General features: G+C 56.6%; 4 protein-coding genes across 13 annotated transcripts in view; all 4 read right to left on the bottom strand.

Annotated features, from left to right (window-relative positions):
* GPR35 (G protein-coupled receptor 35) overlaps positions 1–23,407 on the bottom strand; it is a 33,975-nt gene extending 10,568 nt beyond the window's left edge. Inside the window, exons 1-2 of one of the 4 annotated variants that reach the window (XM_070620238.1) lie at positions 23,298–23,407; positions 23,075–23,208 (exon numbers count right to left, since the gene is read on the bottom strand). The gene's annotated coding sequence lies outside the window, so the exon portion shown is untranslated. Of the gene's footprint in view, positions 1–1,191; positions 1,967–4,198; positions 4,371–18,473; positions 18,658–23,074; positions 23,210–23,297 lie in introns of those variants that run through there. The other 3 variants (XR_011540209.1, XM_070620236.1, XM_070620237.1) reach the window with 3 other exon arrangements.
* Positions 23,408–25,114: 1,707 nt separating this feature from the next.
* CAPN10 (calpain 10) lies at positions 25,115–40,165 on the bottom strand. 7 transcript variants are annotated; one of them, XM_070620229.1, is made up of 13 exons: positions 39,830–40,152; positions 36,889–37,146; positions 35,613–35,685; positions 35,070–35,151; positions 34,480–34,697; positions 32,755–32,896; positions 31,867–32,033; positions 31,254–31,534; positions 30,048–30,250; positions 29,655–29,910; positions 27,783–27,982; positions 27,489–27,534; positions 25,115–27,255 (listed from the first exon to the last, which is right to left on the bottom strand). In XM_070620229.1, the coding sequence occupies exons 1-13, from the start codon at positions 39,953–39,955 to the stop codon at positions 27,226–27,228; spliced, it is 2,082 nt and encodes a 693-aa protein (XP_070476330.1). In that variant the 5' UTR covers positions 39,956–40,152; the 3' UTR covers positions 25,115–27,225. The 7 variants fall into 7 exon arrangements, with proteins under 7 accessions (XP_070476330.1, XP_070476333.1, XP_008532758.1 ...); XM_070620232.1 differs by having other exon boundaries at positions 36,997–37,146; XM_008534536.2 differs by having other exon boundaries at positions 37,015–37,146.
* An 8,901-nt stretch (positions 40,166–49,066) lies between these two features.
* On the bottom strand, positions 49,067–60,599 carry RNPEPL1 (arginyl aminopeptidase like 1). The gene is made up of 11 exons (XM_070620228.1): positions 59,920–60,599; positions 55,228–55,368; positions 54,422–54,573; positions 53,770–53,886; positions 53,356–53,591; positions 52,984–53,097; positions 52,475–52,587; positions 52,034–52,142; positions 50,802–51,032; positions 50,585–50,727; positions 49,067–50,086 (listed from the first exon to the last, which is right to left on the bottom strand). Exons 1-11 carry the CDS (start codon positions 60,442–60,444, stop codon positions 49,799–49,801), a joined length of 2,169 nt encoding a protein of 722 aa, XP_070476329.1. The 5' UTR covers positions 60,445–60,599; the 3' UTR covers positions 49,067–49,798.
* Positions 60,600–64,229: 3,630 nt separating this feature from the next.
* On the bottom strand, positions 64,230–66,620 carry DUSP28 (dual specificity phosphatase 28). Its single transcript, XM_070620239.1, has 2 exons — positions 65,526–66,620; positions 64,230–65,348 (listed from the first exon to the last, which is right to left on the bottom strand). Exons 1-2 carry the CDS (start codon positions 65,916–65,918, stop codon positions 65,223–65,225), a joined length of 519 nt encoding a protein of 172 aa, XP_070476340.1. The 5' UTR covers positions 65,919–66,620; the 3' UTR covers positions 64,230–65,222.
* Positions 66,621–68,325: the final 1,705 nt, after the last annotated feature.

The following is a 68,325-nucleotide window of genomic DNA, read 5'->3' as shown; positions in this document are numbered from 1 at the left end:
AGAACTTCTCATGAATTAAAATAGCTCTTCTTGTGTACTTAGTTTTCGCGTGTGGCCAGGACCCTGCCTGCTCTGGGCCGTGTCACAGCCTGGCACACTGTAGGGCCTCAATAAAGTGTGTGAACCAGTTGGAGGCAGCCCTGATGGGAGATTCCGGCCCCAGAGAATGAACAGGATTCTGGGCTCCCAGCAGACGCTCCATAGTCATTAAACATTAGGGCCGCAGGCTCAGAAACGCTCTGCCTGGGTGGGATGGAGCATCGGCCTCCGTGAAACCCCCCTCTACTGGCCACACTGCCGGCTGGCTCCCAGTGGAGGGATGGGGGCTGCTCAGGGCAGGGCCGGGTCCCTTCCTCAAGGCCCACGGGATGCCCAGGGTCCCAGAGGCTGGGCCACGCTGGGCAGGCTTCAGGTTCCCGACCAGGCCCATTCTTGCTATGGGGCAGCCTCAAAACCCTAGTCACAACCCTCTGCGGAGGGGGACTCCGCCGGCCTCCGCTTGGGCAGCCCTCCATCTTTGAGGCCCCCCTCCCGTGCCAGCCACGCCCTGCTGCGGTCCCACTGCCCTCTCCTGCTTCACACCTGCTGCTCCTGTGTACGGCGGGGGTCTGGGCACTGGTCTGAAGAGGATTCTCCTTGCCCCTTCCTCCTGGCCACCACCCCTCCGAATAGCTGGGTTGGAAAGAAAAGGGCTGCTGGCGAGTGAGATATGCATCACTGCCCCATCTCCATAAACCTTCATGGGAAGTGCGCCAGGGGAGGCTGAGTCACCCCAGAGGAGGCGGCCCAGAGAGCAGCCCAGGACACCCTGCGGACGCCGGGAGCTCCTGCCCCCCACCCCGAGCCCCCTCATCTGGGTGGCAGTGCCCCCCACGCCCGCCTGGGTGCCATGAGGAAACAAAGCCCTGAGGGGTGGATTCAGGACCCCAGCCTTGGAAGAGGCCAAAGGACACTGAAGACACCCAGGTAAGGGGTCCCTAGAGGCACCGCACCTGGGCTCTCCTCCCAGGGCTAAACTCTGCATCCACTCTGACCTCACTCTGTGCTCTGGTCTGCTCCCTATTCCAGCTCATCCTTGCCACCTCATGTGTGGGCACGCGCTGGACATGGCAGGAGACAGGGACCGCCCAGGGGGGTCCCTCGCACAGAGGGAGCATGCACTCACACGGGATATGCCATGCCAAACCGTACCAGCGCCTGACGGGAACCCGTGGGGGTTCACAGATGGCGAGGCTTCTTGGAGGAGGTGGCACTTGAGCTGGGCCTGGAAGGTGCGAGGAGGCAGAGATGGGAGCAGCTTCTTGGATGATGGAAGGGCATGAGCAAGGCCCAAAGAAGGCAAGCCTGTGGCCTGGGAACCTGGAGCTGGCCTGGGAGTGGAGCGAGCGGGGAAGGGAGACTGCGCTGACGCTGACGGCTCCTCTTTCACAATCTCCAGCCCAGCGCTCTGCCGGCAACAGCTGGCCGGTGGGGGAGGGCGGCTTGGCTGTCTGCACGGAGATGTGACCATCTGTGTGGGCAGAGGGGAGCGCAGCAGAGTGTCCCCCCCCACCCCCCGCCAGTCTCACCACCAGTCTCGCCACTGTGGTGGCCTTCAGAGCCTGATGGAGGTGGGTCCTCCAGGAACTGCCCCCCAGGGCCACGTGGGAGCCTGAGGCAAAAGAATGGTGGTCCCACCCCCGCCTGTCTCCACGCTGTTGATGCTTTGTTCACGCGGATTTCCGCATTAGCTTCCATGTGCTGGAATACCGCGCTGGAGGACCGGCGATCTTGATGACTGAGTTTTTGGCGGCCCCTTGCATGTTGTGCCCAAGACCAGTGCCTCACCTGCGTCACCCTGGCCCCTGCCCTATCTGGGAGCCTGGAGGGGACCAGGACCAAGGGCATTCCTGGAACCACAAGGCCTCCGGGCCCTGGGCTCGGCTATGGGCCTTGTATCCCCATGCCGCTGAGCAGAGAGGATGTGACCTTCTGTTGCTACCAGCACTTTCTGTTCCCCTCTTCGAAGAAATGAGGTATGGGAAACACCCCTCCCCCTCCCACTTTGGGAGGGGAAATGGGGGGAGGGGGAATGGGGACACCACTGTGGGGAGGGCGGATGGAGGCGTGGGGCGAGTCCCATTCGGCCCTCCTTGGCTGGCTCCTGGCCCCGCTCTCCTGCTCTCACAGCCCCTTCCAGCCTCCTCCAGGCTCCTCATGCCACACCAGCTCCTGCTTACTCTCAGGCTGGCCATTGTGCCTCCCACCTCACAGGAAAATGAGGCTCCATCCGAAGGAAACATCCTCGAACTCCACCCCAAACCTGAGCCCCTGCCGCCCCCTCCCCAGGCACTGTCTCCCACTAGCAAGGCTGCTTCTCTCCCAGCGTCCCCTGATCCTGGGGTCTTCCCTTAGCATTCAGACCTGCCTGGTCTCCCTGAGGGAGAGCCAGGATGGTGACCTCTTCCCCGGCAGCGCTGCCCGCTGGCCCTCTCCCCTCCTCCAGGGAGCCCTCTGCTGGCTGGGTCTGTGGCCCTTGGGGCCTCGCTCCCTTTGTCCCCTTGCAAGTCTGTCCCCTGCTGAGGGCAGTTAACTGAGCCCAGGCCGAGCTGCAGAGCCAGAGCAGAAGCAGCCCCCTGTGCCTGCCTCCCCGAGCACGGGCCGCACTGCGGGAGCCGCATCCAGATGTGCAGGCCTCATTTGGACAGATGCGCTGGCCCTGTTTGGACCCCAGTTGGGACCAGCTTCCTGGGGGAGGTCTTCTCCATGAGCCTACCAGCGGCGAGGGGATGACAGAAAGAACTAGCCTCTCCCCGGGCGGGACGACGGCGCTGTGGTGGGACTTTACAAAGCCCTTGTCTGCCAGAAATACACACTCAAGCGTCGTGGCCTGAGCTGACAGCGTGTCTGGGATTCCCTGGGAAGACTTGGACGGGGTGGGCGTGGGGGCTGATCCCTGTGGGCTGGGCTGGGACCTGCGTGTCTCTGCACGAGACCCTCTACTTCACCGTGCACCTGCAACTTTCCACAATGAAAAGTTCATCAACCCAGAGAAAGAGCAGTGCGGCCGTGGCAGGGTCTGAGAAGGGTGAGGCCCATTAGTTACACGGGCAGACGAGGTTGTGGTCAGCAAGGGGACACGTAGTGGGAGAGGGGCTGGCGCTGAGAGTCCAGATCGTTGGCTTGAGGTCTCCCCAACCCGTGACTTGCTCCGTGCTCGCGCCAGCCCCAGCTGCTCTGCCCGTGCCCGAGCACTCCCTCGTGGCCTGTGACTTCACGCTGTGGACTAAGTAGGCCACCGGGGTGCCACGCTCAGGCCATGGCAGAGGGACGATCACACCACGGGAAGTGGTTTGGGGTGCAGGGCAGACGGAGGCCTCCTCCTTGTGGGGTGGGGGAGGGAGACTGGGCGGGGCAGCGGCCAGTGTCTCTGTCGTCTCTGAGGGACACACAGGGACAGAGCCTCCTGCGAGAAATGCCCTGACCCCAGGCTGCAGGAGACCCACCTGCCCACCACCCACCTGGCACAGCTCCAAATCCCCTGCCATTCAAGCACCCTGGGGCCACCAGGGTCCCTCCTCTGGGAATTCTTCCAGTCCCCTGCCCTTGCAGCTGCCACTTCCCTCCCCTGAAAACCTGCCAGCCTGAGGCCGGGCTCCTTCCTGCCTATTCCCCTACACGAAAGTCACTCTGTGCCTCTGAGGCCCCACACTGCTCACTTACCCATTCATTCATTCATTCAATCATGCATGCATGCATTCAGCAAATATGACTGAGCGTGGAGGGTGCTGCTGAGGATAAGAGTGGGGGGCAGGAGGGGCCAGGGTTGAGGGATCCTCCCAGCAGCACACCCTCAGGGGCTGGCTGTGCCTAGGGATGGGGGACAAAGTGGCTTGGTTTGGGTCCACTGGTCAGGAGGGGACACGAAAAGGTCATGAGAGGTCATGAAAAGGTTATGTAGAGGGCATGAGAGGCCCTGAGGGGGTCCTGAGGGGGTCCCAAGGCTCTGCTAGTTTGGCAGTTCCCGCCTGTGGTGTCCTGGTCACGTGGCAGGGTGGGCAGCATGGGGGCAGAGGGGCTGAGGGGGAGCTCGGGGCTGCCTGCCCTGGTCCCAGCCCCACCCCCCCAGAGTCCCACCCCAGCCACAGTGCCCCTCCGTGCCCTCTCCTGCCCACTCTGTCCCCTTGGACAGCCCCTCCTCCAGCGGGCACTTGCTCACCCGACAGCTCCCTCCGCCGCCTGTTCCCTGCTTCACGCAGCCGCTCTGGGACGCTGGCGGTGGCGGTGCTGGGCCGCTGGTTCCTGCTCCAGGCAGCCTCCTTTCCCGCAGCTGTCCTCTGAGTGCTCCTCTGCCCTGCAGGCCTCCTTCCCCTTTCTCCACCTCAGACTCTGACTGCAGGCTGCTCCTCCCTCCGCCAGGCGGTCTCACCCCAGCCCCGCTCCACGGCAGCCTCAAGCACCTGCTGGGGCTCCTGTGGCCCTGCTCTTGAGCAGGGACCTTGGCCGAGGAGGCTGAGGGGCAGAGCGCATCTTGCCCGGCTTCAAAGTCAACCGTGAGGGTCCAGTAACAGAGCAGAAGAGCGAGTCTGCCCATCCCGGCCCCCAGGGCAGTGGGCCTTCAGCCTTGGCTGGTTTGAACCAGTCGGTCCAGGTTGGGTCCAAGAAGTGGGGCATTTAACCTGTGCCCCAAGAGACACTGAGGCAGCAGGTGCTCACTGCCCTTGAGAAACACTCTGCTGAGGGTCCTCCCCTTAAGCCTCCCTGGACCCCCAGCCTTCTGAGACACTTTTTCTGGAGGCTGGGCAAGATGCCAACTGATAGAGATGGGACAAAGAGCTCACAGAACAGGAAATGTAAAACGGATCCTTAAAGATACGAAAAGATGCTGTCGCGTCACCCTGACAGTTGGCTTTTCTTTTTGTAATGCAAGTGCTGAGGCATCTGTTACAAAGATGGCCACCTCAAATATGCTCTTTGCCACCCACACGAGAAAGAGCCAGCCCCCACCCCGACCTTGTTTTAGAGGTCTTGCTTGATTTCCATAACTGACCGCTGGGTTTTTTTTCTCTTTCCGTGCTTTAAATTTCCACTCTCTGTTTTAAATTCGCCAGTAAAGAGTGAGCCCTGAAAACCCTAGACCCCCACACTTGACCCCAATTTAAGAGCAGAAACCCAGGCCTATGCTGTCTCTCTCCCTGCGAGCTTGCTGTGTGGCCCCAGGTGTGCTGTGTAATTTCCAGGGCCTGTACGTAATAAGCCTTTACTTTTTAAAAGTTTCCTGATGGTTATTGCTGAAGGGCGTCTTGCAATCATAATAAGAACTTCAAAGGCTGGTCTAGCCATAACACTTGTTATTGACAGGCTGAGACCGGCACACAACAGACCCTCAATGTACTCCTAACAAGAAAAGGACAAATTAAAAGTCCATTGCAATACCGTTCCTCCCCTGTCAGATGGGCAAAATCCAAGAGTTTGACAACTATCTGGGGGGGGACAACATCCTCAGATGTTACCTGTTGACATTTAACATGGTCCGAACCCCCGTGGAGGGGATTTGGCAATATCCAGCAACGTTAGAGCCGCACTGCTCTTCGACCCAGTAATCCCACCTCTAGGGATCTATTCCACACACAGCTGGGTAGAACTCGGACAGATGCTTGACGGGCTCTTCCTCGGAGCACGGTTGAGGAGCACCAGCCTGGAAACCACTCAGGCATCTCTCCATAGAGCTCTGGTTGCATGAAGTATGTCCACCCACACCATGGAGCGCTGAGCGGGCATCAAAAGGAAGGAGAAATATCTCTATACACTACTGCGTGGCTGTCTCCAGGACATATCGCTAAGTGAACAAAAGGCTATTGATGCTTATCTATTTATGTAGGGCCAGCAGCTTATATTTTCACAAATGGAAGGATAAGCCATAAAATTTGTTTTAAATTAAATTGCTACCTATAGGGAACAGGTGGAAAGGAGGTGAAGGGAGACAGGGACAGAAATGAGACTTCTGTGAATATACCTTGGTTTGTAGATTTGGCTTTAGAACCAACGTAAATATTTACATAATTACTAAATTAAATTAAATTAAGTTACATTTGAAAAGAGTTCTTAAATTTGAAAGCAAGATGAAACTAATTAACTTGCATCATCAGTCGGTAGCATAAACCTACCAACTCTTCAAAGTGATTTTAAAATCCAGGATTTTGACTGTAGATCTGGATAGCTTGGGCACAAAAAGAATGGCAAAAGTGTTTCATTTTCTGTAAACATTTTCCAAATAATTTTAAAAGTTTTGTCTGTACACCTATATAACCCTAGGATTTTAAAAGTACATAAAAACATCTTAAACTGTTTCCAGTAATCATGACACTGATGATAGTGTTGGTATTGTTATTTTGAGATTATTGAGTTACGGGATAAAACAAATGAATAATTACGTTGGGCACTGTTGAGATTTCTGGTGTAGGGGAGAGGAGATGCAGATGTATTATCAATCAGCTCAAGTAAAAACCACATAGATCTGAATTTGAGTGAAAAGTGTCAGTATGTACTTGTACTGTGTCTTAGCTTAAAAAGAAATCTAAGTTCTCTCCACCAACAAGGCCTAAAAATAAGCACGCCTACCATCCAGACCGTGGTCTCTACATACCATTTCTCGGAAGGGGAAGAGGGCTCCTGAGAGAAGAGGATGCTTCCCGGTCTGGGTTGGGAAACATATAAGACGAGCCTGGAATAGCTTGTCACACCAGAGAACAAAGTGGATCACAGCTGTTGGCCAACGTCAGAGGGGCTCGGGAGTCAATTCAAGATTCAAGTTCACCCCTTGGGCCAAAGGTGGGATGATTTGAATATCAATAAGGAGAAGAATTTCAATGAACTTGAACACAAAAAAATGCTTAAATCCACAAAGCTGTAATTATACTTAAAAAGAAAAACCCTCAATCACTTTATGAAGTGGTCTTGCCAAAACCAAAAATGACACTTGAAGCTGATGAAGCATCTGGAGCCAACCACCCAGTGGCAGGAGCTAGAGAGGGCAGGGAACACAGTCAGTGACACTCCAGGGTGCAAGCTGCTGACTCCAGGCTGTGGGCCACTCCACAGGGCAAGGCGCCAAGAACAAGAGTCAAGAGGGCGATGAGGGGATGGAGGAGAAGCCTGGGGCTTAAGAGGCTTGACGACACATCAGTGGGTGGAGGGCGTGGATGTTATCTGGATACTTTGAGCTGCTGGTGCCCAGGTGGCCAATTAGGATGCTGAGACCAACTGCAATGGGGAAAATGTGAAGACTGACTGTGTGTTTGATTAAAGACATCTTCATTTTTTGGGTAGGTGTGGTCCTAGAATCATGCTCATGTGTTTTTAAAAGTCCTTATTGGAGGGTGACATCAGCTTCATGGTGGAGTGAGTTGTTCCCTTTGTTTCTTCCTGCTAAGTTACAATCAAATGGACACCTTTGACCAACAAAGGATTCCCTATACAGCACAACAGGACGCCTAAGAGATCCATGCAGCTATCCATCTGAAGGTGGGTGGACTGGACCCCTAGGAAGCACTGGAACTAGGGGAGCACCCCTTCCCCTTCCCCAAGTGGCAGCAATCCAGGGTCCGGAACCTCATGCAGTGGCCTTCATGATTGTGAGTGGAGGCAAGGGTGGCCCAGCTTGCACACAATGGCTGGCAGAGCAGCAGCAGCAGTGGCCAGACATGTACCAGTGTGAGAAGACAGGGCAGGGGCAGAAAAAACAGCCCCTACTCCCCCCCGCCTAGCAGTGGCAGGTGGAACCTGAGACCAGAAGGGTCAGGAACCACAGCAGAACTGGTGACCCAGCCCCCAGTAGATGCATCCCTGACACCAGCTCCACTAGCAGCAGGGGCTGCATACAAGTCCCCAGGACACCACTAGCAACAGTGACACCCATGAACCCAGCACCCCTGGCAGCAGTGCAACCAGCACCCCCAGATAACCCAGAAGCAGCAGCACAGGTGGAGCAGGTGACAGCAGCATCTGAACCCATAGAGAGCCAGTGGAGGAACACAAGCACAAGACCCAAGCGACCCTGGATGCAGCAGAAGTGCTCACAGCCTGGTGACCCTGGTGGTGACACCTGAGACTGCAGCAACATCTTAAGCAGAAAGGCCCCAGCAACCCCAGAGGCACAAGCAGTACAAGGAGGGCAGGGATGACCCCTCTGGCAGAAGCAGTGGAGGGTGAAAAGTGCAGGCTCTCACATACAACCAGAAGCAGCTCAGAACCAAAGTAACCAGAGCCTCACCCAAATAAGAAAGGTGTTTACTCCCACAGATGTGCCGGCAGAGGATCAGTTCAAGTGCCATGAAGAACTCTAGCAACACGGCAGAACAGAGAGAATGACAACTCTCCAGGAACCAAACCTGAAGTCACAGAAGACTACAGTATAACTGACAGAAAATTCAAAAAAGCTGTCATGAAGAAGTTCTATGAGTTAAAAGAAAACTCAGAAAGACAGTTCAGGGAGCTCAGGAATAAAATTAATGAACAGAAGGAACGCTTCGCCAAAGAGACTGAAGCTTTAAAGAAATGCCAAACAGAAATTCTAGATATGAAGAACACAATTAATGAAATTAAAAAAAATAATGTAGAAAGCATTAAAAATAGAGCAGACCTTATGGAGGAGAGAATTGATGAGCTGGAGGACAGAAACCTAGGAATGATTCAGGCATAGGAGGAGAGAGAACTAAGATTTTAAAAATGAAGAAATTCTGGGAGAAATATGAGACAATTAGGAAAAGTAACATAAGGATTACAGGTATTGCAGAGGGAGAAAGGAGCTGTGAGTTTATTCAAAGAAATAATAGCTGAGGACTTCCCAAACCTGGGGAAAAAAACAGACATGCAAGTACATTAAGCTAACAGAACTCCTAATTACATCAATACAAAAGACCTTCTCCAAGGCATAGAATATTAAAACTGTCAAAAGTCAATGACAAAGAGAAAATATTAAGGCCAGTAAGAGAGAAGAAAATAACCTACAAAGGGATCCCCATCAGGCTTTCAGCAGATTTCTCTGCAGAAACCTTACAGGCTAGGAGAGAGTGGAATGATACACTCAAAATACTGAAAGACAAAAACTATCTGGCAAGAATCCTCTATCCAGCAAAATTATCCTTCAGAAATGATGGAGGAATAAAGGCTTTCCCAGACAAACAGAGGCTGAGGGAGCTCATCGCCACTAGACCCACCTTCCAAGAAATGATGAAGGGAGCCCTCCTACCTGAAACAAAAAGGCAAAGGTTTACAGAGCTCAGAGCAGGGAAATGAATAGACAGACAAAATCAGAAAATTACAGGTCTCTATCTGAACAGGTTAGCAAACCCTTCTTTTCCCCCCAAAGGTCTTTTTTTTTTTTTTTTTAAAGATTGGCACCTGAGCTAACAACTGTTGCCAATCTTCTTTTTGTTTTTTCTCCCCAAATCCCCCCAGTACATAGTTGTATATTTTAGTTGTGGGTCCTTCTAGTTGTAGCATGTGGGGCGCCACCTCAGCACGGCCTGATGAGCGGTGCTGTGTCCGTGCCAAGGATCCGAACGAGTGAAACCCTGGGCCACTGAAGCGGACCACACGAACCCAACCACTAGGCCACAGGGCCAGCCCCTAACAAACCCTTAATTATAACATAAAGGATAAAGGGAAGAAAAGCATTAAAAATAACTATAAACACTTCAATTTTCTCCAACACAGAAAAGAATAATTTGTGACAACAAAAACATAGAAGGGGAAGAGAAAAGGATGGAACTGAAGAGGCTAATGGAGATAAGAGGCTATCAGAAAAGACTATCTCATCTATGAAATCTTTTATATGAACCTCATGGTAACTACAAAACAAAAAATCAGAGCAGAGTCACAAATCACAAATAAAGAGAAAACCATCACAGAAGACCACCAAACTGAAAGGGCAGACAGAAATACAAGGAAAAAGAAACAGTGGAAATATAGAACACCAGAAAACAAAAGATAAAATGGCAGTGTTATGTCCTCATGCATCAATAATCACTCTAAATGTAAATGGATTAAATTCAGCAGTCAAAAGACACATAGTGGCTGGATGGATTAAAAAATGAGACCCAAAAATATGCTACCTCCAGGAAACACATCTCAGCTCTAAAGAGAAAATAGGCTCAGAGTGAAGGGATGGAAGATGATACTCCAAGCTAATGGCAAGCAAAAGAAAGTGAGTGTGGCCATACTTATACCAGACAAAGCAGACGTCAAGACAAAAAAGATAACAAGAGACAAAGATCAGCATTATATAATGGCAAAGGGGAAATGCTACCAATACCACATAATACTTATTAACATATATGTGCCAAATACAGGAGCACCAAAGTATATAGAGAAACTATTAACAGACCTAAAAGGAGAAATTGACAGTAACACAATAATAGTTGGGGACCTTAATGCCCCACTTATGTCAATGGATAGATCATCCGGACAGAAAGTAAACAAGGAAACAGTGGCCTTAAATAAAACACTAGGCCAGATGGACTTAATAGATAATATAGAACATTCCATCCAAAAACAGCAGAATATATGCTCTTCTCAGTGCACATGGAACAGTCTCAAAATAGACCATATGTTGGGAAACAAAGCAAGCCTTAATAAATTTTAAAACATTGAAATCATATCAAGCATCTTTTCCAACCACAATGCTATGAAACTAGAAATCAACAAAAAGAAAAAAGCTGGGAAAATCATAAATATGTGGAGATTAAACAACACACCACTGAAAAACTATTGGATCAATGAAGAAATCAAAGGAGAAATAAAAAAATATCTGGATACAAATGAAAACAAAAACACAACATACTAAAATGACTAGGATGCAGCAAAAGCAGTACTAAGAGGGAAATTTATAGCAATACAGACCTCCCTCAAGAAATAAGAAAAATCTCAGGCCAGCCTGGTGGCACAGCATTTAAGTTCACATGTTCCATTTCAGTGGCCCAGGGTTCACTGGTTTGGATCCCAGGTGTGGACCTATGCCCTGCTTGTTAGGCCATGCTGTAGCAGGTGTCCCACATATAAAGTAGAGGAAGATGGGCACAGATGTTACCTCAGGGCCAGTCTTCCTCAGCAAAAAGAGGAGGATTGGCGGCAGCTGTTAGCTTAGGGTTAATTTGCCACAAAAAAAAAAAAAGACGACAGAAAGAAAAATCTCAATAAACAAGCTTATATTATACTTAAAAGAACTAGAAAAAGAAGAACAAACAAAGCCCAAAGTCAGTAGAAGGAAGGAAATAATTAAAATCAGAGTAGATATAAACAAAATAGAGACTAAACAAACAATAGAAAAGATCAATGAAACAAGGAGCTGGTTCTTTAAGAAGATAAACAAAATTGATAACCCCTTAGCCAGACTCACTAAGAAAAAAAGAGAGAAGACTCAAATAAATAAAACCAGAAATGAAAGAGGAGAAATTACAACGGACACCTCAGAAATACAAAGGATTATAAGAGAATACTATGAAAAGGTATATGCCAATAAACTTGACAATCTAGAAGAAATGGATAAATTCTTAGAATCACACAACCTCCCAAAACTGAATCAAGAAGAAATAGAGAATCTGAGACCAATCACAAGTAAAGGGATAGAAAGAGTAGCAAAAAACTCCCAAGAAACAAAAGTCCAGGACCAGACAGCTTCTCTAGTAAATTCTACCAAACACTCAAAGAAAATTTAATTCCTATTCTTCTCAAATCTTTTTGATGGGGGCTGGCCCCGAGGCCAAGTGGTTAAGTTCACACGCTCTGCTTCGGTGGCCCAGGGTTTCGCTGGTTCGGATCTTGGGTGCAGACATGGCACCACTCGTCAGGCCATGCTGAGGCAGTGTCCCACATGCCACAACTGGAAGGATACGCAACTAAAATATACAACTATGTACTGGGGGGATTTTGGGAGAAAAAGCAGAAAATAAAAAAGACTGTCAACAGTTGTTAGCTCAGGTGCCAATCTTTAAAAAAAAAAATCGTTCTGAAAAATTGAAGAGGATGGGATGCTTCCTAACTCATTTTATGAGGCCAGCATTACCCTGATATCAAAATTAGACAAGGACAACACAAAAAAGGAAAATTACATGCCAATATTGCTGATGAACATAGATGCAAAAATCCTCAACAAAATATTAGCAAACTGAATACAGCAATACATTAAAAGGGTCATACACCACGATCAAGGGGATTTATACCAGGGATGCAGGGATGGTTCAATATCTGCAAATCAATCAATGTGATACACCACCTTAACAAAATGAGGAATAAAAATCACATGATGGGCTCAATAGATGCAGAGAAAGCATTTGACAAGATGCAGCATCCATTTATGATGAAAACTCTTAATAAAATGGGTAGAGAAGGAAAGCACCGCCACATAATAAAGGCCATCTATGACAAACCCACAGCCAACAGCAAACTCAATGGGGAAAAACTGAAAGCCATCCCTCCGAGAACAGGAAAAAGACGAGGATGCCCACTCTCACCACTCTTATTCAAAATAGTACTGGAGGTTTTAGCAAGAGCAATTAGGCAAGAAAAATAAATAAAAGGGATCCAAATAGGAAAGGAAGAAGTAAAACTGTCACTGTGTGTAGATGGCTTGATTCTCTATATAGAAAACCCTAAAGAATCCACCAAAAACTGTCAGAAATAATCCACAGACACAGCAAAGCCACAGGGCACAAAATCCACATGCAAAAATCAGCTGCCTTTCTATACACTAATAACACACTAGCAGAAAGAGAAGTCAAGAAGACAATCCCATTTACAATCACAACAAAAAGCACAAAATACTGACGAATAAATTTAACCGAGGAGGTGAAAGCCCTGTACATTGAAAACTCTAGGAGATTATTGAAAGAAATTGAAGAAGACGTAAGAAAGGGAAAGGTATTCCATGCTCACGGATTGGAAGCATAAACATAGTTAAAGCGTCCATGTTACCTAAAGCAATCTACAGAGTCAATGTAATTCCAATCAGAATCACAATGACATTCTTTATGGAAACAGAACAAAGAATCCTAAAATTCATATGGAACAACAAAAGATCCCAAATAGCCAAAGCAATCCCTAGGAAAAAGAACAAAGTTGGAAGCATCACACTCCCTGAATTCAAATTATATTACAAAGCTATGGCAGTCAAAACAGCATGGTACTGGCAGAAAAAGAGACACACAGATCAATGGAACAGAATTGAGAGCCCAGAAATAAAGCCACACATCTACAGACAGTTAATCTTTGACAAAGGAGCCAAGAACATACAATGGAGAAAGGAAAGTCTCTCCAATAAATGATGTTGGGAAAACTGGACAGCAATGTGCAAAAGAAGGAAGGTAGACCATTATCTTACACCATACACAAAAATTAACTCAAAATGGACTAAAGACTTGAATTTAAGACCTGAAACCATAAAAATCCTAGAAGAAAATATAGTTAGTACACTCTTTGACATCAGTCTTAGCAGTGTCTTTTCGAATACCATGTCTACTCGGACAAGGGAAACAAAAGAAAAAAATGGGACTACATCAAACCAAAAAGCTTCTCCAAGGCAAAGGAAAGCCTCAACAAAATGAAAAGACAACCCACCAACTGGGAGAAAATAGTTGCAAATCACTTATCTGACAAGGGGTTAATTTCCAAAATATATAAAGAACTCATACAACTCAACAATAAAAAAGTGAAAAACCTGATTGAAAAATGGGCAGAGGATATCAACAGACATTTTTCCAAAGAAGATATACAAATGGCCAACAGACACGTGAAAAGATGTTCAATATCACTAATTACAAGGGAAATGCAAATCAAAACTACAATGAGATGTCACCTCACACCCATCAGAATGGCTATAATCAACAAGACAAGAAATAACAAGTGTTGGAAAGGATGTGGAGAAAAGAGAAGCCTCATACACTGCTGGTGAGAATGCAAACTGGTGCAGCCACTATAGAACACAGTATGGAGATTCCTCAAGAAATTAAAAATAGAAATACCATATGATCCAGCTATCCCACTACTGGGTATTTGTCCAAAGAATATGAAATCAATAATTTAAAGAGATTTATGCATCCCTATGTTCATAGCAACGTCATCCACAATAGCCAAGATGCAAAAGCAACCCAAGTGTCCATCAACAAATGAATGGATAAAGAAGATGTGGTATACAATGGAATACTACTCAGCCATAAAAAAGACAAAATCATGCCATTTACAATAAGGTGGATGGACCTTGGGAGTATTATGCTAAGTGAAATAGACAGAGAAAGACAAATACTGTATGATTTCACTCATATGTGGAAGATAAACAAACACACAGATAAGGAGAACAGATTAGTGGTTACCAGGGGGAAGGAGTGGGGGAGGGTGAAAGGGGCAAATGTGTATATACATGTGTATGGTGACAGATAAAAACCAGACTATGGGCGGTGAACACGATGCAGTCTATACAGAAACTGAAATATAATAATGTACACCTGAAATTTACACAATCTTATAAACCAATATGACTTCAATAAAATTTAAAAAAAGAAAAGAAAAATTGGAGAAACATTAAAAAAAAAGTCCTTATCTTTTATTCATACTGAAATTTTTGTAAATGAAATGATATGATGTCCGGCATTTGTTTCAAAATATTCCAGTCTAGTAGATGGAAGGGAGGTGGACAATCTCAGTTATGATTTGATAATTGCTGAAGTTGGTGGTGAGGGGCACATGGGGCTCTTTATGTTATTCTATTTGTATCTATTTGAAAGCATGTCTGTGACTTTTTCTTTTAACTCCATGGTAGTAGAGGAGAAGAAGATGGGGTCTTCTCCGTGGTCCTAACAGGATAAGAAATCCCTGAGAGTCAGAAGCAGGAGGGAGCACATGGCAGGAGGAAACCATGGGCCCAAATGTGCCCGGGAGAGAACTCCTGACAAACAGGCTGGCCAGGGGTTGCCTGAGCAGGAGGGCAGGGTTGCAGGGGCCAGATGGAGCTCTGGGGTGACTGCACTGGCTCTAGGCTTCATGGTGTGGTGGGTACAGTACAGCTTCCCCCCTCCCGCCTGTACACACCCATATACACATACCTGTGTACATACACACATGCACACATATACACACTTAGCACACACACTTGTACATACACATACACATATACATATGCACGCATATATCACACACACATACAGACATGCATATAAACATATGCACACAGACATGCATACGTACATATGTAACACATGCACACACATGCAGACATGCATATAAACATATGCGCACATACAGACATGCACACATACAGACATGCATATAAACATATGCACACATATATACACTCATACAGACATGCACATATACACATGCACACACATGCAGACATGCATATAAACATATGCACACATGCACACATACAGACGTGCATATATACATATGCACACATATATACACGTGAACACACATATACACACTACAGTGTCAACTCTGACAGTTGGGCTTTGTAATCCAAGCGCCTGACTAAAGCTTTGATTGCCCAGACAGCCACTTGAAGAAGGCTATCTCGAGTAAACACACTGCCAGCCACAAGACTAGTCAAAAAGCTGGGCTGCCTCCCGCCGGCCTCCTTTGCTTTAGAGATCTTGGTTGATTTCCATAACTGACCATTTGGGCCACTTGTTTTTTCTCTTCCCGTGCTTTAAATTCCTGCTTTTATGTTCTCCAACAAAAAGTGAGACCACGAAACCCTAGATCCCAACCCTAGGCACTCACTTTTGACCCTAGTAAAGGCAGAACCCCGTGCCATGCTGTCTCTCTTTCTCTCTCCCCTCACAACCTTGCTGTGCATTACCCCTGGCATGCCTCGGATGGTCCAGGGCTTCTAAGTAACAAACACTTTTTTCTTCCAAGTTTCCTCATGGTTACTGCTGAAGGGTGTCTTGCAATCAGAATAAGCGGTAGGTCCAGTCATGACATTGGTTTGGAAAGGGGAGATGTCTGTGGGAAGCTCCCTGGCCCAGGTGAGCGCCCCCAGGCCGTTCTAGCCCATAGCATCACTGTTGACAGGCGGGGACCGGCACAGAACACACACATACATATGCGTGTGTATGTATACACACTTGCACACACATATGTATACACACATGCACGCACGCACACACACACACTTCTGCCAAACTGCATCTATGGGAGGGGCTCATGAGTGGGGAGGCAGGACTGTGCAGCCCATGTGAGTTGGAGCCAAGAGGACGGAGTACTCCGGCCTAGCCCTGCCCCACAGGCACTCACCCAAAGATGGGCACCAGCTGGGACCTACCCAACACCTGGAGACGAGACCCATTTTGTGTGGGAGTGGAAGGAACCCTGGAGCTCATGGCTCTGCTCCAGCCTGGAGAGCAGAGGTCTCCTCAGACCTGGGGGCTAGGCTGCCTCCACCGCCCACCTGGGTGCCACCTCTGCACCCCGAGCCCCAAGGCCGTGATGCATAGGTGGGAAACTAAGGCCCAGTATGGGGGGAGCGGCTCAGGGGCGCCAGGTATCCACAGAGGTGAGAACTGGAGAGTAGGCTCAGGCTCTTTCCTGGTGACTGCTTTGAGAGCTGGGAGTCTGCGGCATGAGGTTTAAGATGCCACGCATGGGGCCAGTGGGCGGGGGAAGGAGCAGCGAGGGCCCTGAGCTGGCCCCCAGACCCTGACGGGCCCTGAAGGGAGGAGGCCCAAGGAGACAGAGGAGGATGGGTGGCCAGGGTGTGCGAGTGATGGGAAAAGGGTGGTGAGGAAAGCGGGCCCTCTCTGGGGCTGGTGTTAGGGCTAGGGCGGGGTTAGGGTGAGGTCAGGGTACAGTTACGGTCAGGGTCAGGACTGTGTTGAGAGGCAGGTTAGAGCCGGGCCAAGGTCCACGTGCAGAGTCATGAAGCAAAGCTGGATTTTTCACTTGGTGCTTGTTCTCCTGAAAAATCTGAAGAGTCCAAAATTCTTTTCCCAGAGTCCTGTGTGCACACACACACACACACACATACAATTCAGGGCTGTTCATGGGCCCTACTGTCATATCTGCTCCCCCTCACCCCGAACAAGCACCCTCTGCTCTCACCATCCCCACTCCCACCCTGCTCAGAGCAGGCCCACCATCCGCCAGCTTCATCCATCCCGCTCTGTCCACCTGTTCATTTCCTCCCGCACGTATTTGCGGAGCTGCGCCTCTGCTAGTCCCTGAACTGAGTACACCGCCTCCTCCTCTAGGTCGGTGACATCTGCACAGCTCCTGTTGAGGTGTGGCTTGTACTTCCAGGAAGTCAACATGGCCCGCAAATGAGGCAGGCTGGTTGGAATGCAGGGTCGTGGAAGGCCGCTCTGTCTGGCAGCCAGAGGCACGGTTTAGTGTCCCTGGAGAGGGGCAGGGACAGGGGAATCCACCCTGGGGTGTGGCTGACTGCCCGAGCAGCTCTCAGAGCAGGACTCATGAGACTGGTCACCAGGGAAGCCCTGCAGGCCGAGATGTGGGGCCACCCCTCGGCCAGCTGTCATCACTGGTCCTGCAATGCTCCACCTCCCTCCCACCTCACCCTCTGGAAAACCCTGATCCTGGATTTGGCCAACTTTTTGCCTCCTCCATGGTTCCACCTGTCTTCCAGGCCTTGCTAGAGGCCCATGGGAGAGCTCAGGCCTCAGGAGTTCTGAAAGAGCTGTCCTCGCTCACAGCATTTATTTCCTCAAACCCCTCAGTGCTCAAGCCACTGAGATTTGGATCCCACCATGCTCAGTCCACACAGACATCTCTCGCTGAGGTCCCTTTGCTCCCATCTCACAGACCCCGACAGGCACTCGACAGGCACCATCTTACTCCACCTCTCAGCAGCATTTGGCAGAACTGAACTGTCCTAGTCTTTATTTTTAAAAACATTTAAATTAAACATTGAACAGATCTAAATGTAGACCCATACGTGTACGCAGGTAGAGAACTTCTAAACAGTAGAACTTCAGACGACCTTCAAACTCCCTTGCCCCCTGCCCAAATTCTGAAACCCTCTCATGGCAGCTCCCCAGTGGTAACCACTGGGCCACCGCCTTTTTGGCTCCATGATGGCCCACTAACCTTGTTTTTCTCCTTCCTCTCAGGGTTCTCCTTTCACATCCCTGTTGTTTTCCATTTGGCCCCTAAATTGGGGTTCACTGGGGCTTGATCATGGGTCCTTTTTTTGTCCCATCACACTCTCTATAAGCAGACTTACCCACTCCCATTGACTCAAGAATCACCCCTATGTACATGACCTCCAGCTGCCAGCTCCATCCCAGACCTCTGGACCACACATGGAACGGCCCACTAGGCATCTTTTCTTGGATGCCTTACAAGCACTTTACGTGCCACTTGTCCCAAACTGACAACATCATCAAGCCCCTTCATCATCCCCCACACTCTAGCCTTCCTTCAAGGTTTTCCATCTGAGAGAACGATCCATCTTGTTGCCCAGGCCAGATATTTGAGCGTCATTCTTTTTTTTTTTTTTTTTAAGATTTTATTTTTTTCCTTTTTCTCCCCAAAGCCCCGCAGTACATAGTTGTATATTCTTCGTTGTGGGTCCTTCTAGTTGTGGCATGTGGGACGCTGCCTCAGCATGGTCTGATGAGCAGTGCCATGTCCGTGCCCAGAATTCGAACCGACGAAACACTGGGCTGCCTGCAGCAGAGTGCGCGAACTTAACCACTCGGCCACGGGGCCAGCCCCTTGAGCGTCATTCTTGACGCAAAATTTCCCCTTCCTTCCTTTCACCCTCCCTCCTACGTCCAATCAGTCATCAATAAGGTAAATATGCATATTGTAAACCCAATAGCAACCACTGAAAAGATAAAAGAGGTATAATAAATGAGCCAATAGAAGAGAGAAAACAAAGTACTCAATCCAAAAGAGGGAAGAAAAAGATACAAAGAATAGATGAGATGAACAGAAAACAAATAGCAAGATGGTGGATTTAACCCAACTGTATCAATAATTACATTAAATGTAACTGGTCTAAACACCTCAAATAAAAGGCAAAGATTATCAGATGGGACTAAAAAAGCAAGAAATGACAATATGCTGTCTAAATGATACTAAGTTTAAACACAGAGATAGGTTAAAAGTAAAAAAATGAAAAAAAAGTGAAAGAATGGAAAAAGATATAAAATGCAAGCACTAACCCTAAGAAAGCTGGAATGGGTACAGTAATATCAAAGTAAATTTCAATACAGGGAATCTTACCAGAGATAAAAAGGGACATTTCATAATGATAAAAGGATCAACTCAGAAGGATAAATAGACACATCCACTATTATGACAGGTTATTTTGACACTCCTCTCTTAGCAACTGAGAGGAAATCTGTAAGGATATAGTGGACTTGGACAAAATCCATCAACTTGTGCAAACTGAGATTTACAGAACAGTACACCCAGCAACAGAAGAACGTATCGTCTTTTGAAGTACACATAAGAACATTCCCCACAACAGGCCATAAAACAAGTCTCAACACAATTAAAAGGACTTAAATCATACAGCGTATGTTCTTTAAATCCAGCTCGACTAAATTAGAAATCAACAACAAAAAGACATAAAATATCTAAAGAATGCCCAAATATTTGGAAATTAACGCAAGTACAATTAACTCAAAGGTCAAATAAGCAATCAAGGGAAACTAGAAAATATTTTGAACTAAATGATAATGAAAACACAAATTATCAATATTTGTGAGATAAAGCTAAGGCAATGTTTAGAGGAAAATTTATAGATTTAAACACTTATATTAGGAAAGAGAAAAGGCCTAAAATTATTGATCTGAGATTCCACTTCAGGAAGCTAGAAAACAACCACAAATGAAACCAAAGAAAGTAGAAGGAAAGAAATAAGAAAGAGTGGAAATTTAATATAATAGGAAAATAACAATCTAAAGAAAAATCAATAAAATGAAAGTTGGTTCTTTGAAAAGATCAGTGAGGTTGATAAACCTCTGGGTAAACTGATCAAGAAACAAAATCCACAAATAACTACTATGAGGAACGAAGGGGAACACATCACTTCAGATCCCACAGAATGACTGGAGGAATAATAAAGGAACATTATTGATAACTTTATGCAAGTAAATTTGACAACTTAGTTGAAATGCATAAATTTCTTAAAAGTCACAACCTCCTAAAATTTGTATAAGAAATATAAAATTTGGATAGCCTGTATCTATTAAAGTTGTTGAATTCATAACTTAAAACCTTTCCACAAAGAAAACTTCTGACCCAGATGGTGTCACTGGTGAATTCTATCGAACATATAAGTATAAAATAATAATAATCTTAAACATGTTCAGAAAATAAAGGAGGGGGAGCATCTCTGACTCCTTTTCACGGGTAAGCTTTACCCTCATACCAAAACTGGACAAAGATATTACAAGAAAGATAAATATCACGCATGGACACAGACACAAAAATCCTTAATAGAATATCAGCTAATTGAACCCAGCAATACATAGAACAAATAATACATCAAGAACAAGTATCCCAGGAACGTAAGGTCTATTTTAACATTAGAACATCAATCAATATAATTCACTACATTAATAAAATAAAGGAGAATATTTGTATAATCCTCTCAACAGATCCAAAAAAAATCATTTGACAAAATCCAACACCCATTTATGATAGAAACTCTTAGCAAACTGGGAATAGAAGGAAAATTTCCTCAACCTGACAAAGGGCATCTACAGATGACCTACAGGACACCTCATACTCAACGGTGAAAGACCGAATGCCTTCCCACTGTGCTCAGCAACAAGGAGAGTGGCTCTCACCACTTCCATTCAAAATCCTAACCAGTGGAAATAAGGCAAGAGAAAAAATGCATTCAGATAGGAAATGAAGAACTAAAACTTTCTAGTTCCAGACATGGCATATTCGTGTATGTAGAAAATCCTAAGGAATTTACCCAACCCCTGCTCCCCAAACTATGAACTAATGAATGAATTAACAAGGTTATAGGACACAAGATTAATATACCAAAAAAGTGTATTTCCATATACTGGCAACAAACAACTGGAAAATGAAACTAGAAACACAGTATTATTTACAAGCATCAGGAAACAAAGTACTTAAGAATAAGTGCAAAATGTGTATGCCCACAGCTACAAAACGTTGCTGAGAGAAATTAAAGAAGACCTCACAATGTTGCTGAGAGAAATTAAAGAAGACCTCACAATGTTGCTGAGAGAAATTAAAGAAGACCTCACAATGTTGCTGAGAGAAATTAAAGAAGACCTCACAATGTTGCTGAGAGAAATTAAAGAAGACCTCACAATGTTGCTGAGAGAAATTAAAGAAGACCTCACAATGCTGCTGAGAGAAATTAAAGAAGACCTCACAATCTTGCTGAGAGAAATTGAAGACCTCACTAAATGGAGAGGTGTACCATGTTCATGGATTGGAAGGTGCCGATTCTCCTCTTATCGATCTATACACTCAAACCAATGAAGCCTCAAGCATCACACTCTGCTGATTTTGCTTCCTGAGTGTAAGTCAACGCTGACCTCTTCTCTCAGCTTCCAGCACCCCCTGCCTAGCCATCGCCTCTCCCTTGCATGTCTGCAACAGCCTCCTGGTTGGCCCCCTACCTCCAGTCCATCCCTGAGACTCCAGCCAGAGGGAGATGCCAAATGCACACACAGCACACTCTGCTTAAAACTATGCAGTGGCTCCCCACTGCCCAAGAGATAAGACCCAAGCTCCTTAAACGCCCTCAAGGCCCTTACTTACTTCTCCAGCCTCAGCTCTTGCCATGTTCTCTGAGCCCACTTCCTGCACTGTGGGCACAGAGAGCTGCTTTCCATTCCCTGAGGGTGCCCAGCCTCTCTTCCCTGCACCTGGCTAACCCTAGGCTGGTCAAGAACCACCCCCACCCCCCCAAACACATTCTATCACCTCACTGTTGGTAACATCTAGATGACCTGAGTGCAGATGGTCCTCCCTAACGGATGGTGTGTGCCTTAAGGGCAGAGGCGCTGGGCGTCTCGGCCACATCCACAGCACCCCACATGCTCGCCAAGGGGCTTCAGAGTGAAGGAACGGTGGAGAGCAAGGTGACGGAGAGGGATGTGTAGATGCTGGGTGTCTTCTCTATGGGCTTGGGGTATGGGGATGCGCCCAGAGAGACACACACATGTGCCTCAGTCCTCCAACACCACACCTGCCCAGGCCCCAGGATCTCCCTGAGGCCTAGGACTGGCCCCTGACAGCAGCCTCAGCCCAGACCAAGCCCGTGCTGGCTCCTTACCCAGCAGCCTCACCTCCTGGCCAGTTTGGAAAGGGACCAGGAGTCACAGGCAGCTGAGGACGGCCCGGGCCTGAGCCTGGTCTGGTGTGTGCATGGGATGGGGGGGAGGTGGGAGCTTTAGGAAACTGCGCACGAGCATGCCCCTGACTAACCCTCCACGGCCCATGTTCCCAGGGACGCTGAGCGAGCAGGCCTTGCAGTCTGTGCAGACGAAGCCTATACTTGCCGGGAACCAGAGAGGAAAGGCCAGAGGGTCCTGGCATGCACTGGACCACCTGTGGGCTGCAGCCAGAGCCCACAGCCACCGTCTAAGCTCCCCCTGGGAGGGACGGGGCCCCAGAGCTGAGCACTCCTGGGGGTTGGCGGCCTGCCCTCCAAACTCATCCTCAAAACCAGAGAATCCTCAAAACCCTCCTCCTGTCCAAGACCTCATGTTGAGCTCTTAAGACTCCCAAGTGTCCCAAGGAACAGAGTGACTCTTCCCTTCCTTTCAAAAGGCAGCAAAGCTAGCTTAAGTCTGTTAAATATTAGGGGAGAAAAAAGGTCCAGCAAAACCAAATGAGGCAGACATGGGGCACTGAGCAAGGCATGATTATGAATGAAGAGAGAGACTGAGCTAGAGACGGAGGAAGATAGAGTCCGAGAGACAGCGAAAAGGGCCCGGAGCATCTGAGAGCCTTGGCCCCAGTGCGGCAGGCCCCATCCAGCTCACTGAGGCTCCATCCTGCCTCCCACCCAGGAAGCGCTGTCCCAGCCAGGCCCCTCCCTGACTGCCCGGTCTCAGGGCACCAGGATCTCCATACTCACCTCAGGAGCTCTGCCACCCCCAAGGCCAACCCAGGCCTGGGGGAGGGAAGGCGGGCAAGGACAATGAGAGCGAAGACCCAGGACCAGGACGGGCTAGCACGCTGCTTCCACGGAGAAGGTACTGCCCGCTGTGCCTGGAGCAGGAAGTGATGAGAGAAGGAAACCAGACAGGTGGTTCAGGGCAAAGTCTGCCGAGGAAGCCCGGGAAAGGAGGTGTTCTCACCTGCACACACCCAGACCTGCCCGTCTGGGTCTGCCAGGGCCACTGGGCACGGAGGGCGGTGGTCTTCGCCCCTCTTAGTCCCCCACTGGCAGGTCCACAGAACAGCTGGGGACCCTAGGCACCCTGAGGACCCAGGGTACTCAGCTTGGCGTGGCTGGCCACTGCCACTGGCTTCCATGGAGGCCCAGGCCAAGTCAGTCAACATAGTGGAGGGGTGAGGCAGCAGTGGGCCTGCTCTGAGGCTGTCCCAGAGCCTGCCAGGGCCCTGGGGTCTGCAAGCCAAGCTCAGGCTGGGGCATCCTGCACTGGGCTTGGGGACCGTTGTCAGACGTGAGGATGCAGGCTGAGGCCAGAGGTTTCTGAGTCATCAGGAGTTCCTCTGTGGGGCAGAAGGGGTGCGGCCACTGCAGCTGGACCTGCCCAGACCCTGGGAGACCTCAGGGAGCAGGTCCACTTTCCTTTGCTCCCCTCCTCAGCAGGCTGGGCCACACTGGCCTCACCCAAGCAGGCACTTCCAGGCCAGGGACTCCAGGGCAAACCAGAGGGTGGAGTTCAGGACAGAGGACACACTGTGAGTGTGGCCAGAGCCTGTACATGGGGACACTGAGTGTGGCAGAGCCCAGTTATGTTTTCATCAAGCCCAAGGAACACGAGCTACTTCTGAGGTCACCCAGCTAGAGGGTGGCCATGCTGAGTGGAACCAGCTGCTGGTCGAGAATGCCCTGGGGGAAGGGTCTCCCTCGGCTCTGCCGGTTGGTGCCTCTGGTGCCTCGTGTGAAGGGCTCATGTACAGAGGTGCAGACCGGGGAGGGGGCCGAGCGCTCAGGGCATGGGGACCACATCTGATCGCGCTCCCACAGATGCTCAGCTTCCTCTGACTCAGGGACGAGGCTTGTGCTGCCTCAGCCACATCCTATAAGCCAGGCGGCAGCTGCTTCCCCCAGGCTGCCTTTCTGCAGGTCCTGACCCTCCCTCCTCTGTTCACACCCAACCCCACAGTGGGGCCCAGACAGGGCGCTCTGGCAAATACTTGTTCCCAGACCTGGTCACAGGGAGAGTGTCTGGCCGAGCCCACTGAGGGTCCCTCAGAGGGGAAAGGGTGAGTCACCCATCGGGCTCTTGAAGACAAGCCGGCCCCGGCCCCCACCTCTCTGCCTGGGAAGGCCAGCCTCTGCCTTCTGGAGTTCTGGAGAGTTCTGGCACCTCACGGAGGGTGGGGAGTCTGATGGTGATGGGGGCCTGTTAGCAGCATTTTCTTTTTCTGGGCCGTACCCCAGCCCCCAGCCCTCCTTTAGAAGGGTGGTGCTCCTGAAGGGGCACCCTGCCTGTCCAGGGAAGAAAGAAGGAATCTTAATGGGGTGAGAAAACACTTTGGTTTTCTCTATTTTCATTTAAAAGACCTGCCTTGTAGCAAACAAGTCAAGGAGTGATGGATCCACAGAGAGCTGAGCAGCTCTGGGCTGCAACTCGAGTGCGCCCCCTGGAGCCCTCCCTGGGACAACCCAGGCGAACAGCCAGCCCCAGGCCGGCCCCTGGGAGAGGGCATCCTTGGAGCCACACGAAGAGGGGTGACACTGTGAGATGCGCTGTGACAGATCATCCAGGCAGGGCTATCCAGTGAGACGGCCAACTGCACTAGGGGCTCTGAGGCTGGGCAGGAACGTGGGGTCCAGATGGCCTCCTCCCCCAGGCAGGTCTCCGAGATGAGCTTGGCAAGATGGTGGCAGCTGTGAACAACCTGCCCCGGTGGAGACAGAGAGAAATGCCACTCCCTTTCTGTCTCAGTCACTCGGCTGCCAGGACAAAACACCACACGCTGGGGGGCTAAACAAGAGACATTTATTGCTCACAGTTCTGGTGGCTGGAAGCCCAAGGTCAAGGTGCTGGCAAATTCGGGCCCTGGCTGGCAGATGGCCACCTTCTCGTGTCCTCATGGGAAGTTCTGGTCTCTCTCCTCATAAGGACATTAATCCCATCATGGGCCCCTCAGGACCTCATCTAAACCCAGTCACCTCCCGATGGCCCCACCTCCTCACACCACCACATGGGGGCTGGGGCTTCCACATACGAATCTGGGGGGACACAACTCAGTCCCTAGCACCCTCCCTCCCTACAAGCCCGCCAGGCATAGGCCAGGGGTCCCTCTCCCAGGCTGTCAGGCCAAGAGCAAGTCCCCTCACCAAGGTCCCGACTGAGGACGTCACTGGGTTGACACAGTTTTCACCCCAACAGACACTTCTGAGAAGGGGCAACGGGCAGCTAATGGGAAGTTGGCTGGACAGGAGGAGTGACTGGAGGGAGGGCCACAGCTGCATCTCCAGACCCCCTGGGGACAGCATGCTGGGCACCCAGCCACCTACTGTCAGCTCCTTCAGGGCTGCCTTGGCTCTAGGGGGCAGCCTCGGCTCTAGGGGGCAGCCCTGGCTCTGGGGGGCAGCCTCGGCCACGGTGACACCGTAGGGGTGGCCTGCCTGGGAGACTGAGCCAGGCAGGGCATAAACACCCAGCATTTCAGCCCCATGTGGGACACTGGACATTCCAGTGCTCCCTGGCGAGGTCCTGGGCTGGAGGGCCAGCAACAATCAGGCTTCCTCCCCCCTCCCTTACAAACAGTGTGCACCCCAAACTTGTTCCAGCATCTGCCTCAGAGTCCAACCTGGGTCTGAGAAGAAAGTCACTCCCATGGGGTTTGGAGCTGGTCACTCACTGTCCACTGGCAACTAGGACCCGTCTGTGGGAGACTGGGACCGCCCTTGGGGCTCTGAAGACGTGCCCATCACATCTCCATGTGATTCAATGTGGCCCCTGAGGGGCAGGCCCGGTCCAGCAGAGCACCAAGGCCTCAGGTCCGGGTGTGCAGCCATGATGGAATAAGTCAGGAAAGATAAGACAGAGCTCATATGTGTGCAGAACAAACAACAGGCATTGGTGGTTTTTTTGGGAACCTGTCACCATACAGGAAAAGTGACCCAGCTGGCAAGACCCCCAGGTTACGTCAACCACATGTGCTCACTGAGTTGGAAGAGCAAGAGGTGACAGGAGACAAACCAGGCCAAGATCAGGGCCCACCGCGTCAGAAATGGTTAGGGGTGCAGGGCTCAGAGGCCTAAGGGGACACCCCCTCCCAAGTCAAGAGCATACGATTATATCTGGCACCTCCTACAGGAAGGAAGCAGGCCGCTGGGGTCTCTCCATGCCTGGGAAGACCATTTGAGAGGTGCTCCAGGCGACTGGAAGGCAGCCAGGAGAGGTGGGCCCAGCATGGGTGGGGAGAGGCGACAGGCATCAATTTGTTTCTGGGCCGGCTCCCTCCCGTCCTGTCCTGGAGCACACCCTGTGCCCCTGCTCCTCTTTCTCAACCTTCCAAACTTCTCCTCACCACCTGCCACCTCCTCCTCAGACCCAGCCCTGCCACCTCACAGGCCACCTGGTCCCCCTGCAGAGGCCGTGGCCACCCACAGTCTCGGCAGCACCCACCCAGCAGGGCGGAGGGCCCGCGCTGCTTGCTCAGTGAGGGCCGATCAGCCGCAGGCCACTTGAAATGAGGCTCGCGCAGGCTGCTCGGTGCTCCCACACGTTTATCAAGTTATGTCCCAGAAACGCCTCAGGTAACAGTTCCAAACAGACCTGGTCGAGGTACACTCTCGCCTGCTCTAAGGCCTCTCCGTGGCCAAGGAGAGACGAGGGGGAGGGTTTCTGGAAAGCTCTGCGGAACAAAGAGGCACCACGGAAGTGTTCTGGCACCTCCCACAGCACCTGCTCGACCCCAGGCTGCCTCTCTCCAGGACGGGGGCTCTTCACGTGCAGCCGCCCAGCTCAGGACCAGCCACTGCAGCACTGAGACTGGCAGCACCATGTGAGGACGCCGTGGAGACCAGGAGTCCCCTCAGACCCCCCATCACCAGAGCTGACACGCGGGGCCATCCGGTTAGGTTTTCATCACTGCCATGAAGGAGGCCTGTGAGAGGAGAGATGGTGAGGTCTGGGCAGCAGCCGCCCTGGACAGTGGGGTGAGGGGAGGCCTGCCCTCCTTCTGCGCCCAGTGGCACTGCCAGGGGCTGTCACCACAGTCCCAGCTCCTCAGCCCCTTCGAGGCTCTGCTGCTGGCTCTCTTGGGAAGAGACAACGGTGCCTCGTGTCCCAGGGCACCAGGCAGCCCAAGACAGAGCGAGGGGGCCAGCCCCAACGTACCTCCTGGAGGAGCTGCCCCAGCATCTCCTGGCTGTGAATGGACTGCCTGTGGGAGAGAGTGCCACGTCAGCCCTCCTGGCCCCTCCCCGCACACTCAGTGGGCAGCGCACGCCCAGCCCACCATGCGCTCTCCTCCCACAGGCAGACAGGCAAGGAAGAGTCCTGAGGCACGTGGGGCTGCTGTGGTCTCCGCCAGCACAGGTGAGCGCTGGGCGTGGGGCAGGCGGGAGGGAATGGGGAAGGCAGGCACTGAGACGCTGAGGACCGAAGCCCCTCCACGGCCCCAAGCCCTACCTGTCTATCCTGGTGGCAATGGTCACCGTGAAGGACCCCTCTGTGTCGGGCAGGTAGGTGGAGGGCACAATCCAGTAGGCCCCCGCAGACAGGTGGCAGAGCCGGCTCACTTCCTGGGTGTAGCAATGTGGCACGCAGCTCAGCAGAGGCTCCTGGAGCAGCAGGGACGGCATGCCCTGCCTCCCACCAGCCACCGGGACCTGGGGGAGACCTGGGCTCAGACTAGGGGGCCTGCCTGTGGGGCAGGTTGAACTTGCCGTGGCCGCCAAGGCGTGCTTCTCCTTCCTCAGTCTCAGGGCACGCTCCCTTTCCCAGGCCCGAAGCAGCCCAGCTGGGGGACGTCCTGGGTCGTGAGCAGCCTGGTGCAGTCTGCTGGGATCTCATGCCCAGCCCCCAGCCCTCCCGCATCACACAATCAGCCCCTTTACCGAGCAGGAGGAACTGCCAGGCCAGCAAAGCTGCGCTCACCACTCACACACTGTTGCCAAGAGACCCTGCTGGGGGCCAGGCAGCCTTTTCAGGGGCCCGTGTCTGGGGGACCACTAGACTCTCCACTGCCCAGGCCCCCACCCCGAGAGTCACCTGATGGGTCCTGGCACTGGCGGGCAGCCTGGGGTGGAGCGAGGCTCCAGGGGCACCTGGGGCTCTTCAGGAGCTGAATGGCCGCCCTCCCAGCGGCACAGAACCTTCTCACTCAGAGAAAATCCTACTCTTCCCCTCAAATCATCTGTACTCCAGGATAAGCTTGTCCACCCCCACGACGATCCTGGCCCCCGCCCTCCTCACGGCACCTACCCGTTCACCACACCATCTTGAAGTGGGGCCCCCAGAAGCAGCCCAACTGCGCGTGGCTGGGGAGCTGCACTGTCACCACGGGATCCAGGCCCGCAACCTCTGACCTCTAGCATGTCACCTGTCCCCCTTGCCCAATGACAGGTCTGCTAAGTGAGTCTGAGTGTTGCTAGTAAGAAGAAGAGCAGACTAAAGCCAAGGAAGGTGTTCTGGCAACCCTTCCGTGGCATCCACACAACCTGGCTACTGGGGGTGAGAGCTCCCAGCCCCCACCGACTGCCTGGAGGGAGGCACTCCCCTTCTGCGGGGTCCCCGGGCTCACACCCTGTTCTAGGTTGACGTGCGGGATAACAGTCGTGCTCTGCAGCCCGAGTTCCTGGAAGCCACCTCTTCTCTTCTCTCCCACCCGCCTGGGATTCAGGCCCCACCGGCTCTGCTGAGCCCGCTGTGGCCTCACCAGAGCTGCTGGCCTGGGGGCTCCCTTGCAGCTCCCCACCCACCCGGCTTTGTCTTTTCTTCCTGATCTGAAAATCCTCTGGGCAGCACCACTGGGCAGACTGTCAGGCCCCGGATGTCTCAGTGAGCGTGGGCTCCCTCCTTCCCTCCCCTGCTCCTCCCCAGGAGCCCACGCCATCCTTCTTCCTGGCTCTCAGCCGGAACCCACACCCCGAGGAGTGGCCTCAGTGGGATGGGCCATGGGGAGGGGTGGCTTTGGGGTAGCTCCTGGTGCGCGACCACTCTGTGGTGCCCGCCATCAGGTCTCCCGGGTGGGAGGTGTGCTTCTGGGAACAAGTGACCCTAGGACACAGCTGTTTCGAGTCAGAACAAGCAGACATGGGGCTGCCTGAGCTGACCCGTGAGCCCCAGTGAATTATAATCTATATGACACCTAGAAATGAGTCTTGCACGCGACCAGCCAGCTTGGCCCAAGTGCCCAAATGACTGAGTCTGTGTCTCTGTCACATCCAGCCATCTGCTGTGGACACGGATGCTCTGAGAGCCCTCTCCTCACTGCCCCCTCGCCCATCCTGCTGGGCCTAGCCTGCGGCCCCGCCTCCCCCAGGAACATGGGGAGCTTGCCTGGAAGACGTGGAAGCCGATGGGGTGGTACTTGCTGTCCTGGCAGTGCTGGCGCAGAGTGATTCGGACGCAGCGGGGGCCCACGCCCTCGGGGACCGTGAGGGGGAAGCAGGGGTTGGTGGGGTAGGAGGCGAAGTTTCTGCTGCCCCCCGCTGTCTGGCCGATTCTCCAGGAGCCCCGAAGTCGCACAGTCTCCCACTCCCCGGTGGGCAGGGCCTCCCCAGGGGCGGGGCTCTTGGCCGCGGCCTTGATGGCACTGCCGGGAAGGACAAGCACAGGAGGGCGGCTGGTAGCATGCTCTGGGCTGCCTGGGTCACAGGCACGGACACACACAGGAGCCATGAGGAGGTGCTGGGGCCTCCAGCGTCCTGAGCCAGGCCCCCTGCCCCTCACCTGAGGGAGACTCTCCCGCTGGAGAAGACTCGGAGCAGGAAGCGCCCCGGCACGTCCTTCAGGAAGGTGCTGGGGACAGCCAGGTAGTAGCCCGGGGTGAGCTCACAGCGGAGGTGGACCTCCCGGTCGTACGCATGGCACACAGTGCCAGCCACGGGAGGTGCGGACAGGACCCTGGGCAGGCTGACCCGCCGCTTCTCCACCTGCGGAGGGCAGGCTGTGAGCGAGCATCCCTGAGAGCCGCCCGGCTCAGCGCCCAGCAGAAGGGCCTCTCCTCCAAGACGACCCAGGCGAAGGCCCCCCGGCCTGTGGGGCCCTCCCCGCTTCTCAGGGCCGGGCTGGAAACGCCCATGAACCGGGGCTGGCACTCAGCCCTGGGGTCAGCGGCTCTGGCCCTGATGTGAGCCTGCAAATCCTGCTGCTCTGGGAGGAAGCAGACAAATCTAGCCAGCTAACGCAACCTGAGGCCGGCTGGACAAGAGGCTTGCGACCACCGCTTTTGCAAGAGAAAAGCAGCATAATGTAGGCCACAACCACAAAGGGACAGGGCCCAGTGTGACGTGGGTCGTCAGACCCCATCAGGACATACAAGATGAAAGAGCACCCAGTGCACAAGCTAAGAGGCAGCAGGGGCCTGTGCTGGCCACGCTCCTGTGTTCTCAGGAGAGCAGGACAGGCGCCTCCCTCGGTGGGTGCCACGGACTGATCCTTGGACGGCCCCCCAGGATCAGACCACTACCATCCCCGTCTTGTAGGCAGGAGACTGAGGGAGGCAGGGAGGGAGAAGTGACCTCTTGAGATCACCTGGGAGGTGGCAGAGCTGGGCTCTGGCCCTCAGCTGGCTCCTCAGCAGTGGTCCTAAGACGCCTGCTCACAGAAAAGAGCTGCAGCCAGCAGCCCACAGGCGCTGGTCCCTCCTGCCAGCTCTGCTGGTGGCTGCTTCTGTTTTCTTTCCCTTTGGCCATCAGACACACTCCAGGCAGGGCGGGAGGGAGCTGAGTCCTGTGGACTCAGCTTAGCGCTGGTCTGTGGGAGCAGCAGCAGGCATCTGACCCCACGAGATGGCCCAGGGGAGGTGGGGCATGTGGGGCTCTTGGTGGTCACGTGTGTCCTGGCATGGCAGCTCCTGGGACTCAGACCTCCATGGGCCTCCACGTCCCCATCCACGCACCCCATGAGCAGGCAGCCAGGCCCGCACAGAGTTACCTTCCAGATGTGCAGGCCCACGGCCTGGTAGTCCTTGCCTGGGAAGCTCTCTGGGCTGCACGCGGCACGGTCAGCCCCTGCCAGTGCCCGGGCCCGGGCCGCCCAGTCCGCCATGCGCATTCTGGGCCTCTGCAGGACGGCAACGTACACCTCGCTCAGCTCTGAGACCCGCAGCCAGAACTTGGGGTTGCTGGGAAAGCCACTGTTGTTCCGGCAGCCTCCTGCAGACTGCCCCTTGACCCAGGCCCCAGGCAGCTCCTGAGTGTGGCACAGCACCTTCTCTAGGGCGAGAAATGCCACAGGTCAGCTCAGGAAGGGGCGCCCACACCAGCTTCCCCGCCAGCGTTGCTAAGACCGGGGAGAGCCACAGAAAGCCAGCAACCCCCACGGCCCCATCTCCCACCCCCTCAAGTCACCTGGGACGGGAGGGCATGGGACAATCTCTCTACACTGAAGAGGACCAAATGGGGCGCAGGGCAGGGTTGTGCCCGGGAGCCGCCACAGCAGGCACGGGCACCTGCACAGCCCTCTGACTCCAGCAGGCAGAGGCCACTCGGGCTGCTGTGCCCCCGGGAAGGCCTGCCCTGGGAATGGCTCCCGCTCAGGCCGTTACCTGAGTAGAGGCTCTGCAGGTGGCCGGCCTCGGTGATGGGGTAGCTGACAGTGACCTCATCGAACTCTCGGAGGAACTCCTCTTCCTCAACCCAGAACTCCCCCTCCTGGAGCTGGGACAGCAGCTCGGTTGCATCTGCCGGATCCACTTGGCTCCACCCTGGGCCCCTGGAAGGAAGCTCACCTCAGCGAGGCATCTCACAGAGAGCTGACGGCACCACCCGAGGAGCCGGGCGGGCGGGGACCTGATGGCCCTGCCAGCCCCAGGACAGCCCAGCTCCACAGCCCCTCCCCACGCTCACAGGAGCTCCAGGGCAGGACCATCTGCCTCTGGAGCCCCGTTCCTCCCTTGGATGGGCTCCTCACCAGGGCTAAGCAGGCGATGGAAGGAGGTTTGCCCTATTGCCTCTGCTGGAGCTCGGGAGGAAATGTCGGGTCACCAATGCGGGCCTAGCTCAGGGGAGCTATCCCAGCACCCTTGTTCAGTCCAGCTCCCCAGCGTGAGTAAGGGCTCTTACAGCTGAGCTGAGGACAGTGGCGCAGGCATCTCACAGGGCCCTGTCACCCACAGCCCAGCTGGGTATCTACCATCCCGTGTGCACTCTCAAGACAGGACCCCAAGCCCTAGGGTGGCCTCAGTCCCAGCGCCAAGCACGAAGCCAGCCTCGTAGGGCCATCTGGGGCCAAGCAGAGAACATGGTGGCCATGAGTGCCAAGTGGGCCTTGCTGGAGCCCAACCAAGCACCATTCTGACTGCTAGAAACGACCATGGCACAAGCAGGCACACGCAGTAGCAACGACTCCCGGCTGCCCCTCAGGGCCACACGCCCCTTTCCCCTCCGATGGCAGCGTGGCACTGATCCATGGCGCAGCCCTCGCTGGCACTCACCCCTCCTTCCAGGGCCCTTGCCAGCACCGCCGGCCCCAGGGGTTGTGGATCCTCAGCAGCAGGATGCTCTGACCGGCCCGACCCCGCAGCTCTCGCAGATCTGCGACAATGAAGGCATGGAACTCCCCCAACTCCCTGGCACCTGGGCGAGGAACGGCTGTCACAGGCAGGCAGGCCCCAGGCCGAGCAGACACAGAGGGCAGCCTCCCCCGGGAGATGCTCTAGCCCACCCAACTGTGGCTGCACTGGCACCCGATCCCCACAGACCACGACGGCTCCTTTCCTGAGCGCTCTGGACAAGTCTGCTCAGGAGGGGCCTTCACCCGTGTAGAGCCACAGCAAAGGACCCAGGTCTGGACTCTGGCGCAGCAGCCACCAGGCCTAGCAAGCCATTCCCTCCTCTGGCCTCAGTCCTCACCCAGAAGGACGAGGGGGGATGGCCGGCCCACCTGGCAGCATAGGGCACCTGGGCAGGGCTGGTTCTCAAGCATGCCGTGAGAGCTCTGTCACTGACGGGTCCGTGATTGCCCAGACACAAGGGAAAGCTCCCACGGCAAGGCCAGCTGGGGAGGCGGGGACGGTCAGGCAGTGTCTGACCAGACACCAGTGGGGAGGACCAGAGGCCCAGAGGGCAAATCACTCCACTTGGCCAGTGACCTTGGGACAAACAGATGCAGACAGAGACGGGCACCCGACCTGGGGAGGAGGGGCAGGGGTCCGGAGAGGAGGGAAGACCTCCAGGAAAGTCCTGAAGAGCTTTATTTAGAACCACACCACAGCCCCACCCCTCCCAGCCGCTCCAGGGGCCCAGCTTTTTGCCTGAGGGTTTCTCCAAAGCCTAAAGTGCCTAGAAATCACCTGGCCCCACCCTGGGGGCAGCTGATGCGAAACAGGCCAGCCCCTTACCTCCGGGGAGGCTCTGAGGCTGTGTCCTGCCCGGCCTCCCAGGGTGGCACTCTGCGGGCTCCCCTCGCCCCCTAAATGTGCTCTTGACCCCTGTCCTGGAGTCTGCCTGTGGGGAACCCAAAGCAGGCCTGTGCCAACCTTTGCACATGTGCTGGGGCAGTTTATTTCAATGTTCATATTCTTTGACCAAAAATCCCATTATGAAAATAGTCCTAAATATGACAACTATTATGCACAAAGATGTTCACTGCAATGCTATTTATAATAGCATCAAATTGGAAAGCCCTTAAATTTCCAACATTAAAGGAAGGATTAAGAAAACTATGGCAGACCTACTAATGAAATAAGATGTTGACAAAGTTTGTGCAACAACACAGAAAATGGTCTGTAACAGAAAATGCAAAATGTACATGAGTTAATGAAAAAATGCAGAGAAACTGCCCTAAAGAGTCAAATGCTTATGCTTGAGTGTTTTTTCCTTTCCACAAACCTTCTTTGATGAGCCCATCTGTTACTAAAACAAACACCTGAGTGCTGACTTTGCCAGGTGCCAGCCGGACAGATGGTACCCCCACCTGTCTCCTAGACCGAGCCTGCACGGCAGTCACCACAGCACCGGCTCCTGCCTCGCCCGAGTGCTATGTCCTGGTTAAGGGAAAAGGGATACCTTCCCCTGGAGAAGCGCAGACAGCAGGGGAAGGTCACACACCTAGACACCAGCTTTGAAGGACAATGTCCTGCTCTCAACTATACAAGTTCCTGTGTGCCTACAGGAGGGCACAGGTGTGAGCAGGCCCAGCACGCGGCCTTCCGCCTCACCTGCTCTGGGGCTGAGCACCGAGCAGCTTATCAGACACCGGTCTTTCAGGTCGAGCAGCTGCCGACAAGTCCTGTGTTCTGAGCCCCCAGGCCTGTCCTGTCGGTCACTGGTTCTCACCAAGTCCTTCAGGTTCCACCTTTCTGCCAGGCCACCAGTCAGGTCCACGAGGGCATCCGCCACCTGCCCGGCCCACAGGTGTTCATAGGACCCATAGATCCTAGGGAGACAACAAGGGAGTGAGTTCTGGCACTGGGGCCCAGCTCCCTGCCTCTCTTCTATCGCCACAGTCTGTAACACCCCAAAATCATCATCTCACCCACTGCTTTGATCGCTTCTCTTTACTCCCCTCTTACCTCCCACCTCATCCCCAGGTGCAGATGCAATCCCGCCTTCACTTGCTCCATGGCACAGGGTCCCAGCAATGCCCTGCTGCCTCTGCCCACACGCAGGACCTCTCCTGCCTCCAGTGTGGGCACAAGAGTGAGGCGGTGCGGGGCACAGAGGCTGTGAACACCCACTCCTCCATCTCCCAGGATCAAACCCACAGCCCAACAGCGGCCATCGGACGCAGGGACTCACTCGCACCAACCTCACCAGCAGGCTCTCCTCACTTCCTCTGCGCGAGGCCTGCCTGCCAGGGCGGCCTCTCTTAGCAGGATGGTCAATGCTTTCTAAGAGGGAAGTTCTTCAACTCAGACTCTGGTGAGGGTCACGGTCGGTCAGGACCGAGGTAAACAGGACTGACACCTAGGTGGCCTCACTGCTCCCCAACGACTTGCAAAGAGACCACCTGTCCCCAACGGTAAAAACAAATAGACGGAAACATCTTTCCTGCTGGGGCTTGAGGAGGGAGAAAGGACAATTCTCTCGCACTTCCTCTTTCTGGAGGCGAGGCCTTCAGGCCTGACCTTTAAATGAGGGCTGGGAAGGAGGGAGTGGGCAGGGAGCAGAGAGGCAAGCCACAGTCTGAATCTCGGTTTCTGTCTCTGGATGGTCAACCCCACCCCAGGACGGGCCGCCAGACCCTGAGAATGGACAAGGGCACTGAAGCCCAGGGAGAGTGCTTCGGGGGCAGCCCAGGGTGGCTCTGGCCCCAGCCCGGCCCGGCCCCTGCCGCCTCCAGCATGCGTACTTGGCGTAGGCCTTCTCCAGTAAGGGAAGCCAGAACACATCCTCTCTCTGGCACCGGGAGAAGCAGAGTCTCCCTGTAAGACAAGGCAGACGGTCATCTATGGTCACCTCCACCCAGCGTCCAAACTGCCAAATTCGACAGGTGAAGGAGCCACGGTACGTCTGGTCGAGCCAGCCCGGCTGTCCTGGAGGAATGACCTAGCGCGCGTGGGAAAGGCAAAAGGAGACCATGAGACCAACGTTGTGTGGCGCTTCCCAAACGTCCTAACCAGCGGGCGACCACGGCCGAGCCAGCGCACGGCACCTGCTCTCCTGCAAAGGAGTCTGCCTCACTCCAGGCCTAGAGGTCCGGGCTCCCGGAAAACCCGATCACTGGACAGAAAAGTAACGTGCCTTTCAATAAATGCTGCAGGGCTGCACTGAGGGAGCCAGCCGTCTCCAAAAGCTTCAAGTCAACCATTATGTCCTACTGTCCCAAATAAGCACTTGACCTGAATCCCAAACAAACGTGACTTTTACAGGCACGAGTGACCCAATTCTTGACAGAGCCGGCTGTGACGGCAGGTCACGGTTGGCACAGCAATCCCCTGCAGGAACCTGGTGCCCCAGAGCTCTGTCAGCACCTGGAGCCAATGTGATCACTGCTGGGCCTTTTGTTCTGAACCGGCGTGGAGACATGGGGTGGGCTACACACCCAGACGGACTCATTTGGTCCTAGCTCTGCCACTCAGCAGCTGGAAACGTGACAACGATGGTTTTAGTGCCCTTGTTTGTAAAAAAGGGTCAAAAATTGAAAGCCGGCAACTGTGATGTGCTGAGCTCGGGCCCTGGAACACGGGCGGAGCTCTGAACGGGGTCAAAGTGTTGCTGCATTAATCGGTAACACTTAGCAACAAGCCAAACAGAAAGCCGTGACCGCTCCTGGGGAAGGAATCTGAGCAGGCCTTCCACGCCTGTGCTGACTGCCTAGCGTCAGAAACAGTGTTAACCACCTTGTGCCAATCTACATTCAAAAGTTGTGGGGGGAAAAAAAAGTCAACTAGCTAAGGAAACTTATTCCAAACCAGGGGCCTCGGATCCCTCAGCCGACCCTTCCCAGTCTAGGCTGGCACATCTGTGTTTTTATTCCAAATGCACGGCTCTGACTAAAGGAGAACCCAGGGCTCAGGAGATGGCAGGGCAGATAGCAGCCCCCTGGACCCCTGTGGGTGAGGGGGACACTGCGTCTGTGCCTCTGAGCCCCTGTCACCTGAGAGGCGAGCTCTCCCTCCACTAACCATGCTAGGCAGCCGCAGCAAAGCCCCACAAAACAAGAGGTTCAGCTGCCTGGCCTCCCGCTTCCTTCCTGTGCTCAGCAGACAGGAAGACAAGAGCAGAAGAGAAACCTGCACTGTCACAGACACCTGGTCCAGGAGGTGGCGGCTCTTCTGCAGGGCAGCACAGGCGCACAGGAACCAGCAGTCCCCCAGCAGGCCTTGCTTCACCTGTCCTTCCTGTGGGTTATCTGGAAACAGCCGGGGTGCGGCACAAATTTCCTGAAATAAAGAAAATTGTCTAGAGTTACATCATGCTTGATGACTAGTCTTAAAAACAAAGAACACAGGATTTAGGTGACAGACGCTGGGGAGGAGATGTCTGGTCATCAACACCGCCTAAGTGGGGTGGGGGGAGGGAGGGAGCAGCTGGCTTCTTGCAGCCATGACCTGTCAGCCCCTCCTGGCTCCGGATCGTTCTGTCCAGCTTAGATTCTGGGGTCCCTGTCTCTGTCCACCTTCCGCAATTGGCAAACTGCCAACTCTGGATGAATCCTACCATTCCCCTTCTCAAAATAGCTAAATGTTGGGCTAGAAATTGGTTTCACTTTAAAATTCTTTTTTTTTTTTTTTAAAGATTGGCACCTGAGCTAACATCTGTTGCCAATCTTCTCTTTTTATTTATCTATTTATTTTCCCATCTTCTCCTCCCCAAAGCCCCCCAGTGCATAGTCGTATGTTCTAATTGTAGGTCCTTCTGGCTGTGCTGTATGGGACGCTGCCTGAGCGTGGCCTGATGAGCGGTGCCACGTCCACGCCTGGAATCCAAACTGGTAAAACCTGGGGCCGCCGAAGTGGAACACGCAGACTTAACCACTCGGCCACAGGGCCGGCCCCTCACTTTAAAATTCTTAACAGCAAATCTCGAAAGGGGCCTCTAGACTCCTGGAAATCCTTCTGTTTCTCTAAAAGGCTCACTTTCTCTTATTCTAGACTAGTTTACACCTTCCCCTTTCTCCTTCTCTTCTCAAAACTCCCACGCCTCCCTTGCCCACAGCCCTCTGAGCTGACGACCTCACCTGACCCTTCATCAGAAGCCGCATGACCTGACCTTCTCTCCTGCCTTCAGAACCTGGCCTCCTGCCATGACCTCCTCCCTCTCCCACCTCCGCAGGCAGAATCCCATCATCATAAACCACGAGAGAGAACTCCAGGCTTCTCCAAGATACTGCTCCTCAGAGTGATTTCCCCTCTAGGCTTTCCTTCACGCACAAATTTCTTGAAAGGTCTGCCTCCCTAGTTCCTCCCTCCAGCTCACTTTCAACATGGGCCCCTCTAGCTTCTGAGCCAGTCATGCCCCCAAGACTGCTTTTATCACTGACACTTCTATGTTGTCAAATCCAACGGGCATGTCTCTATCCTTGTCCTTCCCAACACTCAGCAGCATCAGAAGAGTGGCTGTCCCCTGTCCCCAGCAGTTCCCTCTTGGCTTCCATGAATCCATGTGCCCCTGGCTGTCCTTTCACTTCTTTGCCTGCTACTTCTCAAGTTTACCTGTCAGAGTACCCGACTGACCCCACTCAGATCTGACCTCTCTCTTCTTCTCTACCCATACTTTCTCCCGAGATCCTCTTCCAGGCTCTGGACTGCAGGCCATCACTATGCTCCCAATTCCCACATCCAGCCTCTAGCCTGGATCTTCCTGAGCTCCCAACTCTCACATCCACCTGCCTGCTGACAGCTCTGCTTGAACGTGTGAGAGCAAAACCCAACCCTATATTTCCACCGCTTGCTCCCTCCCACCTCCCAGTTTCCTCCAGCACATCAAACCACCCACCCAGTTGCTCAGGATTGAAATCTAGAAGCCATTCTTGATCCCTCCTTTATCCTTACCTCTACTTCCAATTGGTTGCTAACACCTATCAATCCCCCTGCCAAAATATTTCTCACCTCCACCCACTCCAACTGGAGGTTGTCATGCTAACCTGAGTCCCTTCACCTTTCCCCAGGACTAGTGCAATGGCCACTTGCATTCTTGCCCCCAAAATCCATTTCCCACCCAGCAGTAACAGTGAGCTTCTTAAACATAGATCCAGTTGAATCACTCCTCTACCAAAAACCCTCTGATGGCCTCTCATTGCACCTAAAATCCACTTTTTACCAAATTCCACCAGATCCTCACACTTTAGTTCTTGCAGCCTCCCCTGCCAAACAGGCCCTCTCAGTGTGGCCCAAGGAGAGCACCTCAGCTGCCAGAGCCAAGCAGTTCTGGCTCTGTTCAAGGGCTGGTGGTTGTGCGGGCGTCTCCACTAAGACTGTGTGCACTCAGAGAGGGCAGTCTTATTCAGCAGATACACCACTTCTAAAGATATCAATGTGGCACTAGGCCCGAGAATCCCTTTGAGTAGCCATCTGAAAGTGCTTACATCTGAAAATGCAGGTGCACAAAGTCCGAAACAAATTTGGAGAGCACAATGGCTTTGCTTTGTAGGGTCAGCCTGCCCTTTCCAGAAGAGCAGCAGAAGACCTCACTGCCCGTGAGCAGCAGCCACAAGCAAACACAAGAAATGGAACACGGTGGACCGCTCGTGCCCAGAACAGCCATGCAGACTAGAAGCCAAGTCTGGTCAGACGCCCTTAGAGCAGAAGAAGGGAAGTGGGGCTGGCGTGTGTCTGTTCAAACGCCCCCCTCGCTGTGCCCAGACTCGGCTTGTGAATGGAGCTCTCACAGGTTGGGGCCACGAGCTCAGGGTCCAGCACATCCTGAGTGGGCTTGAGAGGGAGCTAGAAGTCGGGGAGGGAGCCTGGGGCCCACTCCTGAGGACGGCAGCAGCAGACCCTGCTGACCACTGAGTGCCCAACCCCGGCTGACCCGGCCGCCTTCCCGCCGCTTCAGCCCGGCCCGCGCGCTCGCTCCCGGGCAGCAAGCAGGGTCTAAAGACCCGGCCCGCGCCCCGTGCCCCACCTGGGGCCGCCTCCAAGTGATGTCCTCCCGGAACTGGGCCAGCGGCGTGGAGAAGCTGGAGAAGAGCGAAGAGTCCGAGGCGGGGAAGGCGGCGTCCTGGAAGAGCTCCCTGGCCGGCGCCCGCATCTTGGGCGCCCCGGGCTCCCATGTGCATCCCGCGCCCCGGCGCCGAGCGCGGCCGAGGGGCGCGCAGCCGGGAGGGCGGGCAGGTATGGCCGGGTCCCCAGCCTGCCCGACGCTCCCCTGCCTGGCCGGGCCCTCCAGACCCTCGGGACCGGCCGCGAGGACCCGGCCAGCGCACCACCCGGCCCGTCGCCCCGGTAACCGCCGGGGGCGGGTCCCAGACTGCAGCCAGTTAGGCACGGCGCTCTGTGTCACGTGACAGCAACGACCCAATCGTTCTCGAGCATTGGGAAGTCCGCGCCAGGTTCCCCGCCCCCCAGGGGGCGTGGCGCCCCAGCTCGGCTATCGCGATGCCATGCCGTCGCGCCGGCTGCACTCCTCTTTCCGGCCCGAGGCTCAAATCGTGAGGCTGCGGGCGTCTTGTCTTCGGGCCAGGGTGGCTCAGGCCGGGGCGTCGGACCTCTTGTACTCGCCGGCTTTGGGGGCTGAAGGAACTAGAGGCCGCCTCGGCTGGGGTCGGGTCGCGGACTACAAGTCCCAGCATGCTGCGCTGCCTCCCAGCATGCGCCTCTCCTTCCGGCGCACGGCGGGCCCGGCTGCTTGTTGCGGGAAGAGCCAATGGGACTCACTTGGGAAGGAGAATCATGAGCCGGCCGTGGCCGACGTGGTGTTCCGGTGGTCTTGGTTGTGTGTTGGGGTCCTGGGGGAGGAGACGGCCCGGGGAGGGCCTTCCCGGGTCTGGGAGCTGTCCTCAGGCCGTCTGGGATCGGACGCGCTGGGTCGTGAGTGGGGCGGGGGATGAGGCTGCAGCATCCTCGTGGTCCCCAGGTGGCCAGGCATCTTTTCCTGGTGACCTGGACGGTGCCCTGCTGGACGTGCGGTTATAGCTCCTGGTCGCTCAGTGCTGAGGGTTGGTGAGGACGGGGCTTCGGGACCTGCTGAAGGTTTCATCCTTGCTGTAGGACTTGTCCTTCCCCATCCTCATTCCTGGGAAGGCAGGCGTCAGCCGGAGGCTTGTTCTCTGCCTGCCCCTCCGCGCCTGCTTCACTGCGGTCGGACAGGGGAGGAGACGCGGGCTCCAACCCTTCTGGGGACAGCTTTCTGCCACCTATTAGGGCTTCTCAGATTTTGCATCCCTTCTTCTGCAGTCAGATCCGAAAAGTCCTTCCTGCTGGAAGACAAACTGAGCCTGATCCAGGAGCCCTTGCCCCGGACATTCTGCTTACTCGGGAGCCCCAGGTTCCTGTGACAGCTGCGTCTCCTCTGAGAGGACGGGCAGGGTGTGCATGAGTCGCAGCTGCTAGTGGTGGCATGACCTTCTGCTACCGTGACCCCACCAGTCCCCAGCCCTGTGGTTTGAGGTCCTAGGGTACTCATCTCTGCTGAGGTTCTAGAAAAGGGCATAACCACATAGCCCATCTCCTCTCTCTGGGACGCTAGGGCTGACTTCATGACCATTCAGCACTCGCCTTGTGCTAGCTCTCCCAGAAGATGTTTCCAACTCCTTGGCATGCTGGAGGCTGCACTGTAGCTGAAAGGAATCAGGAAAGGCCTGGGCTGTGCTTCACACAGGGTCCCAAAGGAGTAAGAGAAATTTCTTCCTTGCCCTGGAGTGCTGGACAGCTGGTCTGCTCCGGGTAACACATAAGAGTTAGCAGCATAGCTGGGGCCAGCCCAGGATCTAGACTTTTCCATGGGGTCCTTTGCTGTGCCGCTTACCCAGGCTTGCAAGCTCTGGAAAGCAGGCAGCTTCCTGTGGACATGTCAGTGACCAGGGCTAGGCCCATGCCCAGAGAAGGGGCCAGGAGACAGCTGGTGCTGGGTAGGCAGCATCCCAGGCCTGGAGGGATGTGCTGACCAGCACTGAGATGGCATTAGAGCACCTCTCCTATCGGCCTGCCTGGCATAGCTCCTGCTGTGCCACCCTTACCACATATGCCCTGTGGTCCCATCCCCCACCCCTAGGTGTAGAGATGCTCCCTCAGCCCATTAGTGCATTCCCCTCTCCCTCCTGGGCCTGCCCCCAGCCCTGCACAGAGTGGGGCCTCTGGCTCCTGGGGTTTCAGGAGGAGTTGGAACCAGCCTAGGGTGGTGGGACAAGAAGGTATTCTGGAGGCAGCTGGTTCATGACCCGTCTCCACAGCTGCAGGCTCTGGAACGGAGGCAGCTACTGAAAGTCTGAGCCTCCGGGCCTGCCTGTAAGGAGGGAACACCACCCCCAGTCACAGTGCTGTTTGAGGGTTACAGGAGGATGAAAGTAAACGTTCCGCGAGCCCTCAGGCAGGACCAGTCTCCCCACTGACCACACTCCACCCGGTGGACTGTACAACACATTCCCAAGCCCATGGATGTTCCCGGCCCTGTAGAATCTGAACTCTGCCTGCTCCCTGCCCCACCCAGTCCACTTGTGCTCCCCACCACTTGTGCCCTCCGCCCCCAGGTTATCACCACTCTGGAGTCTTTGCGCTCTGTGGCTTTGCTCACACTTGTTCTCCCTGGATGATGCCCGTGTCATTTTTCCCGGGATGTTCCCTGACTTCCCAGCCAGGAGGGCTCTCTTCTGAACCCCTACATCTCTCCATTTGTTCAGTGAACAGCAACCAGGCACTTCTCTGTGCTGGGCACTGCTGTCTCACGGGGAAACAGAGATTAGCAACCAATGTCTTGCCCACAAATCACCCATAATTAGGTGGGTGTGGGGAGGGGAGAGCTGAGGTGCCCCAGGTGAAGGGACAGGCGGCAATAGCTGGTGGAGAAGGAGGGGAGGTGTACTGGGTAAGGGCTCATCCTGCGCTGGCAGACTGCCACGTTCCCTAGGATTCCCACACAGCCGCTCCTGCCTCACCCATGAGATCCCTGGTTTTGATTCTGTTTAGTTGCTGTAGCTGCAGTCATCTGGGGAGTCTGGGTGTTTCCTAGCTCCAAAGTCAGAGGTTTTAAGAAGGGGCATGTGCCCCAGCTCCGGGCAGTGGGGCCCCGGAAGCAGTCGGCTGAGGGCTGCTGGGGGACTTTCCCACCATCCACAAAAGGCTGGACGCTGGAGTGTTCTCTCAGAGCCAGCCTTTGGCTGTCAGTGTGTGGGCATGTGGCACCAGCAACTGCTGCAGTCGGCTTGTGACCACAAAGGGTCCAACCAGAGGACAAAGGCCAATATGCTGAGAATCCAGAGCAGAAGGAGAAAGAACCTGGGTCTCTGGTGATGTCCCTGAGCCCCTGAATTGGTCGGTCCTAGAGCCACCCCCCCTTGGGACTTCCTGGTCACTGGAGATCAGACATGCACTTTGAGCAATTTTGGGTTAGATCTTTTGTTTCAGCATCACAGACATGGTGCAGAGCCCCCATATTGATTATCTACTACTGCGTAACAAATTACCCCCAAACTTAGCGACTGAAGATGACAGACATTTATGATGTCACAGTTTCCGTGGGTCAGGAATGTGGCGGTGATGCAAGCGGGTGATTCTGGCTCAGGCTCTTGGGAGACCGCCCTCAAAATGTCGCTCAGGACTGAAGTCCTCTGGAGGCTGGCTAGGCCTGGAAGACCCACTTCCGAGCTTGCGGGAGGCCCCAGTTCCCTATCAGGTGGACCTCCGTGAAGCTGCTTGAGTGCCCTCACGATGTGGCAGGGGGTTTCTCCCTGAGCAGGTGATCCAACAGACAGGCAGGATGGCAGCTGGAGGGTGTTCTGTGACCCACTCGTTCTGTTGTTCCTGCAAATCCCATTCATTGGAAGTGAGTCACCGAGTCCAGCCCACCGCTTCAGGGGAGGGGTGTTAAGCTCCACATTTTGGGGGGAGGAGTATCAGAATTTGGGGAGGTATTTTAGGACCCCGCTCAGGCCCCGAGGGCTGAAATGAGAGTGGGGCCTGTGCAAGGAGGAACACTTTGGGAGCCCAGGATGGTGGTGAGGATGCCCAGTACCCTCTGGGGAGGGCCCAGCCCAGGGCTCTGACCTGGTCCAGATGTGAGAAACCGCCTGGGGCTCTGAGAGAGTGGAGGCAGATGGCACATTTGCACTTTAAAGTGGACACAGAAGTTAGTCCTTGAGGCTGCAGTGGGAGAGGCAGATTTTGAACCAGCAGTGGAGAAAGATTTAGTTTCTCAGAAGGTGCTAGTCACGTGACTCACAGAGGGCGGATGCTGCAGGTGGCGCCAAGTGAGACAGCCCAGGGCCCTGCTTTAGGCTCTGGCAGTTTAGGAAGCTCATGGGACTCCTTGTCGTAAAAGAATAGCCTTTGTTCAGGAAAACGCCTGGTGCCGACCGGGGTTAGGCTCATTCTCAGTAACACTGACAGTTCTGAAATGCAGGGCAGTTTTAGGCTGGTCCGCCAGGCCTTCTCTCTGAGGTTGAGGGGCTGGGGCAGGTGGGAGGCAGGCTCTGTATTCATCACGGGGTCCCCCCACCTTAGCAAGGCCCTGGGCCCATAGGACCAGCTACCAGCACACATCCTGGGGCTAACGCTGCCCTCTAAGCACTGAGAGATGGCAGGAGCCCCGGCATCGCCCCCTACTGTGGGGCCAGGAGGCATCTAGATCCCCAGCCCGGGGCCCCAGCTCACCCTGAAGTCACCTGAGCAAGAATCGCTGGAAACCTGGTCCTGCTGGTCAGGTGTCCTGGCTGCTCTCTGGGCCTCTGTCTCCTTGTCTACAAACCCTGTGGTGCAGAGGGCCCCAGGGCGGTCATGAGAATTAAATGAGAAATGATGCAAAGTGTGTGGCTGGTCCTGGGCCCGGGGGGCAGCCAGGGAGGGCCACAAATGTGGGATTGTCTCCATTCGAGTGAAGTGGGAGTGGGGACCTAGAAGCTTGGGTCTCTCCCCTTCTCGGGCCTGAAGGTTCCAGCTGAAGGAATCTTCCCAGGCAGGGCTGGAACCAGAACCGTCTTGGTATTTCCTGCAACCTGCAGTCACTTCTTCAAGAGAAGTGAAGCGGGTTCTTCCCCTAAGAGCTCACAGGGTCAGAACTCATTGGAAACACAATGAAACGTTGAGTTTGTCTGGTCACCACACATCCCAGAGGTCGGTACTGCTGTCCCACTTTACAACCAAAGCTTCAAAGGCAGGAGGGGGCGGCCCAGGACCGCATGGCTGTAGGTGGGACATAGCCCCCTTCCCAAACCAGGCAGCCCTGGTTCACTCCGCTCACTGTGACAGAAGGAATGGATTCTTTTGGGGTGATGTTTTAGATTAAGTTTTGGGGTTTTTTCCTACCCCATTATAAAAATAATACATGCTCCTTATAGGAATTTTTTCCCCTGTTCCAAAATGGTCACATGTTCTTAAATTTTGTAATGAACTCCATGAAGATAATTTCCACAGCTGACCTCAGTCTCCCGAGGTGAGGGCATTTCAAGACGCCAGCTATTTATTCTCTGCTTCGGGGGTGTTGTATTCAGATTGTGGAATCTTTTTTTCTCTGGCTCCCTCGTTCATATTTGAACAAGGAGACGTTTATCTGGGCCTGAGGGGCTGATCTCCCCAGCACCCTGCGCTGCACCCATGGGAGCCCCCCAGAGGCTGTGCTGGGCGGGCGGCACTGCGGACAGCCCTGCCGAGCCCATGACCAGCGGTCATGTCTCTGTTCTCGGGCCTCATTTCTCCCAGGGTTTGGCCTGGTGACCATTTAGAGAGAAAGTGATTTTAAGAAATCCTCATCAGCTGACATCAGATTCCTCTTAGTAAGAGGACAGTCTGTGTTGGGGAAGCACGTGGATGGGTGTGTGGGTTGGTAGGCTGTCCAGGGCACGGCAGCCTCCGGTGGTCCAGCCTGGCTGGGGGGTGGTGGGTGGGGCTTTGATGGGGGAGGAGAGATAAGGAGCAGGCGGGGAAGTGAAGGTGGAGTCCTAGTGGGTGAGGGCTGGCGCAGGCCCCCCCCCCAGCAGTGTGCAAGGAAGGACGTGTGGAGAGCACGGATGCCTTGATCAACTTGAACTTCTTTGTGTGGCTTGATCTGTCTCTCCATGACCCCAGGTCTTCGTGAATTCTACAACTTAACTCTTCCTGAATACTTTCCCTTCTAAATCCCTTTGCTGACTCCAGTCTTGATATTCCAGCCCATGAATCTCATCTTCATTCTGACCATTCTCCTGAGTTTTTGTTTTTTAATGGTTGCCTTTAAAAAAATCTCCAAGGACTCTGGTTCTTTCCATTACTCCCAGTTGTCTTACGAAAGCCTGTCCCCGTTTGATGGTTTTCTCCCCCAGTTTGTGTCGCTGAGATTTTAATTCCGGGTGTTGCGCAGTCCTCTGCTGACCACTCCACCAGCTGCCTCCCTGGGTGTAACTCTGCTCTGTGCAGCGTGTGGGCTCTTCTCTGTAGTTGGTGCGCCCCCCCCCCCCCACCATGGGTGCACCATGGGGCCCTATCTTTAGATCTAAAGGTCCCTGAGGTTCTGCCCAAGGCATCTGGTCTTAGGAGGTCCCAGTAAGAGTGGGGGATGGGAGAGAAACATGCCAGGGACAAGTCTGGACTGCACAGGACATGGCCCGAGGGACTCAGAAAGCCTTCCTGGACCCAGAGAGGCTCTGGGCATCGTGGGCTCTACCGACAAATCCACAGTCTCCCTCACTCCTTGCCTCAGGCTGCAGCTCTCCAACCCACCTCTCAGCAGCCCTCTCTTGTCAAGGTCCCACCTTCCTTGGCCCCAGCAGATCTGATGTTTGTGGCCATTCCTCTCCCCTTTCTGGGCAGCAACACCCTCCCCCCCGCCCCCACCCCCAGCCCAACTGGCTCCATCGACACCACTCTCCTGCCTGACTACTCCCTCCTGAAAATCCCACTGTTTCCCAACATTCTGCCCTCTGCTCTCAGGCCTCATGGTGGTCATTACTGCCGTTTGCCAACCCCCTCACTTCTGTGCATGAGGTGGGTGTGGTTGTGTGGGGCCAGTGTGAACGGACGTGGTGTGTGGCCCCCAGCGCCTCTGATCGCCAGCTCTCATTTATCTCTGGCAAGGTGCCTGGAACATTCAAGATGTCCTCTCCTCCATCAGCATGGGTCCCTGAGGAACCACAGGGACGGGAAGCCACCCCACGCCACAGCCAGCCTGAAGTGGACATGCAGCACGATGAGAAATAAACCCAGGCGGTTTAAAATGTTGGCATTTTAGAGCTGTTTGTTGCTGGCGCAGAACTTAGCCCATGTGGCATAGAAATGGGCCCCCGGAAGAGGGGTGCTGCTTGAACCAAATGACACAGGACACGCACGCCATTGGCTTGGGGGCTGCCTATGGCCTAGTACCAGAAGCTGGCCTGATGGCAAGCCGGGTGACGCAGCGGCGAAACATTTGGTAAAACTCAGCCGGGATGACTCACGAGGCAGATGATGTCCGAAATAGCTCGTAGGTCTGGTGGAAGAGGTTGGGAAACATGAGCAGCATGTGTTGGTCACAGGCTGCATTTGGCAAGATACAACGAGGAAGAGATGGGCTAAAAAATATTCCGGGTTTACAAGCTGGGAGGAAAAGGAACGGAGAGAGGCCAGCAATGCTGGGACTCGGGGTTGAGTGCGCTCCTGCGCAGCCCAGAGGCTAGATCAGACGCAGGACAGGCTGTGGCAAGGACAATCTCAAGGATACCAGCATCACCCCCTGGGTATGACTGCTGGGAGTTCCTTCTGAGCTTCCCAAAGTCCGGAGAGAGGCAGGCAGGGTGGGGCCAGGTCGGGGGAGGGAAGCACATCCAAGCAGCCCTGAGGAAGGCACCGTGGGCGTGGCGGCAGACCCAGGGACCTAAAATCAAGAACAGCGGAGACTACAGTGTCCTGAGACAGTTGAACTGCCAAAGAAACCAAGAGCCCAGGCCTGTGTGTGTGACTAGAGACTTGTAAACAGCATTGGCAGGAAGAGGCTGAGAAAGCACTTCAGCCCCCTAGGAGGGCTTCTTGGTCAGTGCCGTGTTCAGGTGTGGCCAAGAAGACAGGAAGAGGATGGACCCTCCTGAGGGCCACAGAGAGCCCTGGACGGGCCGCCCACTCCCAGGGCAGGGCGGGCCTGGGATCTAGGATTGCTACAGGGCAGGGTCGGCTGGGTGCCCCCGTGTTCCTCCTTCTGCAGGGATGTCGTGGCTGCCCGTCCCTGTTCCCTGCTGGGTAGGTGACTGGCCTCCCAGTTCACAAGTCTCTAGTGGAACCCCACCCGGCCCCCGTGCAAGGATGTGCACAGACCTCATTCATGGAGTTTACCCACAATCCTGGGCTTGGGCTTGCACCATAACTGGATGGGGACCGGGCCATCTCCCGGGGGCCTGTCTCGAGTGCAGGAAGGAGAGTCAATGGGCTATTTGGTGACCCGGGGGCTGGATGTGGCGGTGCCAGGGTTGCTGGCCCACCATTTCCTGTCCTCCCACATCCTGGCCTCTTGTGTAGAGTGGAGCTCTGTGCCTTGGTCTACCCAGTGGGTGGGTGACACGTCATTTCAGGGCAGTAGGGTACGTAATCCTGGCGTGAGACCATGCAGCATAATAGGCCATAGAGACCATAACAATGGTGGCACTGCCCTGTGGCCTGAGCCTGTGGGCGACCATGAGGCGCAGAGCATGGATGCTGCCCTTTGTAAACTCAGTGGCTGCATCACTTTCATTGCCTACAGCTTAGCCATCCTTCGTGGTGATGCCCTAAGTGGAGTCTCCAGCCTGATTCCCTCTTCTGAGCGCCCCCTGTACCCGCAGCCTCTCCTGCACCTGTGCTAGTGGATGTCCACAGCCTCTCACATTTAATCCTCCAAGACTAAACTCGTCCCCATCACTCACCTCTTCCTTTGCTCCAGTTTGGGACAGGGAACCACTGCTGAGAAAGTACCAGAGCGAGGGTGGCGACAGGTAGGCTCCTTTGCTTGGGTGTTCAAGGGTCCAGGGTAGGCCCCAGAGGCCTGGCCAAAGGGCTGGGGAGGGCAGGGACAGCCTGCTGCTGGTCCTCAGACCCCCAGGGCTGCAGGGCAGAGCCAGGGTGGCCAGGAGTGGCTGGAGTAGAAGAAGACCCTTCAGCCCCATCCAGCATTCTCCTGCCTCTGGCCAGGAGCCTCTGTGTCAGATGTGGGGTGGTGACCAGCTCCTGACCCCCACCTTGGGGCAGCCGGGTAGATGCGGAGGACAAGAGTCAGGACAAACAGGCTGAGAGGTTGTTTGCAGAGTGGAGGTTTAATGGGACAATCATGCTGATCCCATTGCAGCGGTCCCCAGGTGGCCCAGCTCTGACCGCTGGGGTCCCCAGGCCTCTCCCAGCATGGTGGGCCTAAAAAGAGCACCAGCGCCACCCGCCCCTTCCCTGTGGGGTATTGCTGCACTCGCCCCAGGCAGTCGCAAGACAGACTGCCCTGTCTCACTACCCCTGGGGCCTGGGACCCTGTGTTCCCTGAGGGGCTAAGGCTTTCTGGGGGCCCCTCCCCAGGGATGTCCGCCCTCTCCTCAGTGTCCCCTGTCCCCACACTGAAGGCATGTCTGTGTCCTTGTCTCTCTGCCAGGGGCCACCCAAGGCTGTCAAACCCCGGGTGGGGTGTAGGGCTCTGCAGGGAGGAGGCACGCTGTGGGGACAGTGTAGCCCGGGCCTCCCAGCAGACATAAGGCACAGTGTGGCGGTCGCCATGGGACTGCAGGGCCGTCACCCTGGGGGCAGTGCCTGGCAGGCAGTGTTGAGACAGGAGGGTGTGGTGTGTGCTGGCCGCTGCAGGGCCTGCAGTGCAAGAGAGCCAGGGGGACCAGCTCCACGGGCCTTGGCTGGCCACAAGGAGGTCCCCGGGAGAACCCGCAGGAGGGGCGCGTGGGCCCGGGCAGAGCTCACGGCCAGAGCCGAGGCACAGTCATGGCGGGCCCGGGCCACAGAAGGCACAATCGTGGTGTCTGGGAGGTCAGGGCTAGGCAGACACGTTGACGTCCCTGAGAGAGATGGCACTGCTGGGGGCCTCATCCCCAAGCAGCAGGGCCGGCGTGTCCGTGTCTGCCTCCGAGTCCGCTCCGGCGCTGCCCTGCTCCGCGCTGGGCTCGGCGCTGGGGCCCAGGCCCTGGGACAGGATCTGCTGGATGGTCCTGCGCAGGTTGGGGTGCAGCCGGCCCTGCGTCTGGTAGAAGACCTCCAAGGCGAAGGACTTGAGCGTGCCAGTGCAGAGGTCCTCGTACAGAGGGATGGTGTACATGCGGGACATCTGTGGGGTCGGGGAGTGCTCAGTCATACTGCTGCTCCCCGGTCCCTCCTGCCACCTGCCGGCCCTGGCCTGCACTCACTCTGCCGCAGGAATGGCCCCTGGTAGCCTCTCACCCCCCACACTACAGGCCTTCTGCAGAGGCCTCGTCTTCGGAGAGTGTGGGCTGGGGGGGCACTGACGGGGGACAAGTGTGTGGAGTGGGGACCCCTGGGCCTCTGAGTCGCTCAGATAGCCCTGGTGCCCAGGGCAGGAGCCCGAATGCCTCCCCCCACCATGGGCCCAGACCTCTAGATGCTGCTCCCAGCTTGTCCCCTCTGGACGCAGCCTCCCCGAGGACTGGTGGGGTCTGGGCTCTTCCCATCTGGTGCGCGTGCACTCCCGCTGCCAACCCAGAGGCCACGTCTTCCCTACCCCGTTCTCAGAGATGCCCGCCAGACTGGAGGGTCAGGTGGGGCGGTGGGGGCGGGGAGGGGCAGGGCCCCAAGTGGGTGGCCGCACCTGGCTCTCAAGGAAGCGCCGGACTCTGTGGAGGTCGGGGTAGTAGTCGTTTCGGACCACGATCTGCAGCCAGCGGATGCGGATCTCGGCGTTCATGGAGTCCAGCAGGGAGGAGTAGCACTTGGACAGGCTCATCACCACCTCTGCAAGGCCGCGGACAGGTCAGGGCTGCGTGGGCACACCCCTCCCCAGCCACCGCGGCGGCCACAGGACCCACCCTGGGGCAGCGGGGACCCGTCCAGGAGCCGGTCCAGGAAGAGAGCCGTCTGGAAGGTCCTCCACTTGGAGATGTCAATGGCGCTGGCTGAGGCGGCCGCCTGGTCCAGCGGCTCCGCGGTCCACAGCTGGAAGAGGGCCTCCACGGGCCGGGTCAGGCTGGATCCCTGAGACAGGTCTGGCTCGGCCAGCGGCGGGCCCGTGGCGTTGAGCCAGCGCTCGAACTCCAGCCCTGCAGGGGAAGACTCCATCCTAGGGGCCCCACCTGGGCTGGGGAGGGGCCGCCCAAGCAGGCCTGCCCTGGAGACCACAGACCCCGAGGATGTCCCCGGGTGTGACACTTCCAGGGCTGGGAGCCCCAGAGCAGGGGCGGTTCAGGGAGGCTGGGGTGGGTCTAGCACCTGCCACTTTGAGCCACTGGAGTGGCTTCTGTGAAGGGACACAGGGAGGCCAGAAGGCTCGAATTGGTGACTGTGGGACCCCCATCCCCTCCACGCCTCTCCTGGTCATAGGTCAATGAGGTACTTCAAACCCAGCCTCAGTGCTGGGGGATAGAGGGGCTCTGCAACATGAGGTGGGCAGCAACATGCTGGCAAAAGACATTCCTGCATAAAACCCTGGCGCTGGGCACCTGCGGGGGCAGGTTCTGCCCATCCCCCAAAACCTTTGGTGCACTCCCTAAACCTTCCAAGACGCAGGACCACCATGCTCAGACCTCCCAGCCACACCTCACTGCCCTCCAGCAAATCTTGGCCCCTCCCTAGATGTCAGACCCCTCCAGTGTCTTCTTTGGCCCCCAAGCCCTCTGACCCCCAGGGACACTGTCATGGGCATTGCACAAGCAGGCCAGATGCTTCAGCCAGTTCTGAGGCAAACCTCCCTCCACCCTGTCAATCCTTCCCCAGGCCCTTTGCACACACTGCTTCCATGGCCCTCTTCCTAGGGACGGCCTAGTTAAGTCTGCTTGGCCTAAGTGCCACCTCCTCTGGGAAGCCCTCTGGGCCCCATCAGGCTGGGAAGCAGGCCCTCCTCTCTGCTCCCATGGCGTCATGGCCTGAGGCCCACAGTGTCCAGAGAAGGTTGGCTGAAGGAAGGAAGGATAAACCCAAGGGGCCTTCCTCTAGGCAGAGCTGGCAGCTGGTGCAGTACAGCGCCCCCACCCTCACACCCACTGCTCCCCTGGCGGGCCGAGGGTCAGAGGGCCATGGACATTGGGCAGGTGGCAGGCCTCACCTGCCCGGCAGTCCACGCTTTGCTCCTTCAGCTCCGGGAAGAAGCTCAGGAAGGAGTCCAGCAGGTCCTGGGCCACCACGCTGGTGAACTTGTACTTCTCCACGTAGGCCTGCGTGGGCGGGGGCAGGGCTAGCAGCGCTGGGGGCTAGGCGCACCGTTCCCCACCAGAGCTGCGGCCTGCGCCGCATGGCTGGGCCCAGAAGGGCCCCGCACCCATCTGTACAGAGGGCGCAAACGCACCCACCACTGCCACATGAGGTCCTGCTGAGGAGCCAAAACTGGGAGGGTGGGAGAGGGAAGAGGCAATACCCTAGAACTGCCCAGAAAGAAAGGTGGGCCAGGTCCCAGCCCCACGCACAGGCCCCCACCGACTCCATCCCCACCACCAGGAGAAGCAGCCCTGGGAGCCGAGGAGCGGGTGGGGCAGGAGGGGCTGCTCACTCGGAGGAAGTCGTCAAAGCGCTGGGGGTCCCCGCACAGCTGGGACAGGTAGTACACGAAGCAGTAGCCCTTCTCGTAGGTGAAGAGATTCATGAGGTGGCTGGGATTCACGCCTGCAAGAACACCCCAGCTCTGGGTGGTGCTCTGACCCTCCTGGGTCCTGTGGGACCGGGGCGTGACAGGGGTCAGGCTGCAGAGCAGGAGGGGCCGAGGGCTGCTGTCCCTCACACATCCAGATGCCCCGGAAGTGCAGTGATGGGGCCTGCTCTGCCTGAGGGGCTGGGGGGGCGGGCACTGAGGGCCCACACACCACGGCGAGGGGTGCTCAGAGCCCGGGAGAGGTGCTGGCAGGCTGAGGGAGCCTACGGGAGGCCTTCCTGGGGCTGGGGGCTCCTGGCCTGGCCTGGCCTTTGCAGGGATCCAGCTAGGGACAGAGGACAGGGTAGGCAAGGAGGTCCTATGGGGTGATGTCTGCAGGGCCTGGAGCAGGTCCTGGCAGCAGTGGGTACCTGGCTCCAGCTTGACCTGCAACTTGCTGACCGGGCTGTCCTCTCCGAGGAGCTTCATCTGCCTGTGCAGGGCGTCCAGGCGGAAGGCCGTCTCCAGACAGGTGAAGGCAGCACCTGGACAGGGCCAGGGAGGCAGAGGAGGCGGGAGGGGGCAGGGGGCAGGCCTGAGCACCCAGGGCAGGTGCGAGGCTGCTGCCCTGGCTACTCCCTGCCCTGAGCCTTGTGAAGGTGACCCAAGGCCACCCAGCTGGACTCATGCACAGCAGGAGAACTGCATCCTGGGGTCTGGGCTGGGCTCTCAGCCCCCCGCATGGTAGCTAGGACGGCCCTGGTGGCGCCCCTCCCCCGCCCCCAGCCGGCCGCGGGCAGTACCGTAGGTCTCTGTGGTGATGCGGCGCTGGGCGTAGGTGGCCAGGCCCTCGCTCAGCCACATCTCCTCCCACGTGGCGTTGGTGACAGCATTGCCAAACCAGCTGTGGGCCACCTCGTGGATGACGTCAATGACCAGGAACTCGTCACTCTCCAGGATGGAGGAGATGATGAAGGTGAGGCAGGGGTTCTCCATGGCCACGATGGGGAAGGAGGGGGGCAGGAACACAATGTCATACCTGCCCCGGAAAGGTGACCATGAGAGGGCCGGGGGCCTAGGAAGTGAGTGTCACTTCCTCCCCAGGAGGTCAGAAGGGGTCGCTCCCATGAGCCCCAGTGTCCTCCTTTGGATGGCGGGGACTTGCTCTCTGACCCCTCTTGCCGCCAGCCAGGGCTCCCAGGTGCCCCAAGACATACCTGCCCCACATGTACGGCCCATACAGCCGCTCGGCTGCACTCAGCCACTGCTCCACTGCGCCCGACAGCTTGCTGGTGGCCGTGGGCAGGAGGCACGGCTCGGCCCAGACGCGGCTCCTGTCACAGGGCAGAGAGGGTGGGCCAAGGCCGAATGGCCCCCACCCCGCTCACCCCGCCAGGCCTTCTCTCTGCTTCTGGGCTCAAATACCACCCATGCCTCGTCCAGCCTGGCTGACCGCCCAGCCCGCCGCCTGTCACCCCGCCTCACTCAGTGGCCACCATGCAGGCCCTTCCCATGTCAGGGGCCGAGCCACATGCTGAGGACCCCTCGGTTCCTTATGTCTTAAGTTGAAGGAACCTGTGCGGGCTTGAGGGTACATCAGGCTGCAGTGTGGCCCCAGCAGGACAGGCCCGAGGAGGGCCGGGCAGGTCAGGAGCTGGGGTTGCTGGGTCCGAGGGCACGTGGGGTGAGGACAGCCTGGCAGGGGTGGCCCTGGGCCGTGGCAGGAGGCAGGGCTGGTCCCACGGGTGGGGGTCCTCGGCAGGGCAGCCACAGACGCAGGCCGCACGCCCAGCCCACAGCGAGAGCTCTCTGAGGCCTGGGCCCTGGGCAGCAGCAGTGGCTGCAGGAAGCAAGAGGCAGTGGCCCTACCTAGGCCCAATGTCTGCCGGCTGGAGGTCCCCGGCCACGAGGGCCACGAGGTAGGCGGGCACGGGGTGCTCCATGTGGAAGCGGTAGACGCCCTCCTCCTCCACGTACGTGCTCTGCGTGGCGCTCATCAGCACCTGCACCCCCAACGGGGCCTGCATGCGAGGAAGCCCCACCCGTCAGGGTACCCCGGGTCCTTGTGGGGAACCCCATGCCCCTGTCAGGGTACCCCATATTCCCCAACAGGGCACCCCACAGCCCAGGTCAGGGACCTCGTGTCCTTGATGGGGAACCCCATCAGAAAACCCCATATTCCCCAACAGGGCACCCCACAACCCAGGTCAGGGAACCTCATGTCCTTGATGGGGAACCCCATGGCCCCTTCAGGCCACCCCCTGTCCCCAGTGGGAACTCCACAGTCTGGGTCAGGAAACCACATAGCCACAATAGGGAACCCCACATCCCCAACAGGGCACCCCACAATCTGGGTCAGGAAGCCCCATGCCTGTCAGGGAATCTCTCACCCCCATCAGAGAATCCCCATGCTACAGTGGGAACCCCCAGTCTCCTGGTCTGCACACCTCCTGCCCCAGTCGGGGGGTGGGGGGTACTGTGCTCAGGCCCAGGAGCCCTGGCCCCCAGCACAGGGTCTGGCATCTCCGCCAGAGCCTCCCCCTTCTTGGGGTGTCAGGTGGCCCCCTCCTGCATGGTGAGGAGGGTGGGCTCCTAGGACAGTGGTCCTGGTGCAGCCGGGGCTATGGCCCAGGCGGGAGGGAGTGAGGAGGAGGGCCAGGAGTGGGGGCGCTGACCTTGACGACAGCCGAGTAGGTGCACTTGACGGCGGGTGTGTCGAAGCAGGGGAAGAAGGACCGGTTGCAGACAGAGTGGCCCTGGGTGAAGACGAAGGGCTTGGCGCTGCCGTAGGTCAGCTCGGGGTCCAGCCACCAGATCTGCAGGCAGGCGGGGCATCAGCAGACGGCCACGGGGCTCGGGCCAGGGACACCCTCCCCGTCACAGTGGGCCAGGCCTTTCGGGGGGCAGCGCTGCTGGCTGACAGCCCTCATCTGCCCAGCAAGGGGGATCCTGTCACACAGAGAGCAGCACTTGGGGGTGCCAGGACACCCCTGCCAGCCATGCCTCGCTTCCTGAAGGCTGTGCAGGTTTCCTGGAGGAGGGAAGGCCTCAGGGAGTGGTCCCAAACCCACTGTCCTACTCAGGTTTCTGAGCCCAAAGCCTCTGGGGGCGGCAGCCGGAGAGGAAGGGAATGAAGGTCCAGGAGGGGATGGCCTTACTGGGCTCATCCAGGGCCAACAGCTGCTTGTCCACCCCGGGGACCCTCACTCCCCTCCCCTCGGGCAGGCTGGACAGCTGACCCAGAGCGTGGCCTGCGCTCCATCCATCCCCAGGGCCAGCCTTCCCTCCAGGCAGGAGGTTCTGCATCCAGGAGCCAGCTCGGGGAGTCTCCCAGCCCATGCCCCTCATCCCAGCTTCCAAGGGGAGACTGAGGCACAGTCAGAACACCCGAGTCCAAATTCTCACAGGCTGGCGGCAAATCTGGTCTCAGCCAGGAAAGGGAGCCAGGACGTGGCCCTGCGCGAAAATGAGAACTTCCCGCAGACTCCCCCACACTGGAGAGGAGCCCGCACAGCTGGCTCGGGGCCACCCCTGGGAATAAGGTCAGCCTTGCTGGGAGGGACCCCCATGGGGAGATGAGTCTGGGCCAGGGCATGGCGGGCAGTGAGCCGAGGCCAGGCACTTGGAGAGGATGGGCTGGACAGAAGTGGCCATGGGGAGATGGCTGGGGCCTGGGCCTGGACCACTGTAGACAGACCCTGCAGTGGCTGCCAGCACCCAGCCGCCCACCTCTATGGCGGAGCCAGAGCTGAGGCAGCACCGCTGGGAGCCCTGTTCATCTGCACGACAGACAGGGACCTCCATGCATGACGTGGCCTCCCACAGGGCAGCCACAGGGGCAGATGTGGGCTCAGGGGTGGATGCCCTTCAGGGCTTCTGGTCAAGGAAATGGTCCCCACCTGGAAGCCACCTTCCCTCCGCAGTGCTGGTGGCCTAGGGGGGCCACAGGGGGCAGGGAATGGGCACATTGCCCGGCCGTGGGTGCCCACTTGCCCGCCTCCACACCTGCCGGACACCATCACCTGCTCGGCCAACCTCCCCCAACATTGTAGGCTTCGAGGCTTTCCTCACCCCCAAATACCCAGGCCAGGCTCCACCGCCACTGAGGAGCCCCCTCCCCTCCTCATGCCCTCCTGCCCACCACAGCCGCCAGCTCTGTCCAGGGCTGCATTGGCTGCCGGGTCCACTGCCATTTCAACACTCCCCTTCTCATCTCCTGCCCAAGTGTTCTAGAGTCTCTGGGAAGGTCAGGGCAGAGTCTGGGAGAGGGCCCCCCAACCACAGCAGGGTCCTGAACCAGCTCTCCCCGCATTCCCCTCTGCCAGGACAACACAATCATGGAAGCCAACTGGATTATTCCTCATCCACTTCAGGGACCAAGTGCACACCTGTCCTCCCACGGCCATTATGAAGGACCCCTCACACACCCCTCTGCAAGAATGGGTCTGTGGAATCCAGATGATGGCCACCAAGGCTGCTCCCCACATGGCCTTTTCCATGCTGAAATCACAGACTTGATGGATCCCAGACCCAGGAAAGGTGGCCTTTCCTGCAGACCCCAGACCCAGCGGGGCTGTCTCCCCCGCAGACCCCAGACCCAGTGGGGCTGTCTCCCCTGCAGACCCCAGACCCAGTGGGGCTGTCTCCCACATAGATCCCACACCCAGTGGGGCTGTCTCCCACGTAGATCCCACACCCAGTGGGGTGTCAACCTCACAGACCCTAGATCCAGAAGGGGCTGTCTCCCCTGCAGACCCCGGACCCAGGAGGGGCTGCCTTCCCTGCAGACCCCGGACCCAGGAGGGGCTGCCTCCACCGCAGACCCCAGACCCAGAAGGACTGTCTCGCCCTCAGACCCCAGACCCAGGAGGGGCTGTCTCCCCTGCAGACCCCAGACCCAAGAGGGGCTGTCTCCTCTGCAGACTCCAGACCCAGCAGGGCTGTCTCCCCCGCAGACCCCAGACCCAGTGGGGCTGTCTCCCCTGCAGACCCCAGACCCAGTGGATCCCCAGACCTGGCAGGGCTGCCTATCCCATTCCTGCAGACCCAGCCAAACCCCTGCCAGTGTTCACAGACTTCTTCCAAACTTGTTTGGGCTGCTGTCTCTGTTCCCTCATCGTGGGGAGCCCACAGTGATGTCTTCCTTTTCTGCTGACCCCTGGGACTGCACCAGATGTTCACAAGACCTGTCTGGGGAGCCTGTTCAAAAATGTAGACTCCTGGCTCTGGCCCGAGAGCTTCCCGGGACCGGAACCCAGGAATCTGCATTATGGAGACTCCCTGCAGTGGGTCCTGCTGCGTGCAGTCTTTGGCCCACTCTGGGGACAGGTCCCTACGGTCCCCAAACCTCATTTCACCCCACTTTCCCCTCTCGCACTTGCTCCACCAGCGCAGCCTCTCACGGGCCCCTCCCCTCCCTGTGGCCCTCCTCAGGCTCTGCTCAGCCCAGGCTTCCTGTCCCCACTGCCATGTCCACTTCTCAGCTCATCCAGAGAGGGCCCACTGGCACTGCTCGCCCCTTAGCCTCGCAGAGACCAACGGGGTCCACGGCCCTCCTTGGGAATGAGGGGCTAGGGCAGACCCCCGGGCAGCCAGGTACCCCACTCCAGGGGTGTGCCCGCAACTCCTGTCAGGGGGCGCAGGGTGCAGGGAGCAGAGGAACAGCTGCTGATGGGCTGGCGAAGGAGCAGACTTAAGGACTCCAGACACTGCAGGGCAGGAAGAAAGGTGTTCTTGCTGGGGTAGGGTGAGTGGGGTCGGAGGGGCATGGGCCCTAGAGTCTGCAGCACCCCCAAACTGCCTCTGGAGGTACAGGGGTCCACTGGCAGGGCCTCCCAGGAAGCTGCATCCTACCTGACACAGGGATACGCTTAGGGATTCAGGCCTGAGTCCTGGAACAGGACCAGAAGAGGTAGGTGCCCAGGGTCAGAGGTCAAACACTCTGGTCTCCACAAGCAATCTGGCCTGCAGGCCAGGCCCCTTGTCCGCCAGGCTTCCAGCTCCAGAGCTGCACAGTCTGTGGAGACCATGCTGCCCCTCCCCACCCCAAGCACCCAAGAGCCCCTCAGCAGGCCATTGAAAGCCCAGGGACAACGGCCTCCCTGCTTGCCTGGCCCCATCCGCAGGGGCCTGTTGAGGGTCCTGGTCCCACCACTCTGCTGGCCATGGTCTTGGGAGGACTAGACACATGGGCTCCAAGTTCACAGATCAAGGTCAGGGAGGAGCACATCCCTCTGTTCTCACTGCCATGCTGGGAGGCATGTCTGCCACTTGTCAGAGTCCTGGAGTACCCCAGCAGGCAGCAGCGGCCAACCCAGCAGGCCAGCAGCCAGCACACCTACAGGAGCTCAAGAAAGGAGGAGCGGTGGCAGGGCCCACTAAGGGCTCCTGAGAAACGTGTAGGAGCCTGTAGGTCTGTGGCTGGTCTAGGCTCTTGCCGCTCACAGGTCATCTTGGTTCCTGGCCTGATGCCTCCAGACCAACTGTCCATCACCCCAACCATTTGCATGCCACAGGCAGTGACAGATGGAACCTTCTGGGGCGTCCCAGAGCTGCATGCATGTGTGTATGTGTGCGTGACATGTGTGCTGTCCACATAGGGACCAAGGGAGCCCCCATGCTGCGGAAGTGAAAAGCCTTGCTCCATCCTGAAAGCCCCACCATAGTGGAGGGGTGCCACAGCCACAGCACCCAACCTGAGCCACCTAGCCTTTCTGGCAGAGCCTATGGGGCAGTGGGTGCTCCGTGCCCAAAGCCCTGCAGAGCCCATATGTGTGTCTGTGTTGGGGACATGGCCACTGAGCCACAGCAGCCCACCAGTCCTCTCCCAGGGGGCCCAGAGCATCAGAGCCAACCAGCCCTTTCTGCCTCCTGCTCCCGCGGGTCTGTCTGTCATGCTGCTTGCACACAGACCTGGTGTCTATAAGTTCTCTGAAGGCCCAGGTCACAAGGAGGCCCTTCCGCATCTGACACCCCCCTGGCCCACCCCTCAGTGCCAGGCTCCTGCAGATGTATGTCTTGACATGTGCCAACCTGAAGTTGCTCTTGTCCCGGGGCACACCTGAAAGGAGTGGCCTCCCTTGGTGGCATGCTGTCCCCTGTCCTAATGGCACCCCAGGCACTAGCTGAGAATCACTGAGGCCACTTAGGCAGGGGTCCAGGGCCAGGTAGGGGAGTACCAAGTGAGACGCCAGGGCCCCTCCGGGGCCAAGTTGGCCCTGCCCTCTCTGCAGGTGCCCAGGCCAATGTCGCCTGTCCCGGAAGCAGAGCCCAGATTAACGACCCCTAACCTGGCAGCGCGAGGACAGGCCACCTGGAGACCCCGCGGACCAACCCACCGTCCCAGCGCCCATCCCGGCAGGACTCACGGCGGGAGCGTCGGTGGAGGTGTAGCGCAGGATGACCTGGAAGGGCTGGTGTGCCTCCAGCTCCGACGGCAGCGTGACAGTGAGCGAGGAGCCGTAGTCAGTGAACGGGTCCACCCTGAAGGCCAGCGGGCAGGAGGGCTCGGCGCCGGGCGCCTCGGGGAAGGAGGGCAGCGGGGGCGGCAGCGCTGGTCCGGGCCCGGGGTCCGCGAAGGCGAAGGCGCAGGGCGGCTCGGTGGCGGCGGCGGGGGCGCGGCGGAAGGCGGCCGAGTGCAGGCGCAGGGCCGGGTGCGCGTCGAGCACGAGCGCGCGGGGCGCGGGCCGCAGCGCGCACAGCTCGAGCACCAGGCAGCCGGCCAGCTCGCGCGCCTCGGGCCGCAGCTCCAGGCCCAGCTGCAGGTGGCGGAGGCGGAAGAGCTGCGCGCTGGAGGCCGAGGCCACGTCCAGGGCGGGCGGCGGCTCGGGCGGCGGACGGGCGGGCGCAGCCTCGGCGCCGGGCGCCTTGCGGCAGCAGCACTGCGCCGCCATGGCCGCCCGCGCTAGGTGAAATCCATGGGCGGCGGCCGCGCCGGGCCGCGGGGAACGGGCGAGGGGCGCCGGGCGGCGGCGGCGACGGCGGCGGGGCGCGGGCACAACAGGAAGTCGCGCCGGGAGCCGCCCGGCCCGGCCCCGCGCCGTGCGCCGCCCCGCTCGGGCTCCGCTCGGCTGCCGCCGGGGGCGCTGTGCGCGGGGAGACCCGGGAGCCGGGGCCTCCGTGCGCGGAGCCGGGGCGCGGGGAGCCGAGGGAGCTGAGCGCGGGACCGGGGCGCGGGGAGCCGGGGTTGCTGAGCGCGGGGCGGGACGTGGAGCTGGGGGCCCTGTGCGCGGGGAGACCCGGGCTCTCCGCGCGGGGAGCCGAGGCGTTGTGCGCGGGACTGGGGCGCTGCACGCGGGGTCGGGGCGCCGTGCGCAGGGCGGGACGGGGAGCCGGGGACCCTGTGCCAGGAGAGACCTGCCTCTGTGCACAAGGGGCCGCGGCGTGTGCGCTGGGCAGGGGCTCTGTGAGTGGGGAGGCCGGGGAGCCGGGGGTGCTGTGGGCGGGCGGCCGGGGCCCTAGGGCTTTGCACGCGGGGCGGGGGTGCGTTTTGTGGGGGGAACCGGGGTGCGCTAGAGCCGTGGTGCACGGGGCCGCTGAGCGGCCTCTCCAGCTCTGTGCGCTTCCTACCGGACCTGCGCCAGGGGACCCCAGGAGGGATCGCCGCTCCCTCAGGGACGCTGCGGGTCAGGTTCCTGGGTCGTTGGCTGCTGGGACACCTGGGGCAGAGCTGCCTCTCCGTGGGGTCTCTGCGTCCGGGAAGCCGGGAAGGGTAACGTCTGGAACTCCACGTTATCCGTCCGTTCCGGGGCCTCAGGCCCCAGGAATGAGTGAATGATTCCCCACCCACCGCCCTGGGAGACCAGTGTAGCTAAATAGTGTGGCTATTTAGATTTAAATTAAATAAAGTAGTTAAAGCTTAGTTGCTCGTTTGGCCTAGCTGTATTTCAAGGTCTCCGTGTGTGTGTGTGTGTGTGTGTGTGTAGCGTAGTGTGTGGCTAGTGGCAACCACATTGGACCGAGCAGATACTCCATTCTCACAGAAAGTTCTGTTGGACAGCGCTGCCTTAAGGGCTGGCAGGGCCCTGGAGCGCAGACTGTTTAGGAGCCCGGTGCTCGGGTGGTAATGGGCACCTGGCCTGCTGCCCCCATCCCACCTCACCCAGTCCTGACTAGGGGCTGGGGCCCGAGGGGAGGGCTGCAGACCAGCAAGGATACCCAATGAGGGGGCAGCAGGTGGACCTCAAAGCCATGGAATGAGAGCAGCCACCAAAATGTTGCTATTGTTATCACGTAAGAATTCAGGTCCTTGGGGAGAAGGGGCTTTGGGGCCTGGGAGAGCATCCAGGACCCTCTGCACACCTCTCTCGGCTGCTCCATGGCCTGTGGCTCACGGCGTGTGGGTGGGACTCAGACACTGCACTTGGCCTTGGGTCATCCCTGAGTAGTGTTCGATCCTTCTGGACTTAGTGTCCCCATCTGTAACCCATCTGATTGTCTGCCCTCCTCCCCGGGGGTGGGAAGGACTGCTGAGAGTGAGGACGTGTGTTCACTGATGCGGAGCATGAGCACCGAGGCATCGCTGCAGTTTTCCTGTGGGTCCTCAGGTCCCCATGTGCCCTCTTAGCTGGGGGGACACGACCTCCTTCTTGGGGTCCCCACTCCAAACTCCTGCAGTCACCTGGTGGAGGGGGGTGAGTCCCGCATCCAAGACTCAGGAGGGGCGAGAGCTGGGTCTGACTGGTCCTTGCCGCCTTCAGGTGGCCCAGTGCCCTGTCCAGGTGGTGGAGGCCCCACGGTGCCGAGAGCTGAGTGTTCTAGATGGCACTCCCAGTTCGACTGGCCTCCCCAGTGGGGCTGGGGCTGGGGCTGGGATTGGAAGAAGCTCATCAGGACTGCACGTGGGTGCCCACACTAGCCTGCCCTGACCATGCTCAGGCAGGTCTACCAGCACACCTGCGCCCTCAGGGCCTTCTTGCCCTCCTGGTCCCCTGGACTTGGGTAAGCAGGGGTAGGGTCTCATCCCTTCTCTCCTGGAGGACCTGGGCATCCCCGCAGCCAGTTCTGCACTCAGGAGGGGTGGAGTGGGGCAGCCTTTTGGGTCCAGAAGAACTGTTACCACCTCTCCCCCTGGGGTGGGGGTGCCTTCCACCCCACATTTCTATAAGTAAGGAAGCAACACAAGCTGGTCTTGAAGAAGCAAGCAGATCTGTTTGCAGTATTAAAGCCAGCCCACCAAGGCACCTTGTGAACTGTGAAGCCCACAGTGGTTGTCTCCACTCTCCACCCTGGCCCTGTTCTTCAGGGGAGAGTGCCTTCAGCGCTGCTTCAAGGCTCCTCCATCACAGCCTGTCTGCCGCCCCCCAAAACCCCCATGGAGAAGGCTGATGGAGGTCTGGGGCTGCTGCAGTGTAGTTCTCCTGTCACCCCCTACCCTGACCTGGGGACAGGAACATAGAAGTCAGGATTGTCAGGGCCGAGGTTTCTCCCACAGGATCTTCATACTCTAGCCTTTTAGGATCAGATCCTGGCTGGCTTGGGTGGACTGAAGCAGCTGACACTCCATCTACTCCCCAGCCTTTTCCTAACGCCCGTGGACCGGGCACCCCTGTTCAAATGAGCTGGCTTCAGGGAGGGGAGCGGGTCCCAGGATGCTAGGATGTGGATGTGGTGGCGGACAGAGTCCTGGGGAGAATTGGGCTTCTGGTGGGAGCCACAGTGGGATGGTTCTCAGGATGGAGCTGGTGGGATAAAATGCTGATGGAACCCATACTTGTCCTTCATCCTGGCCCAGGCTCTGTTGCCCTTGCATGCTTGTCACCCAGGGCCAGGTGGGTGTGCCATCAAAGGTGCTGTGAGCACACAGGGTAAAAACCTGGGTTCAGGTCCTGACTCCTGACCTCTTGGCCAGGCAAATGCTCAGCTCACCTGAGGTTACCGATGGAGCCACTGCAGCCTCACCTGCCAAGTGGAGACAAAGGCAGGAGCTCCTTTGTGGGATTGATGAAAAGGTGACATGAGCTATGAGGGGCTTGGGAGGAGTAAGTGGCAGCTGGCAAGCCCTCAATAAAGGTGGTAAAAGGGTAGCTGCGATGAAGTGCAGTTGGGTTATGTCTGGGGCTGTGGCTCTTGGGAATGGGGGCTACTGACTGGTGACATCGCACAGGGCTGGGTACACACCTAAAAGGTGTGGTGTATGCTCTGAGCCAGGGACCAACCGATGGTGTTGCTCCTGTCACAGCCAGATACCTAGGTGCAGGAGCAAGAGGAGTGTGGTGGGGGGAGGGAGGCCCCTTTCACAACCACCCCAGTGCCTCACTCGAAAAGTGTGAGCTTCCCATCCCCACGACTTCGGGCTCTGCTGGGTCAGGTCTTCATTCCCAGGTAAGATGCTTCCACCTGGGGACACACCATGTGCCCCTGGATGGGAGGCTGAGACACCACCTAGCCATTTTGGGTTCCTTAGGCCAGCGAGGCATCAGGCAAAACGGGTTGCTCTGCTGGGTGGAGTGGCTGATCCTGACCTTCAGGGGCAGCGGGGTCAGGAAGAGTACGCTGGAACTCAGGACATCCCCCTGATGCCTCCCAATACTCCCAGGTGTGTGGGAGCACCAGTGCAGGCAGGGCCACTCTGGGCCTTTCAGGATGAAGGCTCAAGTCACCCCACCAGGAAAGACCAGGACTAGTGAGGTGCAGGTTGAGAGTAGAGGGAACAGAGAATGGATAGTGAAAAGGGAAATGATAACACCAAACGCTTTATTTTATTAATTACTTTCTCATGGATACATTTGTATATATTAACCAAGAACTGTGTTATCTGTAATTCATGTACATTACCCAGTTTTTCCTTTTCTCCTTCCCCACTATCTTATTTAAAGAGTGTTGATGGTGAGTAATTATCTATCTAGTAGATCAGATATGTCCAGATATGGACAGAATGTCCAGGTGAGGTGCATCTGAACCAGAAGAGGAATCGACAGGCATCTAAGCTGTGGGGCAGCCGATGGGGTTCTGTGCCCTCCACTCTTGGGAGGGCCACTGTGTTAGCAGCAGGATGCCAGGTCAGGGCTCAATGCTGTTGCTGAAGCTGGGAGGTAAGGTCAGAGGTGGGTACGGACGCAGAGAGCACCAAGGGTGGTCTGTCACACGGCCTCACACCCTCACCTACACGTAGCAGCGAGAAGTCTGGAAACTGTGGGCCCTCCTGACCACATCTGTGTTGGGTTCTGAGACGGGACCAGTGTGAGGTTTGGGAAAAGCCTGTGGCTCGAGCAGATGGCAGGCACGAGGCTTCGCCAGCAGTCCGAGGTGCCCTCCCAGAGTCGCCCACATCAGAGAGGCAGGAAGCCAGGGTGAGGGTGGAGGGTCTTCGGGACTCCCCCACTTCCTGATCTCCTGACCGTGGCTCTCCGGCCTTGATTTCTGTATTAAATGTCTTTCTGCCTAAAATCCCTCCAGTGGTTTTGATTTTCCTGACCGAGCCCTGTCTAATAAGCCTGCTGTCCAGGGGAGGGACGGCTCCCCGTGCCCTCCTCGGTGGACACACCCCGCACTACGGTCAAGAGGGGACAGAGACTCTGAAGCTGCATTTCAGGAAGACACAGAAAGCGAACACAGCGTGTGACAGTGAGGAAGGAGAGGAGGGACCAGCCTCGGTCAGTGCGTGGCCTCCCTCCCCCAGCCCAGGGGCCGCGGGAAAGCCCAGCGCCTGCTCCAGGCGCAGGCTGACCGACTAGGGCTCGCTGTCCCGGGCGCTCCGCGGCAGGAGGGACCGGGACTGCAGGGCCTCCTCGTACTTCTGCAGCTGAGCCCAGAAGCCCGGGTTGGGCTCGGCCACGGGGCGCGCGCTCTTCACGGCCTGCGAACGAGAAGCTCGGGCTGAGCTCCGCGCAACCATCCCCACAGACTCCTCCGGCGCCGGACGCCCCACGAAGTCGCTTCCAGTCCGGAAGTCCGCCCTCCCGGAAGGCCCGCCCACGCCGGAGCCCCGCCCCTCCAGGAAGTCCTCGCCCCCGGAAGTCCCGCCCTGCCGCACCTGGAAGGCCGCCTCCAGGCCGAGGCCACGGTGCCGCATGAGGTAGGAGGTGCAGACGGCTGCCGAGCGGCTGCGGCCGTTCTTGCAGTAGACGAGGCAGGCGCCGCCGGCGCGCACCGCGGCCTCCATGGCGGCGCAGGTGGGCTCCAGGTGCACCAGCAGGTCCTCGGCCGGGTCGTCGAACACGGGCACGCGCAGCTCGCCCACGCCGGGCGCGCTCGGCCCAGGCTGCTGGCGCGAGACATTGACGCACAGGGTGACGCCCGCGCGCGCCAGCAGCTCCGGCGCGGCCGCGGCGCGCGCGCTCCCGAGGAAGAGCGACGGCGCCACGCGCACGAACGGCGGCGGCGCGGGCGGGGCGGCCTCAGGGCGGCCGGCTCGTTCCGAGTCCATGACCGGCGCTCGGGCGCCCCCCGCGGGGGCTTATTTTGGGCTGGGGGGTGGGAGGCCGGCCGCGTGCCCCCTGGTCCTAGAGACCTCCGAGCGCCGCTCCTCCCCCGCCCGGGAGCGGGGTCCGCCCATGTCTCCCTAATCGCCGCCTCATTGGCCAGGCTGTGCGGGCCCCCTCTTCTGATTGGCTGTGGTTGGGGAGGGCTGCCATTGGCTGGGCTCTTACTCAGCGGGAGAGTCGGATTGGCTGCAGCGGAGTAGGCGGGGCTGGGGGCCTGGAATGAATGGGCCGCACCCTAGTCGCCTGTGCCGGGCGGAGCTGCGAGGCGGGGCTTCTAGAGCTACCGGTGCAGGTGCGTGCGACCCGGGAGGTTGCGCTGACGCGGCCGCCGTCACCGGAGCCAGTCCAGCTGGGCGGGAGGGCAGCAGGGCCCCTCTCACCTGCGACTGCCGTGCAGAGGAGCAGGGGCCCTGCCACACTCTCATGTGGCCCGGACCAGTGTCTTCCCTGTGGGTTCGTCGGCAGGCCGTACTCTTCATAACCACTCTTGCAACCGCGTTGCCGGCTGAGGTGCCCTTAGGACAGCTTTGCGTCTATTCCCTTTTGTTGCCTGCTTCCTAATAAATCGCCCTGTGTAATTTCTGCATTTTATTTTCCCTTTTATTGCAACACATGGTTCATGTAAAATAAAACTATTCACCGTTAACTTCATGTTATTTGATACTTCCTCATAGACCAGTGTTTCTGTTGTTTTAACTTTTTGGGGTCACCACTGTAACTTTTAAAAGTTAATTTAAATCATTTAAGGTCCACGTAGCTGTCATTTAAGAAGACCTCTTCGAGGGTTTTTTCTGATGTCCTGTGTCTTTCCGGGAATGGTTGCCGTGAGCATTAACTGCCTTGCAGCCCTGCATATATTGTTATTGCAGTTTCAGTTTAATTCTAATAATAGTGAAACATTTTCCCATTCATCTCCATCGTTTACTTAAGATTTACAATCCGGGACTGGCTGGTGGCGCAACGGTTAAGTGCGCACGTTCCGCTTTGGTGGCCCAGGGTTCGGATCCTGGGTGCAGAGATGGCACCACTTGGCAAGCCATGCTGTGGCAGGCGTCCCACATATAAAGTAGAGGAAGATGGGCACGATGTTAGCTCAGGGCCAGTCTTCCTCAGCAAAAAGAGGACGATTGGCAGAAGATGTTAGCTCAGGGCTGTTCTTCCTCAAAAAAAAGATTTACAATTCATGCTACCAGAAATTATCCTCCAGTCTCCCCTGCGCCTAGGTCCTAGATCAATCTGACAAACCGTACTGGTACAATCTCTCTGAGTGATCTTGATTCTCTCCATTCCAGCAGCAGCCACCAGGTGCTTGCCACTGTCAGATCTTTACTGCAGCCTAGGGCTCCCTCCGAGCTAAAGACTCAAATGGCGGTCTGCTGCCAGCTCTTCACTGGCTGCAGGTCTAGCCCCCACCTAGGGGAGGCCTTCCCAGCATCCATTTCCCTCTTCCTCTGCCCTAAGGACAGACTGGCTTTCCTGGGATGGGGAGGGAAAGGAATTCCTATTTTCCAGAGTTCATGGGAACTGTCCAAGTAGGTGGAGAGTCCCTGTCCCCCAGCTCCAGAAGCAGGCCGGGGATACCTCCAGGCATGAAGCCGGTTCCCTGGCCGCTCCCCCTCCCATTGCTGCAGGAAAGGGCTTGGGCTCTCATACGAACGAACGATGAGAGAGGAGTTTGGAAGTTTCCTTTGTTCTCCTTATGACCACAAGGGCAAGCCAGGCTTGAGAGGAAGCAGAGTTGGGAGGAACGGGGTTCTTGATGACATTGTTGGGGCTCTGAATCAAACCAAACCTGAGGACCCTCTTGCCTCTGGACTGTTTGGTTTCCTGAGCCAACAAATCACCCTTTATTGTTGGACAGTGTTCGAGGTGGGTTTTCTGTTCCAAGGCCTCCCACCTGATCCCTCCTGCTCCTTCACCCCCCTGACTAATGAATCAGTAACAAGACATCCTAAGTGTCTTAAATCCGTTCTCTCCACCTTGACTGCTACATTTAGTTTGGGCCATCCTCTTCGGGACCTGGCACCCAGCTCCTGAGGGGTGCCTGCCTTCCAGCCTTCCTCGCTGTAGCGGAATGTGCTTTCTAAAGCAGTGCTTTTCGGATGTCGGTCCTGACTCATTAGCAAGTCGTGATCCATTAGCGGGTTGTGAAGTCAATTTTGTGGGTCATGACCAGTATTTCACTTTTTAGTGAAATGGTATAGAAAAGAATACTTGCAAATATTAAGGTGCCTGTGTGTAGTAGAGTGAGATTTGCATGGGTATTTTTTGAGTTAGGTTTGTTTATGATGTAAAATGGGGTCTTAGGGTGGGTCCCAAGCAAAGTCTTGAAAGTCTCTGATTCAAAGC

This window comes from Equus przewalskii, chromosome 5 (assembly GCF_037783145.1).
Source record: "Equus przewalskii isolate Varuska chromosome 5, EquPr2, whole genome shotgun sequence".
NCBI classification, from domain to species: Eukaryota; Metazoa; Chordata; class Mammalia; order Perissodactyla; family Equidae; genus Equus; species Equus przewalskii.
The sequence above is the reverse complement of the archived record's forward strand: the minus strand, read 5'-3'. Positions and strand labels throughout refer to the sequence as shown.

Excerpts from the sequence above, each read along its gene's own strand:
- CAPN10 (XM_070620233.1), bottom strand. The coding sequence starts at position 39,955 with ATGCGGGCGCCGGCCAGGGAGCTCTTCCAGGACGCCGCCTTCCCCGCC. Across the intron at positions 35,810-36,888 it reads TGCTGCGGCTGCCTAGCATG|GTCATTCCTCCAGGACAGCC; the intron begins GTTAGTGGAGGG and ends CACGCGCGCTAG. Across the intron at positions 31,535-31,866 it reads CCTGCAGAGCCTCTACTCAG|AGAAGGTGCTGTGCCACACT; the intron begins GTAACGGCCTGA and ends TTCTCGCCCTAG.
- DUSP28 (XM_070620239.1), bottom strand. The coding sequence starts at position 65,918 with ATGGACTCGGAACGAGCCGGCCGCCCTGAGGCCGCCCCGCCCGCGCCG. Across the intron at positions 65,349-65,525 it reads GCCTGGAGGCGGCCTTCCAG|GCCGTGAAGAGCGCGCGCCC; the intron begins GTGCGGCAGGGC and ends TCTCGTTCGCAG.
- RNPEPL1 (XM_070620228.1), bottom strand. The coding sequence starts at position 60,444 with ATGGCGGCGCAGTGCTGCTGCCGCAAGGCGCCCGGCGCCGAGGCTGCG. Across the intron at positions 54,574-55,227 it reads CCTACTCGGCTGTCGTCAAG|GCCCCGTTGGGGGTGCAGGT; the intron begins GTCAGCGCCCCC and ends CCTCGCATGCAG. Across the intron at positions 50,087-50,584 it reads GGCGCTTCCTTGAGAGCCAG|ATGTCCCGCATGTACACCAT; the intron begins GTGCGGCCACCC and ends CCGACCCCACAG.